The sequence below is a fragment of the Pongo pygmaeus genome, chromosome 20 (assembly GCF_028885625.2).
Source record: "Pongo pygmaeus isolate AG05252 chromosome 20, NHGRI_mPonPyg2-v2.0_pri, whole genome shotgun sequence".
Classification (NCBI taxonomy): Eukaryota; Metazoa; Chordata; class Mammalia; order Primates; family Hominidae; genus Pongo; species Pongo pygmaeus.
In genome coordinates this window covers 46,271-109,980 of record NC_072393.2, presented here as the reverse complement: position 1 = coordinate 109,980, position 63,710 = coordinate 46,271, and the positions used below count along the sequence as shown (strand labels likewise).

General features: G+C 52.6%; 2 protein-coding genes across 8 annotated transcripts in view; both read left to right on the top strand.

The window, feature by feature from the left end:
• The first annotated feature begins 10,407 nt into the window (after nucleotides 1-10,407).
• On the top strand, nucleotides 10,408-46,713 carry MIER2 (MIER family member 2). 6 transcript variants are annotated; one of them, XM_054473577.2, is made up of 14 exons: nucleotides 10,409-10,465; nucleotides 18,833-18,923; nucleotides 20,521-20,663; nucleotides 26,880-27,005; nucleotides 27,610-27,733; nucleotides 28,268-28,359; nucleotides 29,270-29,339; nucleotides 40,202-40,353; nucleotides 40,744-40,825; nucleotides 40,906-41,000; nucleotides 43,360-43,484; nucleotides 43,620-43,708; nucleotides 44,751-45,168; nucleotides 45,577-46,713. In XM_054473577.2, exons 1-14 carry the CDS (start codon nucleotides 10,457-10,459, stop codon nucleotides 45,596-45,598), a joined length of 1,638 nt encoding a protein of 545 aa, XP_054329552.2. In that variant the 5' UTR covers nucleotides 10,409-10,456; the 3' UTR covers nucleotides 45,599-46,713. The 6 variants fall into 6 exon arrangements, with proteins under 6 accessions (XP_054329558.2, XP_054329552.2, XP_054329557.2 ...); XM_054473576.2 differs by lacking the exon at nucleotides 10,409-10,465 and adding an exon at nucleotides 10,760-11,435; XM_063658252.1 differs by lacking the exon at nucleotides 10,409-10,465 and adding an exon at nucleotides 11,454-11,973.
• Nucleotides 46,714-56,327: 9,614 nt separating this feature from the next.
• The window catches only part of PLPP2 (phospholipid phosphatase 2), a 10,891-nt gene continuing 3,508 nt past the window's right edge, over nucleotides 56,328-63,710 (top strand). The window contains exons 1-3 of one of the 2 annotated variants that reach the window (XM_054473618.2): nucleotides 56,328-56,477; nucleotides 59,674-59,825; nucleotides 60,097-60,374. In XM_054473618.2, coding sequence (XP_054329593.2) covers nucleotides 56,426-56,477; nucleotides 59,674-59,825; nucleotides 60,097-60,374 — 482 coding nt within the window. In that variant the 5' untranslated portion in view covers nucleotides 56,328-56,425. The remainder of the gene's footprint in view (nucleotides 56,478-59,673; nucleotides 59,826-60,096; nucleotides 60,375-63,710) is intronic. The other variant, XM_054473620.2, reaches the window with a different exon arrangement.

The following is a 63,710-nucleotide window of genomic DNA, read 5'->3' as shown; positions in this document are numbered from 1 at the left end:
GTGAGCTGAGATAGCACCCCTGCACTCCAACCTGGGTGATGGAGTGAGATTCTGTCTCAAAAATAAATAAATAAAAATTAAAATTAAAAATAAATCAAATTAAATCAAAGGGCTAGGCATAGTGGCTCGCGCCCGTAATCCCAGCACTTTGGGAGGCCGAGGTGGATGGATCACCTGAGGCCAGGAGTTCAAGACCAGCCTGGGCAACATGATAAAACCCCATCTCTACTAAAAATACAAGAATTAGCCGGGCATGGTGGCGGGTGCCTGTAATCCCAGCTACTCGGGAGGCTGAGGCAGGAGAATCGCTTGAGCCCAGGAGGCAGAGGTTGCAGAGAGCCGAGATTGAGCCATTGCACTTCAGCCTGGGTGACAGAGCGAGACTCCATTTCAAAAAAAAAAAAGAAAGAACTGTGTTGAATTTCATTTCATGGTTTCTTTTCAATAGACCAACTTGCTCCTGCTTTTTCACTACGGGCACTGCAGCTTCAAACGATGCTTCTATACTTTTGGTCTCTTCTTGACTTTTGGCAACAAAATTAGTCAGCTTTGTACTGGAAAACATTGCTTTGCTCTTGTTTAGGAAAAAAACAAATAAATTAACCAAAGAATTAAATGTGTGCTCTCTCTCAGTGGACAGATAGATAGATACAGATCTACAGAGACAGTGACAGCTGCTATGAAAAATGAGGCAGCCAGAATGTCCACCAATAGGGGAGCAAGTAAACGCAGCGGTGTAGTCCTACAGGGGCATCACGATCCAAAAGAAGTTACGGGAATGAGAAATGGAGATGCCCACACCTACCTGTGAAGAAACGTGATGACATCTGTGACCTTGAACTGATAAGAAAACAAATTAATGATAAAGGGAAGTTTACTAAGGGTATCAGAAATGCTGGGAAAGGGTGTCTATGGGCTCAGATCTCAGAAAAAGCTGGTAGGGCAGTTTTCCAAAATACATACATTGTCTGGGGGCAACACCTATAATTCTTTCTCAGAATATTAGGAGCAGGTGGCTGGGCACAGTGTCTCATGCGTGTAATCCCAGCACTTTGGGAAGCCGAGGCGGGTGAATCACCTGAGGTCGGAGTTTGAGACCAGCCTGACCAACATGGAGAAACCCCATCTCTACTAAAAATACAAAATTAGCCGGGCGTGGTGGTGCATGCCTGTGATCCCAGCTACTCGGGAGGGTGAGGCAGGAGAACTGCTTGAACCTGGGAGGCAGAGGTTGTGGTGAGCCAAGATCTTATTGCCCAATAAGAGTGAAACTCCGTCTCAAAATAATAATAATAATATTAGGAACAGGCTGGCAGTAGGAGTTTCTATAGATTCAGTTTGGCATGAAACTTCAGGAAGAAGGGAATGCAGGCTGAATGAGTAACTGCCATGGGAAATCATATTTGCAGGAGGAAGGAATCTTCCCGTAAACTGGGTGCTGGCGTGGGGTTGCCTTCTGAACAACTCTGCTGTGCCAGTCTTGCTGAGTCAGAGAACAACAAAGGCTAAAATAACTCACTGTCACACAGACTGTGTCACAGAAGGATTCCTACTAACAGGAGCAGAGTCCTGGCTTGATCATCATATAACCTCCTAATAAAGGCTGGTTTAGGGAGATCACCCTTATTCAAAGATAAGAAAGTAAAGGATGGCATTAAGGCCAGGCGCGGTGGCTCATGCTTGTAATCTTGAGGTCGGGAGTTCAAGATCAGCCTGACCAACATGGAGAAACCCTCGTCTCTACAAAAATACAAAAAATAGCCAGGTGTGGTGGCGCATGCCTGTAATCCCAGCTACTTGGGAGGCTAAGGCAGGAGAATTGCTTGAACCTGGGAGGCAGAGGTTGTGGTGAGCCGAGATCACATCATTGCACTCCAACCTGGGCAACAAGAGTGAAACTCCATCTCTCAAAAAAAGAAGGAAAAAAAGAAAAGGGTAGGATTGAAATAAAGATGTCACAGAGAAAATAAGTATTGTTTAAAAATCACCAAATACAGGCCAGGCACAGTGGCTCACGCCTGTAATCCCAGCACTTTGGGAGGCCGAGGCGGGCAGATCACTTGAAGTTAGGAATTCAAGCAGCCTGGCCAACATGGTGAAACCCCATCTCTACTAAAAATACAGAAATTAGCGTGGCAAGTTGGCGGGTGCCTGTAATCCCGGCTACTTGGGAGGCTGAGGCAGGAGAATCACTTGAACCCGAGAGGTGGAGGTTGAAGTGAGCCAAGATTGCGCCATTGCACTCCAGCCTGGGCAACAGAGTGAAACTCTCTCTCAAAAAAAAAAAAAAAAAAAAAAATCACCAAATATTTAAATGAATTATCACAAAGCAGGAATACAGTTCATAGAAGACATGGAAAGGAAACAGAAGGAGATTAACATGAGGTTGCAGAATTTAGGAAAGAAATGGAAGAAAAAATGAAAGTCTAAATTAGTTAAAATGAAGTCTAAATTGCCTTAAGGAGAAATGACATTGCAGAAGACATAATAGTAAAAGGACATGGAAAACAGGATTGACAAAAGCTAACACAATACATGAAAATAACAGATCATCATGAAGGGTCAGAGAGAAGATAATAGATTTGGAAGCTAGAAAAAGGCCATACTACATATATAAAAATGATATTCACGAAGAAGAGATACAAAATAATGGAACGCAGCAAATATTTAAATTTATAATTTAAGAAAACTTCCCAGAAATACAAGAAGATGTTCATCTATACATTGGAATAACTCACCATGTCCCAAGACAAATGGTACTAAATGGCTTACACCTGAGTGCATCAAGATAATAAAACCAAGTGACTTAAAAGGGAAAAGCCTCTCTCCAGACTTTATTTCAGCAATATTCATTGCTAGAAGTCAATAGAAAAACGTCTACAAAGTTCTGGAGGACTTAATTTTGAAGTAAGATGGTCTGGAGAAATAATTTTATACCCAGCCAAACTGTCATTAAAAAAATGAAGACATTGGCCAGGCATGGCGGCTCATGCCTGTAATCCCAGCACTTTGGGAGGCCGAGGTGGGTGGACCATCTGAGGTCAGGAGTTTGAGACCAGCCTGGCCAACATGGTGAAACCCCATTTCTACTAAAAATACAAAAATTAGCCAGGCGTGGTGGCGGGCGCCTGTAATCCCAGCTACTCGGGAGGCTGAGGCAGGAGAATTGCTTGAACCCAGGAGGCAGAGGTTGCAGTGAGCCAAGATTGCACCACTGCACTCCAGCCTGGGTGACAGAGTGAGACTCCGTCTCCAAAAAAAAAATAAATAAATAAAATAAAGACATCAGACAAATGTCTTAGAGCATGCAAGAATTGAAGGAACTTCCTGAAGAAACTATTTAAGAATGACTTTCAGCCAACTGAGAGAAAATGGAGAAGCCACAGCAAGAGAACTGATGCTGAGAGCTGAGTCCATTCACCTTGAAGACTGGCATTAAATCAAATCTAAGAAGAGTGGCTACACATGTAGATGTTATAAATCTTGAAACTAGAAAGGGTATGGTTAACAAAAAGTGAGGGGAGCAGAGATAATAGGAAGTGGTACAGTTATACACATTCCCCATTAAAAAAATTATTTTAAATGGATTATTCCAATAATAGAAATGTAAGTATATTTAAGAGCATAATGTTAAACAGGAAGAAAATCAATGTAATTAACTAGGATTCTGTAATTTAGGAGAGGGGGAATAGGGCAAAGCAGAAGTATTCTAATGTCATTTTTTTAAACACTAGAGTCAATAGATAGAAACAGTGTCAGCATCTAAAGCTGCGCTGTGCAGTCTTGTACCACATGTGGTTCTCGGGCAAGTAAAACGTGGCTAATTTGAATTGTGATGTTCTATAAGTGTAAAACACACACCAGAGATTGAAAGCAGTATGGAAAACAGAGTGTAAATATCTCAATAATTTTATATTGATTACACATGGGAAAGATAATACTTTACAGATATTTGTATTAAATAACATATTACAATTAATTTTACTTGTGTCTTTTTACCTTTTTAATGTGGTTACTAGAAAATTTTAAATTCTTTCACATTCGTGTTAGACAGTGTTGGTCTGAAGGAATGGAATTAAGTAGATTATATGAAATTGTAATTATAAAGGTGATCACTAGAAGAAAAATACAAGCCATTTAAATTCTCAGAACAAGATGTAGTGGAGCTGTGGCACACCAGCCAGAAGATCCCCCCCAGAACTCAGCACTAGTCCTCCAGCCTCTGGAAGACAATACCTCTGGGAACTGTCTTTGCCTGAAGACAACTGGTCCCCGTGGTCACCTTCTCTCCCTCCCCAATGACTGGTCAATGCATGGGTACAAAGCCTTTGTCCTGTGCCCCCATAGGAGACAGCTCTGAGGGGCCAGCCTAGCTCCACAGCCGAAGCCTCCGCGGTAACTGTGCTGCAGATCCTTCTCTCTCTGCCCTGCTGCCTTCACTTCCCCACAGGTGCCAATCCCGAGGGCCCTCCTGTCAGAATTTCCTGCATACAAATCTCTACCTCAGCATTCACTTCCTGGAGAATCTGACCTGCAAAAGGAGTTTGAGAAAGTAGATTCTAAAGTTGGATTTGGGAGCCAGATCACCCACAAGCATGCTGGCGGTGAGGCACCCGTGCCTCCTGGACGGGAACGCCGTGTGACTCACTGTGTCTTAGGTTTACTCCTACGTTGGCTCATAAGGTTGAGATTTGTCCTGTGATCCTTTCTGAGTTTAGCCTATTTAAGTCTCTCGATAGGATAAATGCTTCATCTTTGTTTTTCATCATATTTGTTACACTTTCTATTTTGTTTTGCTTTCTTTTGTTTTATATTTCTTCTTTTTCTTTTTTAATATTATATATGTGTGTATATATGTGTGTGTATATACACATTTGTGTGTGTATATACACATTTGTGTGTGTATATACACATTTGTGTGTGTATATATATTTGTGTGTATATATATGTGTATATATATTTGTGTGTGTATATATGTGTGTGTATATATATTTGTATGTGTGTATATATGTGTGTGTATATATATTTGTGTGTGTATATATTTGTGTGTATGTGTTTATATATTTGTGTGTGTGTGTGTATATATATGTATCTCTGTGTGTGTGTGTGTGTGTGTATATTTGTTATTCTTGTTGTTGTTGTTTTTCGGTAGAGATGGGGTCTCATTATGTTGCCCAGGCTAGTCTTGAACTCCTAGGCCCAAGCAATCCTCCCGCCTCAGTCTCCCAAAGTGCTGGGATTACAGGTATGAGCTGCCACACCCGGCCCTATTTTTTTTTTTCTTTCTCTTTTATGGCCTCTTCTCTCTCACTACGTTACACTTTCAATTTGTATTCCTTCTTGCTATGGTTTGAATGACGGTGTCCCTCCAAAATTCATGTTGAAACTTAATCCCCAGTGCAATTGTATTAAAAGGTGGGACCTTTGGCAGGTGATTAAGACATCAGGGCTCTGCCCTTAGGAGTAGATTAGCACCCTTATAAAAGGGGTTAAGGTCGGCTGGGCGCGGTGGCTCACGCCTGTAATCCCAGCACTTTGGGAGGCTGAGGAGGGGCGGATCACCTGAGGTCAGGAGTTTGAGATCAGCCTGGTTAACGTGGTGAAACCCCATCTCTACTAAAAATATAAAAACTAACTTGGTGTCGTGGTGCATGTCTGTAACCCCAGCTACTTGGGAGGCTGAGGCAGGAGAATTGCTTGAACCTGGGAGGTGGAGGTTGCAGTGAGCCGAGATGACGCCCTTGCACAGCCTGGGTGACAAAGACAAAACTCCGTCTCAAAAAAAAAAAGGGCTCGAGGTCAAAGGGAGCACTCTCTGCCCATCCCCTCTGCCATGTGAGGGTTCAGTGTTCCTCCCTTTGGAGGATGCTGTACCAAGGCACCATCTTGGGAGCAGAGACCAGGCTCTCACCAGACACCAAAACTGTCGGCGCCTTGATCAAGGCTTTCCAGCCTCCAGAACTGTGATAAATAAATGTGTTTTTTAAATATATATATATATATATATATAAACTACCTCATCCGTGGTGCTTTATTATAGCAGCACGAATAGACTAAGATGGTTTTTTCTTTTTTTTCTTTGAGATGGAGTCTCGCTCTGTCGCCCAGGCTGGAGCGCAGTGGTGCAATCTCAGCTCACTGCAAGCTCCGCCTCCCGGGTTCACGCCATTCTCCGGCCTCAGCCTCCCGCGTAGCTGGGATTACAGGCGTTCGCTACCACGCCCGGCTGATTTTTGTATTTTCAGTAGAGACGGGGTTTCACCGGGTTGGCCAGGCTGGTCTTGATCTTTTGACCTTGTGATCCGCCCGCCTCGGCCTCCCAAAGTGCTGGAATTACAGGCGTGAGCCACCGCGCCGGGCCTTGTTTGTTTTTTTAAACCTTTCAAAATTTGACTCATGTTTTGTGGCACGGGTTAGGTCTCCAGGAAATAGACTTCGAGACAGAGATTATGTGCAGGAATATTGTGGGGGTTACCCTTGGGGTCAACACCTGTCAGAGAGTGAAGGAAGCAGGGCTGGAGGGAGGGAGGAGAGAGCTGAGATGACCAAGCCTCCTCCAATCCTACAGGAGCTCTGCAGCCTCATGGTTGACGCCAGTTGGTCACAGGTGCCTGGGTCTTTATGGATCTGTACCAACCAGTCGTTGATGTGGGCCGCCCCTCAGAGGGATACTTGACCCTGAGCAGAGGGGGAAGTTAGTGCTTGTGTAGGGGAGGGTTTGATGATGCACCCAGCATCCACCACAGGCCACCCCATGCACTACTCACAGGTCCTCCAGTATCTTGTGAGGCCTCTCTTTTCTAAGGAAAATTTGCAAGAACGACACTGCTTGGGTGAACTACAGCGCCCCCTGCCTCCCCGCCTCGGGGCTGCAATGGATTCATCACCCCCAGCTCCACCACGCAGTCTCCATCTGCTCCAAGAGGTGTAGCGATGTGGTGACCTGGACCCTCATCCCGGGACACCATGCCTCTGTCAAACTTCGGAGCTGCCTGGTGACCATGAAAACCAGGCAGAGAAGAAACAGGGATCCTGGAGTGCAGGCACACACAGGCGTATCTCCTCCAACGTGAGGTGTCCACTCAAACCACTGTGCCACGGCCAGGGGCACCCTCTCCAGCCTCTCCCCTTAAGCTCCCTGCTCAAGATTCATTGCTCTTTATTTTCTGAGTTTTACTTCATTTTATGCTCATGGAATAATTGCAAGAATGAATATAGTAGAACCCCTCCGTACCGGCTGGGTGCAGTGGCTCACGCCTGTAATCCCAGCACTTTGGGAGGCCAAGGTGGGCGGATCACGAGGTCAACAGATCGAGACCATCCTGGCCAACATGGTGAAACCCCATCTCTACTAAAAATACAAAAATTAGCCAAGTGCGGCGCATGCCTGCAGTCCCAGCTACTCCGGAGGCTGAGCCAGGAGAATGGCGTGAACTCAGGAGGTGGAGCTTGCAGGGAGCCAAGATTGTGCCACTGCACTCCAGCCTTGGCGACAGAGCGAGACTCCGTCTCAAAAAAAAAAAAAAAAAAAGATTTACACAGGTTTATCTTTTCTGGCATTAACTTTTTGTTGTTGTTGTTGCTTTTTTGTTTTGTTTTGTTTTGTTTTTGTTTTTGTTTTTGTTTTTTGAGACGGAGTCTTGCTCTGTCGCCCAGGCTGGAATGCAATGGCACCATCTCAGCTTACTGCAACCTCCGCCTCCCAGGTTCAAGCGATTCTCTTGCCTCAGCCTCCCGAGTAGTTGGGACTACAGGTGTGCACCACCACGCCCGGCTAATTTTTTGTATTATTTTAGTAGAGATCAGGTTTCACCATGCTAGCCAGGCTGTTCTTGAACTCCTGACCTCGTGATCTGCCTGCTTCAGCCTCCCAAAGTGCTGGGATTACAGGTGTGAGCCACGGCGCCCAGCCTGTTTTGTTTTGAGATGGAGTTTTGCTCTTGTTGCCCAGGCTGGAGTGTAGTGGCGCGATCTCAGCTCACTGCAACCTCCACCTCCCGGGTTCAAGTGATTCTCCTGCCTCAGCCTCCTGAGCAGCTGGGATTACAGGCACCCGCCACCACGCCCCACTGTGGCATTAACATTTCTGAAGAATACAGTCCCTCTTTTGTTTAACAGAATATTCCTTATTTGGGTTTGTCTGAAATTTCCTCATATGAGTTTCCAGATATGGGTTTCCAGATATGGGTTGTGCATCCCTGGCTGGATTCAGTGATGCCGCGTCCTGCTTTGGACACCACATCCAGGTGCACATGGTGTGCACCTGCCCTTTGCCAGGGATGCTGAGTTTTATCACCTACCCAACAAGTGGCCTCATTTCTCCACTGCGACTAACAGTCTATGGAGACAGACTTTCAGACCTCAAGATATCCTTCACTCTTTTTTTTGAGACAGGTCTCACTCTGTTGCCCAGGCTGGGGTGCAGTGGCACAATCACTGCTCACCGCAGCCTCGACCTCCTGGGCTCAAGAGATCCTCCCACTTCGGCCTCCTGAGTAGCTGGGACTACAGGCACATTATCGTCATGCCCTCTAATGTTTAAAGTTGTTGTTGTTTTTTTTTTTTTTGAAACAGTGTCTCACTCTGTTTCCCAGGCTGGAGTGCAGTGATCTTAGCTCACTGCAACCTCTGCCTTCCCAGGTTCAAGTGATTCTTTTGCCTTAGCCTCCACAGAATAGCTGGGATTATGGGCACTTGCCACCACGCCCAGATAATTTTTGTATTTTTAGTAGAGACAGGGTTTCACCATGTTGCCCAGGCTGGTCTCAAACTCCTGACCTCAAGTGATCCTCCTGCCTCTGTCTCCCCAAGTGTTAGGATTACAGGTGTGAGTCACCATACCAGGCCACAATACCCTTCTCTTCACTCAAGTCCTCATTTGACATCTATGTGATGATTCTTGAAGCCCTCTCCTAAGAGTCTTCCCTGGCTGTGCCAGGCAGACTCAAGCCCCTGTCTTCAGGCCCCTCCACCTGTTACAGCACAGCACCTCACTGTCTTATCTGTTCATGCTTCTCCCTGCTTCACAGGACCTCTGGCTACCCAGCACCCAGTTGAGGACTGCATAAGATATGTGTTTAGTTCACTGAATGACTGAATGAATAATAATAAATGAATAATAAAGGAAGGAACCAACTGTTGCACAAATCAGTGAGGACTCTTCAACACGAGGGCCAGAACCCTCAATCTCAATGATGTAAACCAAAAAAGGAGTGAGGGTAGACCCCACCAGAGTGGTTCTTCTATCTCTTGGTTGGTGAATTCTCAGAGGACTGAGTAATGCTTTTGCATCAGGAATCAAGGCTGGTGCATGTCAAGTTCTCACTATTCATTGGCTGATCACCGGGAAACAGGAATGAGACTCATTCCCTTCTTCCTGGTCCCCCATTCCCTTCCTCCTGGTCCCCAATTCCCTTCTTCCTGGTCTCCAACTCCCTTCTTCCTGGTCTCAATAGGAACCGCCCTCCACTCATTTGCGCAAGCCACACATCTGGAGGCCATCCTTCACTCTCTCCAGCTTCCCTCCATCAGGGAGTCTTGTGGTGTCCACCTTCTCAAGTCTCTCTGCACTCTGGTCCAGGCCCCACAGCTCCCACCTGGCCCCTGCCTCTTCACGCCCCACCCCTGCTTCCTATCCTCTCTCTGCATCGTGCGCCCCGAAGATTCACGGCACTTATCGGTCTCAAATTTAGTGTGGCGAGTCCTTGCCTTCCCATCCTCCACTCTAAACGCCCTGAAGACAGGCGTTAGGGCTGTCTCTTTCAAACCCTCAGGATCAGAACGTGCACGTGTTCCAGAAATGTTCAATCTGCGAAACAATGACGGACTGCAGAGCCAAATGGCCCTGGGGTCAAGCCCACCTCCCTGCCTCCCGCCTTGGGCTCTCCGGCGCGGGGCCGCCGTTTCTAAAACCTCTCCGACTGGTGCGCGTTCGCAAGCTTCCCAATTGGTTCCTCCGCGCGCTAGTTTGCTCATTACGGGTGCGAAAGTGCAGAAAGTTCCAGAACCACGCAGCCCGGACACCAATTCTGGCTCTATCACTGACACTCTGGGTGGCCCGTCGCCCTGGGCCTCAGTTTCCTAGTCTGCAACGCGGGGTATTAACAACGAGCAGCCGAGGGATTGGAGAGGTCACACGGGACCACGTGGTATCCACGCAGGTGTGATTATCAGGAATTCGTATTTTTATGGAATGCAGTTTCCTCCGCCAAGGCCAAGGCCAAGGCCAGGGTCCAACAGAGACGGCCGGGAAAACATCCCAAGCTCGCCAGAAGCCGCCGGCCACGCTCGGCTGCGCGCCCGCGCCCGCGCCCGCGCACCTACTACGCGCCTGGCCCGCTCTCCACCACCTCCAGGCTCCGCCCCCACCCCGCCCTCCAGGCTCCATAGCCAATGAGTGCGCGGCCCCTCATCCGGGGATCCCGGCGCGGCCACCGCCTCCCGCGCACACACGGCCATGGCGGAGGTGAGTGAGCGGGCCGGGGGAGCCGGCCCCCCGCCCCCGCGCGTCCGCGCCCCCCGCCGCCGTGGCTCGGCCTCGCCGTGGGCCCCAGGGACGGAGAGCCCCGCTCTGGAGCTCTGAGGCCGGCCGGGGCGCCTGGCCCGTCCGGGGCCGGAGGGGCGCGGGGCTCCGTCGGCGGCCGCCCCCGGCCCGGCCCGGCCCGGCCCCCCCCCACTCCCCCGGCTGCCACATCGCGGGCTGCAGTGCGCATGCGCGGCGGCGCGGGGCGGGCGGGGGCCGGGGTGGGGGAGGGGAGGGACGCGGGGCGGGGCTGGTGTCGGGGGCCGGTGGGCGCGCGGCCCCGTTCCCGGGTCCGGCTCCGGTTCCCGGCCCCGGCCCGGGCCCCGCGGCGCGCAGGCCTCCCCTCCCGCGCCTTTGCCAACTTTGTCGAGTGCTGGGGCCGCCAGGCGCCCCGCGCTCCCCGTCGGGATCCCGGTGGACCCATCGCGCCTCCGCCGCCCGCGAGCCCCCCGGCGGGGTTGGGTCAGACCCCGGGCGGGATTTGAACTACCGACGCGGACTCGCTTGGCGCAAACTGGGCGCAAGGTGGGTGGGTCTGCCGGGGCCTAGAGAGCGTCGGGACTGATCTCAGCAGAGTTGGACCAGCCTCTCCCGGGCACGAAGTTACTTCTGGAGCCTCCTCCCTCGTCCAGGAAACAAGCCCGGGACCCTTTATCTGAAATGTTTGGGGCCAGCTATATTTTGGAATCCAGAATTTTTCCGATTTGAGGATCTGTGGGATTTTGGACTGTGATGTTTGATCAAACCCACCTGGGACTGTCTAGGATAAGACAACAGATAGCTTCGTGTCAGGTCAAACCGGGAAAGAAGAAACTTTCGCTTTTGGAGCTTTTTTTGATTTTGGAGTGGTGGATGAGCCTGTGTGGACTTGCTTTCACCTTAGAGGGCCCTGGTGAAGATGGAAAGAGATAATGTAGGTGAAGGTGCGGCGGCTGCGAGGTGCTCAGTCAATGGGACTCAGTGCATGACTTCTGTGCGCAGAAGTTACGACAGGCGGGCAGACTCGAGCTGATCCTGTCTCTGGGATAGAGCCCACAGGAAAAGGTGCCCACCCAGCCAGGCACAGCCGCCTCGTGGGAAGCCGGGATTGGAACTGCGGCCTGGCCGTGGTGCCACGTTGCGTGTTTATGTCTTGGCACCACACGAGTGGGCGTTGTGGAAGGCAGGACTGGCCATTCTCTCCCCCGGTGACGGCCTCAGGGGCAGTAACAGGCCCTGTGTTTATGCCAAAGACGGTGTAGGTGTCTCGATGCTAGGCCAGACCCCACCGGCCAGTTCCTTCATCGAGAGTTAGTTCTTCTTGAGACGTTTAGGGAGACTGAGTCCCCATGCAGATGGTGGCTGGCCTCCAGGGTCGGAGGCAGAAGCCGCGTCTCCCAGTGGCCCTGCAGCTACGTGGTAGTCGAATGAGTTGTGCGCCTAGCATCTGGGCAACACACGTGGCCTGACAGGTAGCTCTGTGTCTGGGATGGCACAAGTCAGACTCCCAAGCCAGCCTCGCCCAGAGCTGCCATGTGGCTGTTCTGCCCTGCCCTAGGCTGAGCTCCGTAAATGTGCACAGCAGCTGTGGTCCGGCTGCTCCTGGTAACCCTGTTTTACAGTTTGGGGTGGTGCCCTGTTGAGTGAATTTGATTTGATTTTCTAAGGAGGTCCCGCTCTGTCCTCGGCCGGAGGATCTGGGAGTGAATGGAGCAGACAGGGCCTGTCCTACAGGGATGCAGAGTCTGGTCAGAGAGAGACGTGGGTGGGTTAGGACCAACAAGTATGAGGTGCTGAGCGTGAGGAGCCATGGCAAGCTGTCTGACCACCGGACTTGTTCTGTGTGGTCTTGGGCAGGTTGCCCAGTGACTCAGAACTTCCTTTTCCTCATCTCTGAAATGGGAAGTTTAATGGTCACCCTTCAGAGCTAGGAGGTCTGATGAGGTCCTGCCACAACGGCTTGTACATAGAAGTTGAATCTTGTGAAGTTGACGATATTCCACTGTTTTTATCCGTAAAAGTGGCAATTTGTTAACTTTATAGCACTTGATCAGTACTAGCTACTTTATTATGTATCAGTATCCCAGAATAATCATAAGCACCACAGTGGCAGACGGGAATGCTTCATACTTTTCTCAAGCATACTAGATTAATCTTTTAAAAACCTAAGAGCACCATCTTTTGCTCCTGCCTAAAACCCTCCATGGCTTTTCATGGTTCCTGGGATAAAATGCTCCTCCTTGCTGAGTCCTGCAGCCCTGTGAGGTGGTCCCCACGGATCTGCCCCCTACTCTAGGGCCCTGGGCTCCTGTTTGCTGGTGCACTCTACCCCTTTGGGGGCTGCCAACGATGGTTCCACCTCGACTCAGGACCCCCAGGCCTTCCCTGACCTGCAGTTGCAGAGCCTGTGCGCCCTGTTTTCTCCTCTCAGTACCATACATGCCCACTTGTTTGTTATCTGTGTCCAAAACTAGCAACTCCATGTGGGTGGAGGCAGGTGGAACTTGTTTCTCGGGTTAACCACCACGCCACTGCCTTGCTGAGCCCAGAGTGGGCGCCCAGGGAACATTGGTCAGATGGAGGAGTGGGGTGCTGGGTGGTCCAACAAGCGCCTGGCACTTGAGTTGGTGTGGGTGGGAGGAGGGTCAAGCATGGCTCTTAGGAGGAGGTTGTTCCAGTCACACTGGGGAGAGGTCTTGGGGCATGGGAGAGGTAGGTGCAGCCATCTTGGCGAATGGAACCTGCCACCCTGTCATTTTGGGTTAAGCTTTGAAGGGTGGCCCCTTGTGTTTTCTAGTGCACTCTACACCTGTGGGGGCTGCCCTGGGAGAAGGGCTGGTCTGTGCTCTGCACTCAGGCCTCTGGTGCAGTCTTTATGCTGATTAGCTGGCTGCCGCTTCTGCTGCCTGAAGACCCTGGTGGACGCCTGGGTCTGTGGCCTGTTGTCCTCTGGACCTTGTTTCTGGAACGCTGTTTGCGCTTCCTTTGCTTTTTTTGTTGCCTGGAATACCCTTGGCCTGCTGCCCCTCTTTTTCCTGCTTCCACTGTAACAAAACAGAGGACTTTGTCTTTCCCGGGAGTGAACTCAGAGGGAAACATGCAGAGTGTTCTCAGTGAGTGAAGTAGAGTCCCTGGGAACCTGCTTTGAGAGTAGACTTGCACCTGGACACCAGGCATGGGCAGTGGGAGGAAGAAGATCCATGAAGTCTATATTCCATGGTAAGTTCCAGGAACTCAGAGTCGCCTGGAAATGAACTTGGGGATCCCAGGCTGCTCAGGGCCTCCCTGTTGGTGACCCTTTCTGCTGTTTCCAGCCGCTTCCCTCTTTGCCCCCATCTGCCTTAGCTCTCTTGTTGAATGGCAAGTCAAATAAGGGCCAGATCCTCCTCAGACCCTGCAGACCACCTCTTCTGGGGCCATATGTTACTCCCGGTTACTCGGTGTGGATCTCAAGCCTGCGGGACTGTTGTCAACTCGCCGTCCAGACTGGGGGTCTCATTTGATGTGGTCGCCTGCCCTCCCCTTGTTAGTCAGGCTCCTGGTTGCGGGAGTAGAAAGCCAGCCCCTGACTGAGGCAGGAACCTTTGCCCAGAGAGCCTGTCCTCGACCCCTACCCAGAGGGTCCTAGAGGGGGCCGAGGGTGATTTCAGAGGTCACTTAGGATGCTTTCCCTGTGGCTTTACACTGCGTGTGGCTGTGCAGAGTGGTTGTGGGCTGGTGGCCCCCTGCTGTGTCCTGGAAAGAAGTGATGCCATCTCTGTCGGACCCGGGCCAACCCCAGGGCAAGAGGCATGAGATGCCCCTGCAGCTGCCATGCACTCTGTGCCGCTTGCTTCCAGTCCCCGTGGCCCCTTCCCACTGGGGGCCCTGCTGGCTCTTCCTTCCCTCTGTCTTCTATTTGCCCTCTGCCACCACGGAGCTAAACTTTCTAAAGCTGGATGGGTTGTGTCACTCTCCACTTAGAGCTTGAGGTGCTCCTTGGTCCTTGGCAGCCTTGTTGCCAGAGTCACTCCAGGGCCAGTGGCTGCCCCAGCTCCCTTCCATGGCTTTGCTGTACAGTCGGCCCTTGAACCTCACGGGTTTGAACTGCATGGTCACTTATACGTGGATTTCCTTCCATCTCTGCCACCCCGAGACAGCAAGACCAACCCCTCCTCTTCCTCCTCAGCCTACTCAACGTGAAGATGATGAGGACGAAGACCTTTAGGATGATCCACTTCCACTTAATGAATAGTAAATACACTTTCTCTTTCTTCCAGTTTTCTTAATAACTTTTTCTGTAGTTTACTTTTTTTGTGAGAATACAGTACATAATACAATATATAAAATATGCGTTTATCAACGGTTGATGTTATCAGCAATGCTCCCGACCAACAGGAGGCTATTAATCGAGTTTCGGGGAGTCAGAAGTCATGCATGGGTTTTCACCTGTATGGAGGGTTGGCACCCATAACCCCCGCGTTGTTCAAGGGTCAACTGTACTAGCTGTTGTGCTCCCCAGTAGTGTGACGGGCTGGAAAGGGTTTGCAAGCCGCTGGCCTGAGCTCCACTTTGTAACTGCACCACTTAACCTGCTGTGTGAGCTTGGGTAACTGACTCTGTGTCTTTGAGCTTGTTTCCTTGTTTTTCTTATGAGGGGCATGATTATACAACCTGTGAGGTTGTTTCTTGAGGACCCATGAAGAAGTATTGAAATTCTTACCACACAAGTTTTTAAACTTCATTAAATATTTTAATCTGCTCTTTTTGGCAGCAGCTTTACTGAGGTAGGGTTCATTTACCGTTTTAATGTGTCCAGTTCCGTGGTTGTTAGTGTATTCACCGAGTTGTGCAGCCGCCATCACAGTCAATTTTAGAACATTTTCATCACCCCAAAAGGAACCCCACACCCCTTAGTGGTCACTCCCCAAACCCCAGATCAACCCCCAGCCCCTTTCCACCAGGAATCCATTTTCTGTCTCTACGGATTTGCCTGCTTTAGACATTTGAGATTAAATGAGTCATATGATGCGTGGCCTTTCGTGTCTGGCTGTTTTCAGGAGCATGAGTCTTTCGAGGTACGTCCAAGTGGTAGTGTGTCAGTGCGTCCTTCCTTTGCCCGATTGCTAGTCCTTTGTTTTGTTTTTGTCAGCTGATGGATATTAGGACCCTGACCTGGGTCACATGGTTAAATACTATTTAACTTTTGGAGGAATTGCTGGACTGTTTTCCAAAGTGGCTGCACTATTTTAACATTCCCACCAGCAGGGCACAGTAGAGTTCCAGTTTGTCCATGTTCTTGCCAACACTTGTTACTGTCTTTTTGAGCACAGTTTTTATTCTCTGATTAGGAACTGGTATCGTAGTGTGGACTTTGCTTGCTTTTCCTTGATATCACATTGAGCATGTTTTCCTGTGCTTATTGGCCATTTGTCTGTCCTCTTTGGAGAAATGTCTGTTCAGATCCTTTGCCCATTTTTCAATGGGATTATCCCTTCCTTATTGAGTTTTAAAAGTTCTTTATACTGAGAACAAGTTCCTTATCAGATAGATGATTTTTCAGATATTTTCTCCTATTCTCTCAGTTGTCCTTTCACTTTCTTGATGGCGTCCTTTGAAGCACAAAAGTTTTTAATTTTGGTGAAGTTGTTTATCCATTTGGTTTTTTGGTTTTTTTTTTTGTCACTTGTGATTTTGGTGTCTTATCTAAGAAACCATTGCCAAATCCAAGGTCACAAACTTTTTTCCGCCACATTTTTAGATTCAATCAAAAGGTTACAAATATTTATCCATATATTTTCTCTGAAAAGTTGTATAGTTTTGGCTCCATATTTAAGGCCTTTGATCCATTTTGAGGTAATTTTTGCATATGGTATGAGATAGGGGTCCAACTTCATTCTTTTGCTCATGGATATTCAACTGTCCCAGTACCATTTGTTAAAGACTGTTCATTCCCCAATGGAACTGTTTTGATACCTTTGTTGAAATCCAATTGACTATGAATGTGTGAGTATATTTCTGGATTCTCAGTTCTAGTTCGTTGATCTTTGTGCTGTCCTTATGGCAGTACCACACTGTGTTGATTGCTGTAGCTGTGTGGTGAATTTTGAAATCATGAAGTATTCAAGATTGGGCTGTTTTGGGTACCTTGAGCTTCCATATGCTTTTTGAAATCAGCTCGTGGGTTTCTACAAAGAAGCCAACTGGGGTTCTGATAGAGATGGTGTTGAATTTGTCAGTTGGGGGGGTGTTGCCACCTTAATGTTATCTTCTCAGCCATGAACGTGGGATGCCTTTTCATTCCCTTGGATCTTCCTTTCAACACTGCTTTGTTCACGCAGAGTACTGTACACATTTTACACTTCCCTTGATGCTGTTGTAAATGGAATTGTTCTTTTTATATTTGTTGCTTTTATATAGAAATAAAATTGATTTTTATGTATTGATTTTGTGTACTGCAACCTTGCTGAACTCACTTTAGTTTGAATAGTTTTTTAGATCATGTCACCAGCACCAGCACAGAGATAGTTTTACTTCTTCCTTACCAATCTTTTTTTTTTTTTTTTTTTTTTTGAGATGGAGTCTTGCTGTATCGCCAGGCTGGAGTGCAGTGGCACGATCTCGGCTCACTGCAACCTCCGCCTCCCTGGTTCAAGCAATTCTCCTGCCTCAGCCTTCTGAGTAGCTGGGATTACAGGCACATGCCACAATGCCTGGCTAATTTTTTTGTATTTTTGGTAGAGACAGGGTTTCACCATGTTGGCCAGGCTGGTCTTGAACTCCTGACCTCAAGTCATCCGCCTGCCTGGGCCTCCCAAAGTGCTGGGATTACAGGCGTGAGCCACCGTGCCCGGCTTCCTTACCGATCTTGATTCTTTTTATTTAATGGTTTTACGCTGACTGCACCATCCAGCACTCCATTTAGCATGAGAGGTGAGAGTACACGTTGTTGTGCTCATGGTATGAAGGAGAAAGCAGCCTTTCCCCATTGAGGGCAATGATAAGTATGGGTTTTTCCCCATTGAGGGCAATGATAAGTATGGGTTTTTCCGAGACGCTCTTTGTCAGCTTGAGAAGGAAGCTCCCTTCTGTTCTGAGTTTGTTGGGTATTTTTCATTGTGAAAGTATGTTGGATTTTGTTGGATTGGGTATGTTGAGATGATCCTGTGTTTTGGTTTTTTATTTTATTGATGTGATGTATTATATTAATTGACTTTTGGATGTTAAATCGACCTTGCATCCCTGTGGTAAATCTTACCTGGTCATGGCTTATAACCATCTTTATATGTTGCTGGATTCCGTTTGCTAGTGTTTTGTTGAGGGTTTTGTGTTTATGCACATGAGAGAGATCGTGGCTTGCGGTGGCTCACACCTGTAATCCCAGCACTTTGGGAGGCCGAGGCGGGCAGATCACTTGAGGTCAAAAGTTCGAGACCAGCCTGGGCAACATGGTGAAACCCCCATCTCTAGTAAAAATACAGAAATTAGCTGGGCGTGGTGGTGCGCACGTGTAGTCCTAGCTACTCGGGAGGCTGAGTACTGGGTGACAGAGGTTGCAGTGAGCCGAGATTGCGCCCTGCGCTCCAGCCTGGGCGACAGAGCAAGGCTCTGTCTCAGAAAAAAAAAAAAAGAGAGAGATATTGAACATTGTGATAATGGTAACTTATAATGGTTTTGTTTGCCTTTTTATAAAAAAAAAGTTGAGGTAATTGACAAACCATAAAATATGCCCATTTTAAAGTTTATAATTCATTGATTTTTAGTGTATTCACGGCCATGCAACCATCACCTCTATCTGATTATAAAACATTCTGTCATCCCCAAAAGAAGCCCTGTCCCCGTTAGCAGTCACTCTCCCACTGTCTGTCTCCTTGGCTCCTGGCCCCCACGAGCCCCCGTTCTGTCTGTGGACTGGCCTGTTCTGGACGAGCCCCCATTCTGTCGGTGGACTGGCCTGTTCTGGACGTTTGGTATCAATGGACCCTATGCTGTGGCCGTTGGTGTCTGGCTTCCCTCCCAGCGCATGCTGTTCTTGAGCTTCATCCAGGTTGCAGCGTGGGTCAGGACTGTAGGCCTGTGTGTGGGCAGTTTTCAGTGTCACATGATGCATGACCTGCCCTGGGCGAGAACGCCTCCACCCCGTGAGCGGTCCTTGGGGGGAAGCGGGGCGAGTGGTGGCCACACGCGTGTGCTGCTCCTAGTGCCCCCCAGCCCTCAGAGGCGGAGACAGAGCCCCTTCCCCAGTCACTGGGGACGGGGCTCTGACCAGCGCTTGCTCTTGGCTGCCACACTGTGATGTCCAGCAGCAGGTTTTGAGCCGGCCGAGCTAACCCTGCCTCTCTTCCTTCGCAGGCCTCCTCGCTGGGGAGGCAGAGTCCTCGCGTGGTCTCCTGCCTCGAGCACAGCCTGTGCCCCGGGGAGCCGGGCTTGCAGACAACAGCAGGTACCTCCCTCCCTCCTCCCCCTGCTCAGGTCGCCAAGGCCTTTGTGGCTGAGAGAGGCAGAATGCCTGCTGGGCCTGGCTGAGCTGTGGACCGGGGCACTGGCTTCCAGAGTCCAGGGTGTCCCAGCTCCCACCCGTTCAGATGGAGCTGTGGGGAAGAGTGGTCAGGACTCTGTCTTCCTGCTCTTTAGCAGGGGCAGGGAGCCCAGGCGACCCAAGACCATCCTCAGAGCCCAGCACCCCCAGCAGAGGACCCGGGCACATGCCTGCACCGAGCTGAGGGCTGCCTCATCTTGCCAGGGTGTTGGGAAGGGTTGGCTTGCTGAGGGAGCCGGGGCTGAGAAGGTGGAGGGCGGCGAGACAGGCAGCACCCCGGGTTCCCTGCACCTCCCTGCGCTGCTGCTTGCCTGGTGGGCATCAAGGTCCCATGCTCGCCTGCCAGCCACCTGTGTTGGGCCCACGGGGAGGAGCTGACGCTGTAGGGCAAGGGTCTCTATGACTGTTCTTTCTTCCCCTGGCCGGGCTCCTTCTGCGGGCCAGGTGTAGGGCTGCATCTCTTTCCGGTATCAAACTAGTCCCCACCCCAGTCCCAGAGAAGGCAGTGCCATCCCTGTTTTCCCTCACGTGGCTCCTCCAAGTATGCCGTGGTCACTGAGGGTCCGGGCTTTTCCGTCACGTGGCTCCTCCAAGGATGCCGTGGTCACTGAGGGTCCGGGCGCACCCAGGCAGCTCCAGGTCATTCCCTCACTCTAACGAGGTGCCTGCCGCCGGGGGTCCTCTGTGCCTTGCAGCTGCATGTTCTGTGCATGGGCTGTGTGTGGTGCACACCTGTGTGCCCAGCCATACAGGCTGTGTGGCTGTCCTAGAGGCCTCCTGCCCTGGACTCCCAGGCCCTCAAGCCCCCAGCCTTGGGCTACACTGCTCTGTGTCTGGATTGATTGAGCCCTAGCTATTCCCTTTGTTTGTTTGAAAATTTGACCAATTGGAGAGTAAACATGCCGAGGAATGGTGACACATCCCAGTTCTTTTGGGGAAACCCTGGATCGGATGACAGCCGCCAACTGTTGGGCCATGTACATCGCATGGCTTCTTTATGTGGCCCTGCAGACGGAGCTTAAGGGACTGGCGTTGTCGAGCCCCCATTGGTGTTGTCCCTGCATGCTCCTTGATGCTGTACTGACCTGTGCAGGTGAGGGTTCAGCGTCACCCCTGTTTCAGGAGTCATGGAGCCCAGCGTGAACCCAGCTCCACTGAGTCCTGCTGCTCCTTCCACCCTAAAGAGATGGGTATTGGTCTCTTTCTAGTCCACTTGCTCCCCAAATCCTTGCAGGCTTCTCTGTGTTCAGGAAGACACGCAGTCTCTCAGAAAGAGACACACCCCCCAAAAAAAAATCCTTGGAATTTGTATGTGCAGCTCACCAGCTGTGCTCCTGTGTGCATTAGTCGTGGGGTGTCCTGTTGGGTTCCCTCATGAGGCTGATCCTGGCAGCATGCAGAGGGCCTCATCCTTAGGGCTTCTCCAGGCATCAGTAGTCTCGGCAGGATGGTTGGGACAGGCGAGGCAAGGTGCTCACCTGGGCTGCTGTCTTCTCCCCAGTGGTGTCCATGGGCTCTGGAGACCATCAGTTCAACCTCGCAGAGATCCTGTCACAGAACTACAGTGTTCGGGGGGAGTGCGAGGAGGCCTCGAGGTGCCCAGACAAACCCAAGGAGGAGCTGGAGAAGGACTTCATCTCCCAGGTACTTGGCCAAGGTGATCCTGCCCCTGTGTTGGGTGGAACCCTCCGGGGTAAGCCTCATGATTTTTGTGCAGCTCAGATTCCACATTGGTAAGTGCTAAATTGTACATCTTTTTGCAAAATGCCAGATGCTGTCCTAGTAGCTGAAATTCAGTGTAGACCAGGTCTTTCGTGGGGCTCTTTCAGCAGCACGGTGGTCAAGGATTAAGCCAGCTGCTCTCAAATCTTCTGGTCTCAGAACCTGCTTTGTACTCTTAAAAATTATTGAGAGTTTCAGGCTGGGTGCAGTGGCTCACGCTTGTAATCCCAGCACTTTGGGAGGCTGAGGGGGGCGGATCACCTGAGATCAGGAGTTCAAGACCAGCTTGGCCAACATGGTGAAACCCCATCTCTACTAAGAATACAAAATTGCCGGGCACGGTGGCTCATACCTGTAATCCCAGCACTTTGGGAGGCCGAGGCGGGTGGATCACGAGGTCAGGAGATCGAGACCATCCTGCCTAACACGGTGAAACCCCGTCTCTACTGAAAATACAAAAACAAAATTAGCCGGGCGTGGTGGTGGGCGCCTGTAGTCCCAGCTACTCAGGAGGCTGAGGCGGGAGAATGATGTGAACCCGGGAGGCGGAGCTTGCAGTGAGCTGAGATCGTGCCACTGCACTGCAGCCTGGGTGACACAGCGAGACTCCATCTCCAAAAAAAAAAAAAAAGAATACAAAATTAGCCAGGCGTGGTGGTGCACGTCTATAGTCCCAGCTACTCGGGAGGCTGAGGCAGGAGAATCACTTGAACCTGGGAGGCGGAGGTTGCAGTGAGCCGAGATCACACCATTGCACTCCAGCCTGGGTGACAGAGTGAGACCCTGTCTCAAAAAAAAAAAAAAAAAAAAATTACTCAGAGTTTCAAGGAGCTTTGTTAATGTGCTTTATCTATTGCTTTTTTATTACATGAAAAGTTAAAACTGACATGTAAATTGGCCGGATGCAGTGGCTAATGCCTGTAATCCCAGCACTTTGGGAGGCCGAGGTAGGCGGATCATGAGGTCAGGAGTTTGAGCCTAGCCTGGCCAACATAGTGAAACCCTGTCTCTACTAAAAATACAAAAATTGTTGGGCATGGTGGCTCACGCTTGTAATCCCAGCACTTTGGGAGGCTGAGGCAGTTGATCACCTGAGGTCAGGAGTTCTAGATCAGGCTGGCCAACATGGTGAAACCCCGTCTGTACTAAAAATACAAAAATTAGCCGGGCGTGGTGGCAGGCGCCTGTAATCCCAGCACTCAAAGGGCTGAGGCAGGAGAATCGCTTGAACCCAGGAGGCGGAGGTTGCAGTGAGCTGAGATCAGGCCATCGCACTGTAGCCTGGGGGACAGAGCAAGACTGTGTCTCAAAAAAACAAAAAAAATTGACATGTAAAAATACTTATTCGCTAACTCATTTTAAAATGAGCTGAGATCGTGTCACTGCAGTCCAGCCTGAGTGACACAGTGAGACTCCATCTCAAAAAAAAAAAAAAGAATACAAAATTAGCCAGGCGTGGTGGTGCACGTCTGTAGTCCCAGCTACCCCGGAGGCTGAATAAATCAGTTACATGTTAATATAAATTTTTTTTTTTTTTTTTTTTTTGAGATGGAGTCTCAATCTGTTGCCCAGGCTGGAGTGCAGTGGCGCGATCTCAGCTCACTGCAAGCTCCGCCTTCCGGGTTCAGGTCATTCTCCTACCTCAGCCTCCTGTGTAGCTGGGACTACAGGCGCCCACCACCACACCAGTCTAATTTTTTGTATTTTTAGTAGAGACAGGGTTTCACCGTGTTAGCCAGGATGGTCTCGATCTCCTGACCTTGTGATCCGCCCGCCTTGGCCTCCCAAAGTGCTGGGAATACAGGCGTGAGCCACCGCGCCCCGCCCAAAAGTTAAGTCTTAGAAGAGGTTAGGTGCAGTGGCGCATGCCTGTGGTCCCAGGTACCTGAGAGGTAGGAGGATTGTTCGAGCCCAGGAGGTGGAGGCTAGTGAGCTGTGATTGTGCCACTGCACTCCAGCCCGGCCTAATATAAATATTTTTATGAAAATGAAAAAAAACTGTCCCAAAAGAAAAAAAAATTAGAAGAATGAATTTTTAGTTTTCCATATCTCTTTGAATGTGGAAACAAATATGAAAATCTAGCTTCTGTCTTTTTATTTTTTTGAGATGGAGTCTTGCTCTGTTTCCCAGGCTGGAGTGCAGTGGTGCGATCTTGGCTCACTGCATCCTCCGCCTCCTGAGCTCAAGTGATTCTCCTACCTCAGCCTCCCAAGTAGCTGGGACCACAGGTGCGTGCCACCACGCCCGGCAAATTTTTGTATTTTTAGCAGAGACGGGGTTTCACCATGTTGGCCAGGCTGGTCTCAGACTCTTGACCTTGTGATCTGCCCACCTCGGCCTCCCAAAGTGCTGGATTACAGGCGTGAGCCACCACGCCTGGCCAAGCTTCTGTCTTTAAAACATTTATTTATTTTTTTTTGAGACCGGATCTCACTTTTGCCTAGGCTGGAATGCAGTGGTGCAATCATAGTTTACTGCAGCCTCGAACTCCTGGGCTCAAGGGTTCCTCCTGCCTCAGCCTCCTGAGTAACTGGGACTATAGTCGCACGCCACCACGCCTCACCAACTTTTTAATTTTATTTATTTGTAGAGTTCTTGCTATGTTGCTAGGGTTGGTCTCAAACTGTTGGCCTCAAGCAATTTTTCTGCCTAGGTCTCCCAAAGTGCTGGGAGTATAGGTGTGAGCCACTGTACCTGACCCAGTTTCTGTCTTTTTTTTTTTTTTTTTTTTTTTGCTGGAGACAGAATCTTGCTCTTTTGCCCATACTGGAGTGCAGTGGTGCAATCTGGGCTCACTGCAACCTCTACCTCTTGGGTTCAAGTGATTCTCCTGCCTTAGCCTCCTGAGTAGCTGGGACTACAGGCGCCCACGACCGTGCCTGGCTAACTTGTATTTTTAGTAGAGACGAGGTTTTACCATGTTGGCCAGGCTAGTCTCAAACTCCTGACCTCAAGTTGATCCTGCCACCTTGGCCTCCCAGAATGCTTGGATTACAGGCATGAGCCACGCCTGGCCAGTTTCTGTCGTTTAAGGGAGACATTAATCTATTGTGATAGGCTCTTATGGTTGAAGTACAAATATAGCTTCAACCAGATCTGTTGTTGAAAAAGGTAGGAGTATTTCACAGCTTTTCAGATAATTGTGGGTATTCTTTGATGTTACAGCAAAACCCATCAAGTGATAGTTTTGTAGAGAGTAGTTGTGGAGTGGAATCGGAGACTGTATCAGTGAACCTCATAGGTCAAGAGGCAGAAAGGTCCATGATCAAGGTCCAGCAGAGTGGGTTCTGGTGCCGGCTCTCTTCTTCTGGTGCCGGCCTCACCATGTGAGGCTTGCTGTGTCCTCACATGGTGGACAGAGAACATGAGGGAGCCTTCTGGTGTTTTTCTTAAAAGGACACTAATCCTGTTGGATCAGGGCCCCACCCTCACGGCCTCCTTGAACCTTAATTACCTCTGTAAAGGCCCCATCTCCAAATATAGTCATGTTGGGGGTTAGGGTTGACTGTAACAGTTAATATCACTACCAGCCTTATCATAAGTTTTTTGTTTTTTTGTTTTTTTTTTTTTTTTGAGACAGTCTCACTGTCGCCCAGGCTGGAGTGCAGTGGCACGATCTTGGCTCACTGCAAGCTCCGCCTCCCAGGTTCATGCCATTCTCCTGCCTCAGCCTCCCAAGTAGCTGGGACTACAGGCGCTTGCCACTTCGCCTGGCTAATTTTTTGTATTTTTTTAGTAGAGATGGGGTTTCATCGTGTTCGCCAGGATGGTCTCCATCTCCTGACCTCGTGATCCGCCCGCCTCGGCCTTCCAAAGTGCTGGGATTACAGGCATGAGCCACCGTGCCCGGCCTATAAGTTTTTTAAATATTAGAAATTTGGCAAGTTCATATTTGTCAAACCCAAGTTTTTCAAAATCCTGAGTTTTACCATTGCAGCAGTTATGGTCAGCTGTTTCCTTTGAAGTAACAGCCCCCCTGGCTTGCATACAAGGCAGCGCCTGCCAGGTGCCTGTCTGAGTGGCTATAGTTGGCCAGCATTCTTTCAGGTGAAACGACCAGGAACAGCCTCTTTGTCTCACCACTCGTTCCATGCATGTGGTTCCTTGAAGGAATCACCTCGCTTTGGTATGCAGCAGATGCATTGTGCATGCTTCCCACGCCCTCACAGCACGTGGAAACATCTGCTCAGGGTGAGACTTAACAAAATGCTCACTTTGTCCAGCACCTTTTTTTTTTTTTTTTTGAGACAGAGTGTTGCTCTCGTCACCCAGGCTGGAGTGCAGTAGCATGATCTCGGCTCACTGCAACCTCTGCCTCCTAGGTTCAAGCGATTCTCCCTGGGATTACAGGAACCCACCACCATCCCCAGCTAATGTTTGTATTTTAGTAGAGACAGGGTTTCTCCATGTTAGTTAGGCTGGTCTCAAACTCCTGATCTCGTGATCCGCCTGCCTCAGCCTCCCAAAGTGCTGGGATTACAGGCATGAGCCACCATGCCTGGCTGTCCAGCATCTTCTGAAGTGAAGCTGGGGTGTTTGCTTTTGGTCTGTGAGGAATGTGACAGCAGTGACTTGTGGGCAGGGATGCACTGGCTGCAGCTTCCACGGGCACTGGGCTCTTGCCGGCTGCCAATGCAGCACCATCAGTGCAAGCCTCAATGAAGCCAAAAACGGAAATCACGGCTGAGTGCTCTTAGGAAAGGGTCTTCACCTTGGGCTACTCTGGAGAGGTCCAGGCAGCCCAAGGGCCTCTGGACCACTGTGTCAACCTTCCCGCCTGCATAATCCTGAAGGTAATGGGCATACAGAATCTGTTCTTTCCACAGGGTCCTGTGAGAGAACAAAAGGGGGGAACTCAGTGTAGATGTTTCACCTGGAGAAGGGCTGGGACTAGGCCGGGAGGTTTCTATGTGGACTTGAAGCCCCCAGGATGAGTCTGGGCAGGAGCTGGGGTGGAGGGGAGGCCAGTGCTGACATCTTGAGAGAATGAGAGGGAGTGTTCCGGAAGTTGGAGGCTGAAAGTGACCCACAGGGGTCAGGGTGGAGTCTGAGCAGACAGGACTAGCCTCTGTGGAACAGAGGCTCACACAAGGGAGGACAGAAGGATTTGAAAGCAGCACTGGAGAGTACGACGTTGATAGTTTGCATCGCTTCTTTCCCAGGAATTACATGCCTTATTTCTACTTCTTGTCATATTGCATTGGCTCAGAGCATCAAAACAGTGTTCGTTAATCACAGTGCTCTTGTTCCAGATCGTGATGGGGGCTGCTCTGGTTACTCATTTTTGACCCAGTGTGAATTGACAGCTTCTCCATTATATTGATGAAGCATCCATCTGTTTATGTGGTTTTCTTCTTCTTTTTTATTTTTTATTTTGAGACAGATTCTCATTCTGCCACCCAGGCTGGAGTGCAGTGGTGTGATCTTGGCTCACTGCAACCTCCGCCTCCCGAGTACAAGTGATTCTCGTGCTTCAGCCTCCCGAGTAGCTGAGACTACAGGCGGGTGCCACCAAGCACAGCTAATTTTTGTATTTTTAGTGGAGACGGGATTTCGCCATGTTGCCCAGGCTGGTCTCGAACTCCTAGCCTCAAGTGATCTGCCTGCTGTAGCCTTCCAAAATGCTGGGATTACAGGTGTGAACTACTGTGTCTGGCCTGTTTATGTAGTTTTCTGAGGGTTTTTTTTTTTTTTTTTTTCAAATCAGGAATAGATGTCGGATTTTACCAAATGCCTTTTTCAGATAACTTTTTTCCCCTTTAATATATTGATGTTGAGTTACAATAGTAAATTGCCACGTGTCGCACTATCCTTGTATTCCTATAATTCACCCTGTGTCACACCATCCTTGTATTCCTGTAATTCACCCTGTGCAAGGAGGCATTGTGGGCAGGGTGGTGCCCTCTTCCCTGGCCGGTGACCCCTAGGCTCTGGTGCCTCTCTGAGGGATTGTGAAGGAGCTCTTGGATGAAGGACTGGGCCTGAGGTCTGGCTGGGGAGTGCTGCTATGTGGGGAGTTGCTATGGGTGTGACAGAGTGGCCATGATTGTGGCCAACGAGGCTCAGGCAAGAGGACAGGGACAGGAACCCCCAGAGCAGTCCCTCCTGATGGGGCCTTGTTCCCTTCCCCAACTCAGAGCAACGACATGCCCTTTGATGAGCTGCTTGCGCTCTATGGCTACGAGGCGTCAGACCCCATTTCAGACCGGGAGAGTGAGGGTGGTGACGTGGCCCCGAACCTCCCAGACATGACCCTGGACAAAGTGAGTGAGGGCCCTTCCTGGAACTGGCTCGCAGCTGAAGGTGGGGGGGCCTGGGGCTGCCTCTCTGCAGAGGGGGGTGTTCAGTGAGAGGAGGCACAAAGGCCCCCAGAATAAGTAGAATGTACCTGTGACCACACCCCCGGGGTTGGAATGGCCATGGGTATGGGGCTGGACCCTAGCCTTAACCCCAGGCCACATGTCATTCTGGCTTTGGTGGGTAGAGGGGCACATCGGGGCCTCCCCAGGACTGGTCTCTCTGCCATTCCGTACCCAGAGGTCACAGGTCGAGGCTTGGGTGTTGGGAGCAGGGGAGGGCTGCATTGTAGAAGGTTAAAATCAAATGCACAGGCAGAGAAAGAGCCATGCACTCTGGGCGTGTGCCCAGTGGCAGCTCTAACTGTCTCCAGCTCTGGTGGCTGGGTGTGGGCTCCCACGTGTCTCCGTCCCATCCCCGCTCCCCCCACACTGTGCACCCTCTCCAGAATGGGAATAGCAGCCCCATGTGAGCCTCAGGGCGCTCCCAGTGTCTTTACTGTTGTTATCATTAGTGGTATTGCGAGATTGTTAAACTGTAAAATGTTCTTTACTTTTTTTTTTTTTAAAGGAACAAATAGCGAAGGATTTGCTTTCAGGGGAAGAAGAGGAAGAGACACAGTCATCTGCTGACGACCTCACCCCGTCCGTGACCTCCCACGAGGCCTCCGACCTCTTCCCTAACCGGAGTGGATGTAGGTGACTCTGTCCCCCTACTCCACCGCAGCCAGGCCCCCTGCCAGGCAGTCGTGATGCTTGATGAAGGGTCCTTGGGCTGATGCAGGCCAAGAACTCATCCCAGATGAGGGCGTCTGCCTGGCGGGAAACGTCAGTAGCCCTGGGGATGCTTTGTTCTCCCCCACGCTGGCCAGTGAGCCTGGACTCTCAGAGCGATTTGGTTTAAACAAGTAGGGAACATGTTGGTTCCCCTAGCAGATCCAGGGACAGCATCCCCAGAACCGGCCTCCTTCACAAGCCTCTATGCTGGCTTTCCTGGGAACTGAGGGCTCAGGGCCCAGAGGTGCAGCAGCTGCATAGAAGGGAAGGCCTCTTTCTTCAAAGGTGCATCCCTGGTCCTGGGTCCTGTGCCCATCTGTGTACCCAATGTCTGGCCAGAGAGAGGGTTACGGCCTGGGGATCAGGTGGATGGAGGGTGGGAGTGGAGAGAAGGGGTTGTATAGGCTGCAGGCAGTGGAGACCCTGGGGGACCTGCCTCTGTTTTCCCAAAGCTCGTTTCCTGGCTGATGAAGACAGAGATCCTGGCTCTTCTGCCTCCTCCGACACCGAGGAGGACTCTCTTCCTGCCAACAAATGTAAGAAGGTGCGTGGTTCTGCCGTCTCCCCAACCTGGCATCCCGGCCGTGGTTCTGCCGTATCTCCAACCTGGCATCCTGGCCGTGGCTCTGCCGTCTCCCCAACCTGGCATCCAGGCTGTGGCTCTGCTGTATCCTCAACCTGGCATCCCGACCGTGGCTCTGCTCTCTCCCTAACCTGGCATCCTGGCCGTGGCTCTGCCGTGTCCCCACCCTGGCATCCCGGCTGTGGTTCTACCATCTCCCCAGCCTGGCATCCTGGCCGTGGTTCTGCCGTGTCCCCACCCTGGCATCCCGGCCGTGGTTCTACCATCTCCCCAGCCTGGCATCCCGGCCGTGGTTCTACCATCTCCCCAGCCTGGCATCCTGGCCGTGGTTCTACCATCTCCCCAACCTAGCATCCCAGCCGTGGCTCTGCCGTGTCCCCAACCTGGCATCCCAGCCGTGGCTCTGCTGTGTCCCCAACCTGGCATCCCGCCCATGGCTCTGCCCTCTCCCCAACCTGGTATCTTGGCCGCAGTAGCCGCAGCTGGGTCCTGCTGAGCCCTCTCCCTGGGTTTGCGCCCCTTCTCAGAGGAGGGACATGCTGCTCGACTCCAGGGTGGGCTGGGACCGGCCACAGGTGCTTTGGACCGGAGCCTGGGCCCCTGCTGCTGACCCAGAGTGTTTGTCCTCCGACATCCTGTCTGGGCCTCTGCCAGGCCGGGCGTCAGGACACAGCCTCACCCTTCACACACCCAGGCCTCTGCCTCCCACCCTCAGACCCCAGAACTGGGCATCAGCAGGTAGATGGCACAGATGGGTCTGGGGTCTGGATAGTGGCCCCTCCACGTAAGCCTGCCACAGCACGCTGCAGCCAGCCTCCCGCCTGGCCTAGATGCTCCTCGGTGTCCTGATTCCCAGGCCCTTGCTTTGCAGGAGATCATGGTGGGACCTCAGTTCCAAGCTGACCTCAGCAACCTGCACTTGAACCGGCACTGTGAGAAGAGTAAGTAGGGCTTGGGGAGAGGAGGCGAAACCCACTTCTGCAGGGGAGTGGCCTGGCTGGACGTCAGATCCTTGGACAGTCTGGTCAGGTCCCCGCCCTGCATCGCTCACTGGGGCAGCCGAGCCTGTGGCTGGAGGAGGTGGGAGGCTCTCGTGGCTACAGTGGGCCTGTTGCTGCCTGCCCCTGCCCAGCTCTGTCCCTCCCTTGGTATCTGCTCCCGTCAGCCTGTGCAGCCAGACCCTCAGCAGCCCATCCTGCCCCTGACCCAGCCCTGCCCTGCGCTTGACTCCAGCCGCCTCCCCACAGCCAGGGCTGCTGCATTCGATGCCTCTGTGCCAGGTTAGACGGTTCTCCAGAGACCTGCCGGGGGCTGCGCTGCACCCCCTGCGTTGCTCCGCTCCTCTTCAGGGTTGCTCCCTTTCCTGGGCTTGACCTTTGTCTCTTTCCCAGTAGAGTTCAGAATCGAGCCTCTCTTGACCCTTCGAGGCATGGAGTCACGTGCCTGTTGACTTGGGTCTCATTTGTCTTGCCCTGGAGCCCTCGCAGGCCCTGGGCCAGTGCTCCTAGCTCAGGATCCTTCTCCAAGGTGATTCAGTGGCTGAGATGGGTGGTGGGAAGGGACAGGTGCAGCAGAAGTACTGAGTCCAGGGAGACAGGGACCCTCCATGAAGAGAAGTCGTCCTCCTGGGGCTGGTGGGAGGTGCCCCATGTGAGAAGAGGACAGAGCCAGGAAGGTGCAGCCAAGCTGCTGGGACATCCAGAAGGCAGGGTCAAAGGGGACACATGGGATCCTCACCCAGAAACCCTGGCCTTGGAGTCTGTCATCAGGGCCCTTTCCCCACCCTGACTCACCCCCCATGAGGGTGCCCTGTCTGGAGCAGCCAGGACTTCTTCGTCCCATGGGATGCCAGCTGGCCCCCTCCCACTCGGTATGACGCCTGTGTCATTCGAGTCGTCTGCGTGGTTGTGTGTGTCTTTATTGCATTGTGATGACGTCTGTCATTCGAGTCGTCTGCGTGGTCGTGTGTGTCTTTATTGCATTGTGATGATGTCTGTCATTTGAGTCGTCTGTGTGGTTGTGTGTGTCTTTATTGCATTGTGATGATGTCTGTCATTTGAGTCGTCTGTGTGGTTGTGTGTGTCTTTATTGCATTGTGATGACGTCTGTGTCATTTGAGTCGTCTGTGTGGTTGTGTGTGTCTTTATTGCATTGTGATGACGTCTGTGTCATTCGAGTCGTCTGTGTGGTTGTGTGTGTCTTGTGTATTGCATTGTGGTCCTTGGTTTGGATGCCATGGTTTTTGAGTCTCTTGTGTGTTCCATTGTGGTCCTTGGTTTGGAGCTGTGGTTGTGTGTGTCTTGTGTGTTGCATCATGGTCCTTGGTTTGGATGCCACATTTGCCCACCCTTTCTGCCATGGGCTGCGGTCATGGTTGGTTCAGCCGTGGGTTGTGAATGCCCTTGTGTGCGTTGTTAGTGGACATAGGCACTCAGCACTTGATGGACAGTGGGGAGTCGTGTGGGAAGTGTGTGCTTAGGGTGACACATACTGCTTGAGTTTCTCACTAATGATTTGTGGGAGTTGCTCCACATTTTCGGTGTTTGCCACTGAGGGTGAATTTGCCTGAATTTTAGCCCTCCTGGTAGATAAGGACTCCTGTCCCATTGTGGTTTTAATTGGCATTTCCCTGGTGAGCACCTTTCGCAGGTGTACTGGCCATTTGGATATTCTCTCTTTGCGTGCTCCAAGCTTTCTCCCGTTTTGTTGTCTTTCCCTTTCTGATTTGTAGTCATTGACATGTTGTGGAAGCAAGTCTTTGTGGGCTTTGTGCACTGCTGCTGTTTTCTCCAGTTTGTGGTTTGCCCATTGACTCTCTTAGTGATGTCTTTAATTTTAATAAAGTCCAACTTATCAATCATTATTTGAATAATTGTGTGTGTGTTCTACTTAAGGAGTGTTTGCTTACCTCAGGCTCTTGGAGATATTTTTCCACGTTTCTTTCTAGAAGATTTATTGTTTTTCCTTTCATATTTAAGGGTGTGATCCAACTTAGTTTACATTTTGGTGTATGGTGGCCGGGTGCGGTGGCTCACACCTGTCATCCCGGCACTTTGGGAGGCCGAGGTGGGAGGATTACTTGAGGTCAGGATATCGAGACCAGCCTGGCCAACATGGTGAAACCCCGTCTCTACTAAAAATACAAAAAATTAGCCGGGCATGGTGGCAGGTGCCTGTAGTCCCAGCTACTCGGGAGGCTGAGGCAGGAGAATGGTGTGAACCCGGAAGGCGGAGCTTGCAGTGAGTCGAGATAGCGCCACTGCACTCCAGCCTGGGCGACAGAGCGAGACTCTGTCTCAAAAAAAAAAAAAAAGTAAAAATAAAAAACAAAAGTCCATTGTCTCCCCCACTGAGTTGCAGTGATGCCTTTGTGATAAATCAGGTGCCTGTAAGGTGTGTCTTGTCTCACCCTGAGTCATTGTCACTGTCTCAGTTATTACAGGTTACAAGGAAGTCTGAGGTGGCCCAAGTCTTCTAACTTTGTAAGTTTTCATTGCATATCTATATAAGTTTTAAGATTAAAACTTATTTTTTTCGGCAACTGACAAGTTTTAATCTTTTTTTTTTTTTTTGAGATGGAGTCTTGCTCTGTTGCCCAGGCTGGAGTGCAGTGGCATAATCTCAGCTCACTGCAACCTCTGCCTCCCGGGTTCAAGCAGTTCTCCTGTCTCAGCCTCCCAAGTAACTGGGATTACAGGCGCCTGCCACCACGCCTAGCTAATTTTTGTATTTTTAGCAGAGATGGGGTTTCACCATGTTGGCCAAGCTGATCTCGAACTCCCGACCTCAGGTGTTCTGCCTGCCTCGGCCTCCCAAAGTGCTGGGATTACAGGCATGAGCCACTGTGCCCGGCCCATAAATTGATTTTCAAACGTTAAATTAACTGTGCACGGTGGAATAAACGCGTGTCCTGGCCATGAAGTGTTCTCTCTTGTGTTTGTGTATCACATGCACTCAGTCCTCATTATTTGTGGGTTCTGTACTGGTGAATTGCCTACTTGCTAAAATTTATTTGAAACCCCAAATCAAAACTCGCAACACCTTTATGGTCAGGCGCCAGCAGATGTGTGTAGAGTGTCAGTGAAGGTGAGTTATCTGACGTGCAGTTCCAGCCGAGGTGGGACAAGATGCTGCTCTGTCTTGTCTCAGATCTTTTACTGTGAGCAAGTGCCTTTCCTACCGTGTACTTAATGCCGTTTTTCACATCGTTGTGCGTTGTGTTGGCTACTTGACGGTTTAAAGGGTCCTTTAAATGTAGTGCCAACGTTCTGTCTAGTGTTCTTAAGTGGAAGAAGGCTATGATGTGCCTTTTGGAGAAAATTCGAGAAACTCCACTCAGGCGTGAGCTCTGGTGCTGCTGGCCGTGAGTTCAGTGTTAGTCCACAAGGTAGATCCAGTGAGACAGTGGTTCCCAACCTTTTTTGGCACCAGGGACTGGTTTCGTGGAAGACAATTTTTCCATGGATGTTGGAGTAGGGGGCGTGGTTTCAGGAGGAAACCGTTCCACCTCAGATCGTCAGGCATTAGATTCTCATAAGGAGTGTGCAGCCTGCATCCCTGGTGTGTGCAGTTCACAGTGGGATTTGCGCTCCTATGAGGATCTAATGCCACCACTGATCTGACAGGAGGTGGAGCTCAGGCAGTGATGCTGGCTCGCCTGCCGCTCACTTCCTGCTGTGCGGCCACTTCCTAACAGGCCATGGACCAGTAGTGGTCCGTGGCCTGGGGGTTGGGAACCCCTGCAATAACACATTTTTTAAAATTTAAATTTTATTTATTTTTTAATTTAAATTTTATTTATGTATCTGTTTTTTACATTTAAATTTTATTTATTTATCTATCTATTTAGTTTTTTGGACAAAGTCTTGCTCTGTCGCTCAGGCTGGAGTGCTGTGGTGCAATCTTGGCTCACTGCAACCTCTGCTCCCGGGCTCAAGTGATTCTCGTGCTGCAGTCTCCCGAGTAGCTGGGACTACAGATGTGCGCCACCGCACACCGGCTAATTTTTTTTTTTTTGTATATTTTGTAGAGACCAGGCTTCATCTTGTTGCCCAGACTGGTCTCAAACTCCTGGCCTCAAGTGGTTTGTCTGCCTCAGCCCCCCAGAGTGCCAGGATTACACTCATGAGCCACTGCACCCGGCCTGCAGTAAGGCGTCTTTAAGTGGACATCTGAAACAAGTTTATGTATTGATTGGTTGATGAAAATGCTGTATATCCCCTGGTGCAGTGATTACGTGCTCGCTGTGAGCACCTGGATTAATGAAAACACATATGTATTTAATCCCTTCCCTCCTCAGTTTGATGTGCTCACATTTATGATTTTTGCATGTATGTTCATGGAGGTACTGGCCTGTCCTTTTATTTTTATTTGTCCATGTCTGGTTTTGGTACCAGAGTTATGCTGCTTTTGTGAATGTGTTTGGAAGTGTGCCTTTTTCCTAACCTCTGGAGGAATTATTCTTTAAGATGTAAGAGGCCAGGAGTGGGGGCTCATGCCTTTAATCCCAGCACTTTGGGAGGCTGAGGTGGGTGGATCACGAGGTCAGGAGAACAGCCTGACCAACATGGTGAAACCCTGTCTCTACTAAAAATACAAAAATTAGCTGAGCATGGTGGCGTGCAACTGTAGTCCCAGCTACTAGGGAGGCTGAGGCAGGAGAATCACTTGAACCCGGGAGGCGGAGGTTGCAGTGAGCCAAGATTTCGCCATTGCACTCCAGCCTGGGTGACAGAGCAAGACTCCATCTCAAAAACAAAAACAAAAAGTTTTATCAATTATATTACTCTTTACAAAGGACTAACTTTAGCTTTGTTCATGTCTCTCTGTTGCTGGATTTCTGTTTTTTACTCTTTGTGTGTGTGTGTGACAGGGTCTCGCTCTATTGCCCAGGCTGGAGTTCAGTGGTACAATATTGACTCACTGGAAACTTCGCCTCCAAGGTTCAAACGATTCTCCTGCCGCAGCCTCCTGAGTAGCTGGGACTACAGGCGCCCGCCACCACGCCTGGCTAATTTTTATATTTTTAGTAGAGATGGGGTTTCACCATGTTGGCCAGGCTGGTCTCGAACTCCTGACCTCAGGTGATCCACCCACCTTGGCCTCCCAAAGAGCTGGGAATACAGGCATGAACCAGCGCCCAGCCTTTACACTGTTTTTTTTTTGAGACAGAGTCTCGCCTGTGGCCCAGGCTGGAGTGCAGTGGCGCCATCTCGGCTCACTGCAAGTTCCGCCTCCTGAGTTCACACCATTCTCCTGCCTCAGCCTCCCGAGTAGCTGGGACTACAGGCGCCCACCACCAACGCCCGGCTAGTTTTTTTTTATTTTTTAGTAGAGACGGGGTTTCACTGTGTTAGCCAGGATGGTCTCGATCTCCTGACCTCATGATCTACCCGCCTTGGCCTCCCGAAGTGTTGGGATTACAGGTGTGAGCCACCGCGCCCGGCCTCCTTTTACTGATTTTTAATTGAATTACACTGTGGTCAGAAAACATACTCTGTGATTTCAGTTCTTTGTAATTAGTTGCACCTCGCTTTATGACCAGTATTTGATCTGTTTTGGTAAATGTTGTACGTGTTTGAAAAGAGTGTGTTGTGCCGTTGTTGGGAGGAATTTTCCGTGTATTCCCTTGGATCCGTTGGGTAATTGTTGTTCACATCATCTGTATTCTCACTTAATTTTTTTGGCTGCTTGTTCTATTTACTGAAAGATTGTTAATGACCTCCTCTGATTGTGGATTGTCTATTTCCCCTTTTTAATTCTGTCCATTTTTACTTCACATTGCGGCTTTATTATTAAGTGCATACACGTTAAGATTGCTTTGTCTTCGTGTTGAATTGTTTCTTTTACCATTGTGACATGTCTCTCTGTAGTAATACTTCTTACCGTAAATAAGTACTTAATCTGCCATCAGTGTGACCATGGCAGCTTTTTGTTGATTTGTTTAGTGTTTGCATGGTTTTTTCCCATTCTTTTTATCATTCTAGATTCCTATATTTGAAGTGTATTTTCTATAATGGCACATGTTTAGATCTTGTTTTTTTGAGACGGAGTCTCTGGAGTGCAGTGGCATAATCTCCACTCACTGCAGCCTCTGCCTCCCGGGTTCAAGCAATTCTTCCCCCTCAGCCTCCCAAGTAGCTGCAATTACAGGCGTCCGCCACCATGCCCAGCTAATTTTTGTATTTTTAGTAGAGATGGTTTTCACCATGTTGGCCAGGCTGGTCTCAATCTCTAGACCTCAAGTGACCTGCCCACTTCGGCCTCCCAATGTGCTGGGATTATAGGTGTGAGCCACTGTGTCCGACCTAGATCTTATTTTTAATTGTCTGAGAAAATCATTGTCTTTTAATAGACTTTTTAGTCCATTTACATTTTTTAGATCACTTGTATGTCATGTAATTATAAAACAATTGTGTAATGCCGCCGTCTTGCTCTTTGCTTTCTGTGTGTTCCATCTGTTCTTTGTTTTTTGTTTGTTTTTATTTTTTTTTGAGACAGAGTCTCACTCTTGTTGCCCAGGCTGGAGTGCAGTGATGCGCTCTTACTTCACTGCAACCTCCACCTCCTGGGTTCAAGTGATTCTCCTGCCTTAGCCTCCCAAGTAGCTGGGATTACAGGCATCCACCACCATGCCTGGATAATTTTGTATTTTTATTTTATTTATTTATTTTTTCTGAGACAGTGTCTCGCTTTGTCACCCAGGCTGGAGTGCAGTGGCGCGATCTCAGCTCACTGCAAGCTCCGCCTCCCAGGTTCATGCCATTCTCCTGCCTCAGCCTCCTGAGTAGCTGGGACTACAGGCACCTGCCATGACGCCCGGCTAATGTTTTGTATTTTTAGTAGAGACGAGGTTTCACCATGTTAGCCAGGATGGTGTCGATCTCCTGAGCTCGTGATCCGCCTGCCTCAGCGTCCCAAAGTGCTGGGATTACAGGTGCCTGCCACCACGCCCGGCCTAATTTTGTATTTTTAGTAGAGACGGGTTGTCTCCACGTTGGTCAGGATGGTCTTGATCTCCTGACCTCGTGATTCGCCCACCTCGGCCTCCCAAAGTGCTGGTATTACAGGCGTGAGCCACTGGACCTGGCCTGTTCTTTGTTTTTTAATTTTTTTATATCTTCTTTTGGATTAATTAAATAGGTTTATTTGGTCCTCCTGTTTCAGCTTATAAGTTTTAGTTTTAGCGCTTTAGAGGTTACAACATGAATTATTGACTTATCACAGTCTACATTTTTTTTGAGACAGAGTCTTGCTCTGTCGCCCAGGCTGGAGTACAGTGGTGTGATCTCGGCTCACTGCAACCTCCGCCTCCTGGGCTCAAGCGATTCTCCTGCCTCAGCCTCCCAAGTAGCTGGGACTACAGGCACATGCCACCATCCCCAGCTAATTTTTGTATTTTTAGTAGGGATGAGGTTTCACTGTGTTGGCTGTGCTGGTCTTGAACTCCTGACCTCCAGTGACCTCAGCCTCCCAAAGTGCTGACGTTACAGGAGTGAGCCACCACACTGGGCCTCACAGATTGAAATAAGTACATTCTAGTTCCCCTACAATGCAAGAAACAGTTTAACTCAGTTTACCTGCCCCCTGCCTTTTGTGCTATCGTTAATTCTACATATTGGCCGGGCGTGGTGTCTCACGCCTATAATCCCAGCACTTTGGGAGGCCGAGGTGGGCAGATTGCCTGAGGTCAGGAATTTGAGACCAGCCTGGCCAACATAGTGAAACCCTGTCTCTACTAAAAATAAAAAAATTAGCCAGGCGTGGTGGCAGGTGCCTGTAGTCCCAGCTACTCGGGAGGTTGAGGCAGGAGAATCGCTTGAACCCCGGAAATGGAGGTTGCAGTGAGCCGAGATCACACCACTGTACTCCAACCTGGGGGACAGAGCAAGACTCCATCTCCAAAAAAAAAAAAAAAAAATCTACATATCACAAGATTATAACGTTGTTTTAAACAGTGAACATTCTTTGTGTTTATCCTATCCACATATTTCCTCCAACTTCCATTTGGAATCATTTCCTTCAGCCCGAAGAACTTCCTTTGTAATAGGCCTTGTGCTTTCTTTCAGCATTTTTTGTCTGAAAAGCCTGGATTTTTGCTTTCGTTCTTTAAAGCATATTTTCATGGCATGTTTTTCCAGGTTTGCTGGGTGTTTTCTTTCAACATTTGAACAGTTTCATTCCATTGCGTTTTGGCTGTCGTCGTTTCTGTTGAGAAGTCAGAGGACGGTCTTACTGTTTCCTCTGAAATCATCGTGCCCTTTTCTCTCCTAAGATTTGTTTCCTTTCCTTTATTTATTTGTTTTTAACCAGTTTGACTCTGACGTGCCTGTGCACACATCTTTTTGTGTCCTTGTATTTACCCTGAGTTTCCTGACTCTGTGGGTTGGTATCAGTTGTCAGTTTTGAAGAATTCTTGGCTATTATCTCTTCAGATTTTGTGCTGCCTCCTCCTTTGCTTTTTCTGTGACTCATTTGTACGTATCTTAGAGGTTGCCTCATTGTCTTGTACCTATCCTAAACTGTGTTCTTTCCTTTTAGACTTTAGTTTTGGTCTTGTAAACATTGGTTTCCTTTTGATTCCGCTAATTGTGTTTTGTGCTGTGTTCAGGCTGCTGGTAAAAAAGCTTTTCAGTGGGTCCATTCGGGTATTGTATTTTCCAGTCCTGGAAGGTCCTTGAGATTCTTTTCTATAAATTTCAAGTCTCTGCTGAGACTCTCCGGCTTTTTGTCCATTTCCTTAACATATTAATCCTAGTTAGATTGAAGTCTTTGTCTGCTGACTCTTAACATCGGCTGTGTGTAGACCTGCTTTGTTGTCTGATGTTTTCTCGTTTTGTTTGTTTGAGACGGAGTCTCACTCTTGTCGCCTAGGCTGGAGTGCAGTGGCACGATCTTGGCTCACTGCAACCTCCGCCTCCCGGGTTCAAGTGATTCTCCTCCCTCAGCCTCCCGAGTAGCTGAGATTACAGGCGCCCACCACCACGCCTGGCTAATTTTTGTATTTTTAGTAGAGCTGGGGTTTCGCCATGCTTGCCAGGCTGGTCTCGAACTCCTGACCTCAGGTGACCCGCCTGCCTCAGCCTCCCAATGTGCTGGGATGACAGGTGTGAGCCACCACGCCCGGCCTTGTTTTCTTGTTTTATTCTGAGACAGGGTCTTGCTCTATTGCCCAGGCTGGAGTGCAGTGGCGCCATCGTGGCTCATCGCAACCTCAACCTCCTGGGCTCAATCCCACCGTAGCCTCGATCCCACCGTAGCCTCGATCCCACCGTAGCCTCGATCCCACCGTAGCCTCACCCACCTCCTGGGCTCAATCCCACCGTAGCCTCGATCCCACCGTAGCCTCAATCCCACCGTAGCCTCGATCCCACCGTAGCCTCAATCCCACTGTAGCCTCGATCCCACCGTAGCCTCAATCCCACCGTAGCCTCACCCACCTCCTGGGCTCAATCCCACCGTAGCCTCGATCCCACCGTAGTCTCAATCCCACTGTAGCTGGGACTACGGACATGTGCCTGTCCAACGTTTGAAATTTTTTGTAGAGATGGAGTGTGTGGGTCTCAAATTCTGGCCTCAACCAATCCTCCCACGTCAGCCTCCCAGAGTGCTGGGATTACAGGCATGAGCCCTCACATCCGGTTAATGTTTTTCCCTCGTGTTTTCCCACCCTTCATATGCTAGGCTGTACGTGGTGTTCTTTTTCTCCAGAGATGGTCTGCTGTTTTCTTGGAGACCACCTCGGTCCAAGCAGGGCTCAGGTGTCGCCTGTGGAGATGGAGAAAGGTGGCTGTGGTGTCTGCCTGTTTTCCTCATGGCCATGAGGACCAAGAGAGGCACCCGCTTGGTGGGGCACAGCACCAACCTGGGAGCTAGTTACCGCGTCAGCCCCCAGCAGTGGAGACTCCCGTGTGGAGCTGTTTTCCCCAGTGCGTTTTTCACTTTTCTTCCCGTGCACTGATTTTGTTTTTTATTTGTTGGTTTGCTTTGTTTGGGTTCCTGTGCCTCTTTACTGGATAATCGAGAGGTGCTGGCACTTGAGCCTTGCCAGACCTGGCCCTGAGCTCTCCCCTGCCTTGTCCCCAATCATGTCCCTCACCACAGCTGGAGGCTGCGTCCCTCCCTTTGCCAAAAGCCAATTGCATCCGAGGTCGTGGACTTTTCCTCGCCTCTATGAACACATCTGCCATCCACACCAGCTACCAGGGGTAGGACGTCTCTCCAGCGGTAATGCACCTTCTGGCCGTGGCTCTTCAGATTCCAGGGTTAGAGCGCAACAGTGCCTGTGGGGGCTCCCGCTTGTCCACGGGCCCAAGTCTCAGCTGCCTTTATCCAGAGTTGGGGGCCTCCTTGCTGCTCCCTCAGGCCTCTGCATTTCAGGTGCTCTTGTAGCTGTGCAGCCTGAAGCCAGCCTCACCTCACTGGTCTCACTACTTAGAACCCCCTGTGCAGAGTCCTTGCTCAGAATTCCCCTGCCCCAGATCTAGGCTACCCACAGCTTCCTCTGACCCCTTGGCTGGATCAGGCGCCCCTGCTGACCGCTTATGACTCCCTGCACTTGGTCGTTGGGATACAGGCCTATGTCTGGTGCCCAGAGCCTGCTCTGGACCCACTCGGTAGTTGAATTGAGCACAGCAGCACCAAGCCCAGGAGGAGCGCAGCAATGGCGGCCCAGGGCTTGGGTAAGGGAAGGCGGATAGTGCATCCTCCTTGTCAGGGGCTGAGTTGGCTGCTCTGCTTGTCCTGGCGTGTGTGGGTGCAGATTGGGTTCCTGCAACCTGACCTTTGCCCTCTGCTTGTGCAGTCTACGAGAACGAAGACCAGCTGCTCTGGGACCCCAGCGTCCTCCCTGAGAGGGAGGTGGAGGAGTTCCTGTACAGGGCGGTGAAGCGGCGTTGGCACGAGATGGCCGGGCCTCAGCTCCCAGAGGGAGAAGCCGTGAAAGACAGTGAGCAGGTGGGGGCTGCCATGCCGGGGACAGAGGGGCTGAGGGCTGCAGCGGCGTGGGCCAGAGCTCACACCCCAGTGCCTCCAGGGGCCAGGCAGGGCAGAGGGGAGGGCAGGGGTCAGGTGTGCGGGGGCCTGGGCACTGGCACAGCTACTCAGGTCAGAAGGGGGCCAATTAAAACCACGTATCAGGGAGGAGGTGTAGACGCCTTCGGGTATCTGCAAGGGGATGTTGACACCCCTGATGTCACTCCCTGGATAGAGATGTAGGTGGCCCTGACATCGCCCAGGGGGGTGGTGTGGACGGCCCCTGATGTCACTCCCTGGATGGTATAGACAGTTCTTGCTTTCGGCTCCTGGGCTGAGCCCATAGGAAGAGCCAACACGTCCTCTCCCCAGGCGCTGTACGAGTTGGTGAAATGCAACTTCAATGTGGAGGAGGCCCTGCGAAGGCTGCGGTTCAACGTGAAGGTGATCCGAGGTGAGCAGCGGCCTGGGCCTTTCTTCCGCTGCGGCCCCACCCTGGGCACCGCTGACCAGTCTCCCCGGCCGTTTTTGCAGATGGGCTCTGTGCTTGGAGTGAAGAGGAGTGCAGGAACTTTGAGCACGGCTTCCGTGTGCATGGAAAGAACTTTCACCTGATCCAGGCCAACAAGGTGCGGACCCCACTTCCAGCTCCACCGGGGGCTTCTCGATCTGGGGAGGGGCTCAGGGTCAGCAGACGCACAGCACACGGCCGACTCCACTGCCAGGCTCCACCGGGGGCTTCTCGATCTGGGGAGGGGCTCAGGGTCAGCAGACGCACAGCACACGCCGACTGGAGGCCTGAAGCCCCGTGTCCCGTGTCCACCTCATCACCGTGTGCCCATTGCTGTCTTCTGCAGTTTCTGCTACTGACTTCTGTGGGCCCCTTTCCTGTCCCCACAAGAACAAGGCTCTGGTTTTGGGAAAGAATGTGCCAAAAGCTGAATTCTAGTAGTTGTTTCTGCCTCACATTCCACCCCAGGGCCCTGGGCACCTCATCTTCATGTCTGTGTCCTCTGAGCAGAGCCCACTGGCTCAGTGTCCAGCATTGGCCCCACAGCAGAACCCCTGACACCTGGGGACCAGGGGTCTCCTGGTTCCCTCCTCCAGGGACCCAGGTCCTTCTGCCACCTGGGACAAACCCTCGTGACAGGCAGGTGCTGCCAAGTGCTGGGGCCTTCTGCCCTTCCTTAGACCTTCCCCACGTCCTCTGTGGGTCTCTGCATGTCTGCAGCAGTGCCCTCTGCCCTGTGGCTTCTTGAGTGGTAACTTCCAAGCCAGCCTCTTGGCAGTCAGACATCTCTGGCTGAAAACCTTCCCGTGGCTCTGACCAGTGGCTTCTCCGCCTCTGTCCACGCCCCGGTTGGGCACCGAGTCCCTTCAGGACCAGTGGGCTGTGGCCTTCTTGTTGCTGAGCCTTGCTTCTGCGTCATGTCCTGGGACCGTGCTCCATTTGGGGCCCGATGTCTTCCACTGAAGGGCTTGGGTGAGGAGGCGCCTGCCCTGGGCTGGTTGTACGGCCCAGGACGTTGCTCGGGTGACTGTGCGGTGCCATGCGCAGCAGCAATGGACTGTCCTCATGACTGCGCAGTGCCATGCGCAGGAGCGATAGACTGTCCTTGTCAGACTCCAGCACCACGTGGTGTTTTGATTGGAGACAGCTGGGTGAGGTGTGGCTGGAGTGTGGTACTCCCGGGCTACACTTGGAGCCCCTGTCAAGTTTCTGTAGCTCCGGGCCATGTTTCTAGACTCTGGGCGGTGTTTCTACAGCTCCGGGCCGTGTTTCTACAGCTCCGGGCCGTGTTTCTATAGCTCTGGGCCGTGTTTCTATATCTCCGGGCAGTGTTTCTATAGCTCCGGGCCGTATTCCTATAGCTCCGGGCCGTGTTTTTGTAACTCCCAGCCGTGTTTCTTGAGCTCCCGGCAGGTCCTGGCCCAGCCAACAAGGGGCTGTGTGTAGCCAGCACACTTTGGTCAGACTGCTGTCTGGAATGGGACAGGGAGCCAGTGCGTATTTCAGCCTGGCCCTTCACAGAAGAGCTCCCTCATGACGTGCGTTTGAGGTTTGCCCTGCAGAGAGGTTGTCTCGGTCTCACCCCCAGGCAGGACCCCACGTTGTTCTCGCAGTGGTGAGCACTGGGCATCCTCGTTCTGGGTAGTGGTGGGTTAGTTGCCCCAGGGCATGTCCAAGTGAGGGGGTCTTTTCTGCCATCACCAGCAGTGGCCACAGCCTCAAGCTCTCTGTGGGATGAGCCTCCCGGGTGGAGATGCTGGAGGTGTTGCCAGGTGTGCGCCCAGCTCTGTGCCAGGTGCCATGTGGAACGCACTTGATGTGTGTCCCTTCTTGTCTCTCTGAAGCCTTATGTGCATGTGTGTTTGGCCTTTATGTGCTACGTTGTGAGTTTTGAGTCGGTTTCACAGAACCCACGTGTCCTTCCGTGGTGTCTTCTGTGCACTTGGGAAGCATTCGCTGGGCCCTGGAGGGATGTGTTCGGCGGGAAAGCAGGCGCTGCGGGCTTGTGCCTCTTCCTTCCGGGGCAGGGGCTCAGTCCAGGAGTCTGTGGACCCGGGGGTTGTCACTCCAACTCCCACCCCGGGCCTGTGAGAAGCAGGCAGATGAGGTGGACGCAACTGGCCCATGGCTCATGGTCTGGAATAGGGTGGGCGAGCAGTAGACAGGGGCCTGGAGGGTTCGTTTGTCTGGCTGATGCTACAGAAGGGAAAGAGGGGTCTCAAGCCAGGAGCTGGGGGGCTCTGAGGGGGCTTGAAACAGGAGGCAGTGCCGCAGTGCTCCAAGCCCCCGTTCCCCGTGGTGGGCATAGCCTGTGGGCCTGTTAGGGTCATGGGTCGGGGGGTCTTGCGTTATCTGAGAGTGGTGGGTGCTGTGCTCCTTCTGTGCTGTCCCGGGGTCCCAGGACATCCTGGGATGGTGGTGCAGGTGCCGGGGCTGGGCAGCCAGGGACAGCGATGGCTCCTGACCCTTCCCCGCAGGTGCGCACACGGTCAGTGGGCGAGTGTGTCGAGTACTACTACCTGTGGAAGAAGTCGGAGCGCTACGACTACTTCGCCCAGCAGACGCGGCTGGGCCGGAGGAAGTACGTCCCGTCTGGAACCACGTGCGTGCAGCGCTCCCCAGCAGTAACGATGGGCGGTCACCCCGCCGGGGGTGGGCTCGTGGGCGCCTGGGCGGCACCTCCTGGGTGGGGGCGTCCATCCTGTCTGCTGCCCCTCATGGCGCCCTCTCCCCACAGGGACGCAGACCAGGACCTGGATGGCAGCGACCCCGATGGCCCCGGCCGTCCACGCCCGGAGCAGGACACCCTGACCAGGATGCGCACAGGTGAGGCTTGGGAAGTATCTCCTGCCCTGGGGGCGGCCACGGGTCTGGAGCCGTGAGTGAGGCCCGGTGGAGCCTCTCCTGCCTGGCGCCCTGTGCTGGGCCAGCCTCGCCAGGAGGAGTGGGCGTCTGGGTGGTGGAGGGCAGCCACGTGATGTGGATGCCGCTCTGTGCACCTGGCTGGGAGAGGGGAGGACAGGGATTACGCTTACCCTCTGGGCTTGCGGGAGGGGTGCATGTGGCCCCACCACTGGGGAGCCCCATATGGTGAGGTTGGAGTATTTACCAGGCCTCAGTCTCCGGGGAGGGCCTGCCTGCCCCAGGGTGGGGACTTAGCCCATCACCAGGACACTCAGGAAGGACAGGGTGTCCAGAGCCGTCGCCAGGATCTTGCACCTGAGGCCATGACAGAGCACAGCAGGGCCTTGGGTAGGGACCGTGTCCGATGGTGGTGTCTGATGTGGCGTCCGATGGTGGAGACCCACACGGGGAGGGTGCAAACGAGGATCCTTTGCTTTCTGGCTCTGTGTTTAGATGGTTGAGTCTGGGAGGGTCCTCCATTTCCAGAATCTGGTTGTTTCCATAGTTTGTTTGCCAGAGGGTGTCCACCTTGGCTACTTCCTAGAATTGTGGTGAGGCCCTGTGTGCTGCCTGTGGGAACAAAACTTTCACAGACCCTGTATTAACCCTCACAGTGCCCCCGGCATTGTTTACACCTAAGTCTGTGTATTCCACAGACCCTGTATTTACCCTCTGCAGTGCCCCCGGTATTGTTTACACCTATGTCTATTGTATTCTGCTCTTTTTAAAGATGTGGGTTGTGACCCACTCAGTTGATTTTATGAACTAAAATCTACTTCTAAAGCTGAGGCCCTTAACCTGGGGCTCTCGGATTTCAGTGTAACTGGTTTCTTTTGTATTCGTGTGGAGGCTTTTCTGGGGAGGGATCCACAGGCTTTGCTGGACCCAGCAAGGTTAAGCAGGAGCCTGCACAGGAGCCGAGGCTGTGGGCAGTCCCCACCCTCTGTTGCATTCTCTTTCACAGACCCACTGAGCGTGGATGGCACGGCCGGTGGTCTCGATGAGCCTGGAGTGGCCTCTGATGGACTCCCGTCATCGGAGCCAGGGCCGTGTTCCTTCCAGCAGCTGGATGAGCCCCCTGCTGTACCTCTGTCCCATCGGCCCCCAGCCCTGGCTGACCCAGCCTCATACCCGCCAGCTGTCACTGCTCCCGAGCCAGACGCCAGCCCAAGGCTGGCTGTGGACTTCGCCCTGCCCAAGGAGCTGCCCCTCATCTCCAGCCATGTGGACCTGAGCGGGGATCCGGAGGAGACTGTGGCCCCTGCACAGGTGGCTTTGTCGGTCACTGAGTTTGGACTCATCGGCATTGGGGACGTGAACCCCTTCCTGGCCGCCCACCCCACGTGCCCGGCCCCCGGGCTACACTCGGAGCCCCTGTCACAGTGAGTGCCACCCCATGCCCGGAGCCTCCGCAACACTCCAACTGAGGTCCCCCCAGCCCTCAGGCTGAGCCGAGGAGATTGGGAGGCATTTGCCCCAAGGACCCAAGGACAGCGTGGCTCCACGAGCAGGCTGTCAGTGTGTCTTTAGGTTTATTCTTTACTTTTATGTATTTTTTGACTGGAGAATACATTCATGTGGTCCACATTCTCCACAAATGGGGGCAGGTGCCAGGCTATCCCACCCCTGCTCCAGCCACCAGCTCCCCCCAGGGCACCCCGGGCCCTGCTGCCATAGGCTGTCGGGGAGGCAAGGCTGGGAGTCTCGAGTCCAGCACTCAGCACTGGGCTGTGCAGGCACGTGGGGCCGCACTGACACTCTCTGCGTCTCTCTTGGTCTCTCCCCTGCAGCTGTAACGTGATGACCTGCTGACTCCTGGCCGCGGGCGGCGTATGCGGCCCAGACTGGACTTAGCGCTGCCGCTGGGCCCGCCTCTGTCAGTCTTCCTGACCCCTTCCCCACCCCCTGGGCCTTGGGGTGGCGCCTCCTTCTGCTTCAGAACACGCCAGGACTGGGGTGAGGTGGCTGGGCCGTGAGCCCTTGCCCCTGTCCACACAGACTGGACCCATGGCCACACCCAACGCCGTCAGCGCCCGGCACTGCCACCCGGGTCCGGGCTGCTGCCTGCACGTGGGATCCGTCGGGCAGCCGGGGACAGAAAAGACCCGGCCCTTGGGACACAGGGCAGAGCCGGCCACCTAGTCCCTTCCAGCCAGCAGAGGCGAGGGAAGGCGTCACTGCCCCGGCGGGGAGACGGGCAGGACGCCCCGCCCCGCACCAGCAGCTTCCGCCGGGGCACCCTCAGCTCCCTGCTTGGCTCTGTCTCTCCACACCCAGCAGGGCCACGGGCTGCCCCAGCCCTGGGGGTCATGGGCAGCTGCTACTCAGTGCCAACCCCGTGGGGCACAGAGCCATATACCTCGCTGTCCGGCCCCCACCCCAGCCTCGCCTTCCCACCCCATTGTCTCCACTTCAGGAAAAGCCGCACTTTACACCCCCACCTGCCTCTTCCCCCTCCATCCCTGCTCCCCGATCCTGAGCGGTTGGGGTGGGGTCCCTCAGCAACCCCAGGCGTGGGTTTGAGGAGACAGGTGATTTACACACCCCTTTGCTGTCCTCCCCTGGTACCAAGGCAGGGAGCCTCCGGAGGAACCGGCCCTGCTGGCCACACAGGGGCCAGACTCCAGCCTGTTCCCCAGCCCTACAGGTCTTCCTTCTGTGGGAAGCTTCCCAGCAAGATGGCTTGGAGTCCTGGTCCCCCTCCTCCCTGGCTCCCTCGTTCGTTTCTGTTTCTGTTTACACATTGGAGTGGGGTCCTCCGTGGGCGGCGGCGCGCCCTGCCCCGGGTGTCGTCCAGCCTCTTGTGCTCGAGCCCCTTTCCGAGTTGGACTCGACCATCCCTCACCCCACCAAGGACCACACTGTGAAGTGATAACTGCCTTGAACCCCCCTTTGCTGTTTTATTTATTAAACTTGATTTGAAGCCCGGGGTGCCTTGTGGTGGATCGGGTGGGGGCTGGGGCGGCAGGTGTCCTCGTCATCTCACCTGGGGGCCTGCATGTCTGTTGGAGGATCCGGGATAAGTCGTGAGCAACACAGGCGAGGGGTGCACTGGGGGCATGACGTGGTGGGCTACGTATTGTTCACGTCAGTAAGGGAATCGTGGCCACGATGACGGGATGTGAGGACGGCCCACGTCTGGGTAGAGGTGGTCAGGGCAGCCTCCTAGAAGTGATATTTAAGCTGAAACATGAAGGAGAATGGGCCTCCTTTGCTGAGTTTGCCGAGAGGCCTGGCAGGCGTGACAGCAGATGCAGAGGACAGAAGCCTGGGTCTCCAGAAGAAGCTGAGGGCACAGAGGCCAGAGGCTGGGCGGGGTGGGGACAGTAGGTCATGAGGCTGGGTTTTGTTCTTGGTGTGGAAGCCACTTGAGGTCTGCATTGTTTTTTTGTTTTGTTTTGTTTTGCTTTTTTTTTTAGACGGGGTCTCACACTGTCACCAGGCTGGAGTGCAGTGGTGCGATCTCGGCTCACTGCAACCTCTGCCTCCCGAGTTCACGTGATTCTCCTGCCTCAGCCTCCCGAGTAGCTGGGATTACAGGCGCCCGCCACCATGCCCAGCTACTTTTTGTATTTTTTGTAGAGATGGGGTTTCCCCTTATTGGCCAGGATGGTCTCTATCTCTTGACCTCGTGTTCTCCCGCCTCGGCCTCCCCAAGTGCTGGGATTACAGGCATGAGCCACCGCGCCCGGCTGAGGTCTGCATTGTTAATAGCGCCCTGCAGGGACAGTGCAGGCTGGTTGGGTTGCATATTGTCCACATCAGTGATGGGATATGAGGAGGGCCGGCCCCCAGCTGGGAGGTGACTGTGGCTTGGCCTCAGGGACTATAGGTAAGGGACCAGGACCACTTGCATGATGGGTGTGGGAGAGTTAGGGGTCTTGCTGGTGAGCCCGTGCCAGGAGCTGTGAGAACCAGGGCCAGCCACTGGGCAACCTGGGTGTTTGGGGATGGGCGTAGAGCAGTTTTCATTGGAATGCCACAGCCTGCTGACGTTTTCTTCAGACGTGCAAGGTCTTCTGTCTTCCAGCTTGCCCTGCCTCCAGCAGGAAATCTTCAGTCCTCTCTTGGTGTTTTCCTCCAACTGCTTTGAAGATTTTTCAGTACCACTGGTTTTGAGCAGTTTGATGAGGATGTGCTTTGGTGTATTGAGGAGTCTGACGAGGATGTGCTTTGGTGTATTGAGTCTGATGAGGATGTGCTTTGGTGTACACGTACAGTATGTAGCCTTTGAGATTGGCTTCTTTCATATTCATTGAAGGCTTTGCCATGTCTTTTCGTGGCTTGACGGCTCATTTCTTTTTAGCGCTGAATGATACTCCATCCTGGGCGTGTGCTGCAGCTTGTTTATCTACATATCTGTTGAAGGACATGTTAGTAGCTTCCAAGCTTCAGCAGTTACGCATAAAGACATCTTAGCAGCTTCCAAGCTTCAGCAGTTACACATAAAGACACCTTAGCAGCTTCCAAGCTTTGGCAGTTACGCATAAAGCTGCTGTAAACGCCCATGTGCAGGTTTTTGTTTTGACACAACTTTTCAGCCCATTTGGATGAATAAAGAAACCTGATTGCCGGACCGTGTGATGAGACCGTGTTTAATGAGAAGCTGCCGTTTCACTCCCACCAACAATGAGTAAGAGCTCCCGAGGCCCATGTCCTCCCCAGTGTTTGGTGGTGTCAGTATTTTGTGTTTGGCCATTCGAATAGGTGTGTAGTGGGATCTTGTTTTCCATAGCCTTTGAAGCTGTGTATATTTCTGTACTTTTCTGGTGCTCTTAAGTTCTTCATTCAGACCCCGTGTTGCCAAGAGGGATAATTTTCTTTGAGCCTGAAGTGCCATATTTAATATATATTGTCTTGTAGGTCCTCTGCAGTGACATTCTGCCTAGGCTTAGCTCTTACATGGATCAAAAGGCCCTAATTCTTCCTCCTTTTTTGAAGTGCGTTTTTACAGGATATACGGTTCTGAGTGGACTGTGTTTTTCTCTGGGCATGTTAAGGTTGTTCTGTTCATGCCTGCTTTGTACTGTTTCTGATGAGGAATTTTCTCATTCTTCTCTTTTCCTTACTATGAAATCTCTTACCTCTGACTATATACATGATTTTCTTTTATTTTTGGACTTTGGCTGTTTGTGATGCACCTGGGTCTAGTTTTCTAAACTGAGCTACTTCGACCTGAGGCTGGGTGCATTTTAACAGATTTTGAAGTCTTGACTATTATTTCTGCAGATATTTCTGTTTTCTTTTTCTTTCTTAGAGTTCCATTTCTGAAAGAATATTTCTCAAATTTTTCTGATGTCCCACTCTCTGTCTTTTGGGTCTTTGGTACATGTGCCCTGTCCTGGGTGCTGTCCCACAGGTCCTTCCAGTCATAGGTATTATGGCCATGGGTGACCCACAGCCTCTCCAGTCACTGATGTCACGGCCATGGGTGACCCACAGTCTCTCCAGTCACTGATGTCACGGCCATGGGTGTCCCACAGTCTCTCCAGTCATTGGTGTCATGGCCCTGGGTGTTGACCCACAGTCTCTCCAGTCACTGGTGTCACAGCCATGGGTGTTGTCCCACAGGTCTCTCTAGTTGTGTGTTACTGCCGTGGGTTTTGTCCCACAGTCTCTCCAGTCACTAATGTTACAACCCTGGGTGTTGCCTCACAGCTCTTTGTTTTATTTTATTTTTCTCTCTGTGCTTCTGTTTGAATAATTTTTTTTTTTTTTCTTTTTTGGAGACGGAGTCTTGCTCTGTCACCCAGGCTGGAGTGCAGTGACATGATGTCGTCTCACTGCAACCTCCATCTCCTGGGTTCAAGCGATTCTCCTGCCTCAGCCTTCCCAGTAGCTGGGATTATAGGTGTGCGCCACCACACCCGGCTAATTTTTGTTTTATTTTTAGTAGACACAGGGTTTCACCATATTGGCCAGGCTGGTCTTGAACTCCTGACCTCATGAGCCGCCCGCCTCAGCCTCTCAAAGTACTGGGATTACAGGCGTGAGCCAGTGTGCCCGGCCTCTGAATAATTTCTGTCGACATGTCTTTGATGCTACCAATCCTCTTTTCTCATATTCCAGATTGCTATTTAGTCTGTTTAACAAAATTTTTATTTCCCATATTGTATATTTTAATAGTTGCTCTTACGTGTTTTTAATTTTTCTGCTGAAATTCTCCATTTTCTCATCTTCCCCCCATCTTTTCTTCCGCAATCTTTAACCTTTTAATAATAGTTACTTTAAATCATTGTCATCCTATTCTTTTGCTTTTTTTTTTTTTTTGAGGTGAGGTCTTGCTCTATCACCCAGGCTGGAGTGCAGTGGTGTGATCTCAGCTCACAGCAACCGCCACCTCCCGGGTTCAAGTGATTGTCCTGCCTCAGCCTCCCGAGTAGCTGAGACTACAGGCACCCATCACCATGCCCGGCTAATTTTTGTATTTTTAATAGAGATGGGGTTTCACCATGTTGGCCAGGATGGTCTCAAACTCCTGACCTCAGGTGATCCACCCACCTTGGCCTCCCAAAGTGCTGGGATTACAGGTGTGAGCCACTGAGCCCAGCCCTTTTTTTTTTTTTTTTTTTTTTTTTGAGATGGAGTCTCGCTCTGTTGCCCAGGCTGGAGTGCAGTGGTGTGATCTCAGTTCACTGCAACCCCTGCCTCCCAGGTTTAAGTGATTCTCCTGCCTCAGCCTCTGGAGTAGCTGGGATTACAGGCGCACACCACCACGCCGCACACACAGCCACGCCCGGCTAATTTTTGTATTCTTAGTAGACGGGCTTTCACCATGGTGGCCAGGCTGGTCTCAAACTCTTGACCTCGTTATCTGCCCTCCTCGGCCTCCCAAAGTGCTGAGATGACAGGCATGAGCCACTGCGCCCAGCCTGAAAGTTATACTCTTAAGACCCAGTCCGGGGATGCCAGGGCCTTCAGAAACAGGAATCAGGAGTCACCATCCACATTATGATGTTTCGGTGCTTCTATTTCTCTGCTGCCCAAACTGACCTCCTCAGGGGCAGTGCCCTTCGTGGCAACTGAGATGGCACCAGAAGCTCCAGGTACACAACCTTACATCTGTGATTTCTGTGGGAAGCCTATGTCTTGCCCACCTGTTCCAATAAAACTCCTGGGTAGAATTTGTTCTTGGGTCTCGTGCCCATAACTGAATCAGGAACTGCTGAGCAGAAGGGATTTCCTGGTTGGCCAGGCAGGGTCCCTTGTTCCCCTTCGGTAGCAGGGCAGGCCCCAAGGAGAAGGAATAGTAAGAGGGAGGAGCACATGGGCAGGCCGGGCGCAGCCACCCAGAGGCATGAGCGTCCCATTTGTGTGGGGTGAGCACAAAGGTCAGGAGGGCAGTGCAGGAACAACTTCCCTCTTAGGCCAAGGAATCTGAAACTCTGGGAAGGCAGTGGGTGTTTTTTTTTTTTAGCTGAAGTAGAGTCACGCTTTAGGGAGACTGGATTTGATTGGAATATCTAGGATAGGTTGGAGCTGGGAGAGACCTTGGGATGCCATTTGTTGACTAATAATGTTCCGTTCTTGTCCATGGTGTCTTGTGTTTCTGAGGGTGCACTAGATGTGGGTAAGACAGTTAAGGAGCAGAGGGGATACTGTTTTGCCTCAGGAAGGACTTGCCCCTCCCCTGTCAGCAGCTGGGTTGATGTGCTGGTCTCAGGAGCTGGGCTGGCCTGCTCACCGCTTGTGTAGCATAGCTTTGCCTCTGGGTTAGCTGTGGGGTGGTGGAATCCTGCTCTTCCTGCAGCCCAGACCCAGGCAGGAGGACCTGGAGGGCCTGCTCTGCCTTGGGGCTCTTCCGGATTCATCTGACACCAGGCTCCTGGGATTAATGAGGCCTCCACCGGACTAGGTCTTGACTAACCTCAGGAGAGCTCATACCTCTCTAGAACAAACTTACTGTCCTCAGCTTTTTGGCAGCCATAAATAAAAGTCATTTGTGTTAGTTTATTTAATGCTTTCCTTTTACAGTGAAGTGAAGGTCTTTGATGACCTCCTACCTGCTAACCAAATATGGAAATCTGTTCTGGACAGAGTCCATGACCATGCCAGGAAGCAGGCCTTAGCCAGGGGCCTGCCTGCCTGGAGATCGGCCCTCCTGAGACAATTTCTGTGGGGGTGGAAGTGGGGGAGGGAGAAGGTTGCTCAGAACTGATGGTCCTGGACGGGCCACTGTCCCCAGAGCCTCAGCCTCCCAGGCCCAGGCTTTGTTGAAGATGTCTGGGCTCTGGACTGGCACTGTCTGGGCCCCTACTGACCTGACCCAGCTGTTTCTCTCTCCCTGGTGGTCCTTGTTTCCTCGGTTTGTAGTTCCTGGGTAGGATGGCCAGATAAAATACAGGATGCCCGGTTAGATTCGGATTACAGATAAACGAATGTGTAAGTATGTCCCATGCAGTATTTGGGACACACACTGAAAACTGGTTTGTTGCTCTTCTGGGATTCAAATGTAACTGGGTGTCCTGTTTGTTTCACAGGTATCAGGACTCAGCTAGGGGGTCCTTGATGTTTATTTGCTCCATCTGTCAGCCCCGTTGCTGGGCTGTTCTCAGGAGGATGAGACCCTGGCGTGGAGCGCCTCCTCCGCGTGTCCAGCAGAGGGCGCCCGTGCCTCCCGAAGGCATCGCGGAGCCCAGAGCGCAGCCCAGCCCCGTCCCCTGGTCCTGTGGCTTGAGGTCGGGGAAGGAGGGGTGGTGGTCGCTGCGGGGCAAATGTTTCCACTCACCCGGAGCCACGACCCACGGCCTGTGCAGGGAGAGTCGAAAACACGGCCCCTGGTGAGCACTTGAGAAGTGAACTGGTTCCCCGCCCTGGTGGGCTGTCACCAGTCACATCGAGATACAGGACGGTGGTGGCCTCACCAGAGGCATTACGAGTTCTCTGGAGCCCCTCCACCACCATCGTCTTTGTTCTTCCTTGAGTCGGAACCAGGTCCTTGGGGTCTGTGGGTGCTCAGCAGCTTTGCAGAGGAGGAAAGCTCTTCCTCGTCTTGAGGTCTTCCAGGGGACTCCTTGCCTTCACCAGATCCTGGTTTGGGGGACACGAATAGCTTCCATGCATCAGGAAGGTTTGTGAATGGGAATTTAATCGATGTTTCACAGGGTGGCCCCTGCCTTCTCCACCCCTCGTTTTGTACGAGAAGCAGGCGAAAACCAACTCTCCTTTTGAGAACACACTGTTGCCCTCCACTGTTGCTTGTGTGTCTTGCCTTGCTGTGACCCAGTGAGAGCTCCCTGCAGCTGTCAGGTCCCTGCTGACCTCAGGCTCCGGGCATCCCAGTAAGCACGGCCTGTGCACCCACTGTGTGCCAGCTCCCACTTTCCTGGAGCTTGTGGGAGGAGACGGGGACAGTGAACAAACGAACAGACTGAGGTGGTGGGAGGGGCTGTGCGTTCCGGGTTGTCTGCACGAGGGGCTCTGGCAGGGGGGCCGCATCCCGGGTTGTCTGCACGAGGGGCTCTGGCAGGGGGGCCGCATCCCGGGTTGTCTGCGCGAGCGTCTCTGGCGACCGCATCCAGCACTACTGCTATGTGTTTTTCTTTGCTGTGGCACAGTGAAGACTTCCTCACAGACAGAGCACACCAGACTCGTGGTGCTGAAACCCGGAGGGTTACCCTGTCCCTGACTGTAAGGTTACACTAAATTAAGAGGCACTCCAAGGATTGCAAAGTCTGAGTGGGATTTTGAATTCATGGGTCCTGGATTGTGAATTTGAAGGCAGCAGTTTCCAACCCTTTTAAATCTTGACCCCAGGAAGAAGTACCTTCTACATCTTGACCCAGCAAACACATGATACCTACCCACACTGTATTTTGTTCAATTAACCCTCAAATGATGTTTCCTAATGTTTGGCCCTGGGTCAAGCATTTCACAAACTATTTAATCTCTACAATCCCAGGTGGTAGCTACTGTCTTGCCGCCTTTATGCAGACAGAGACTGAGGGATACCTTAGATGTCTTTCCACACCATCCACCCCCTCAGCGTTCCATGCCCACTGCCTGCACGTCAAACCCACTGACGGGCACCTGTTCGACTCCAAGAGCCCCGTGCCAGAAACCTGGGAGACAACTCCCATCTTGACCTAGGGCAAGGTACTTCACCTCTCAAGTCCCAGAGAAGTGCAGAAAGCAAGGGCAGGTATAGTGGCTGGCTGCACTTAGGTGGCACCTACTGTGTGCCAGGCCCCCTTCTGCCCACTTCACAGGTGTCTCAGTCTCCACAGAGTCCATTTGGAAACAGGCCTGGAGCCATCCAGGTTGCAACGAGGCACCAAGGTGGCAGAGCCAGTGCTGGGCAAGAGGTGGGAGCTGCAGCTGCTGAACCCGTGAGCCTGCTTGCCTGGGAGTGGCGACCTGGCTCCCAGGGGTTGCTTGTCTCTAGGGGACCCAGCTTGGGGACGTGTACCACCACCCGCTTCCAGCTCTGCCATTTGCAGGTGAAGGAGAAAGCCACTGAGGCCTGGCCTCCAGGCCAGGCTCTGTCCCTGCTGGGAGCTGCACTGGCCTCAGGTTCTTCCTGTAAGGGAGGACCAGGCAGCTGGGGGCAGCAGCAGATCCAGCTGTGAAAGCCCTGACAGGAAGTTCCTTGAAGTATGGTGGACCGCAGTCAGCATATGTAGGAGACGACCCCAATCCTGACCCTAATCCTAATTCTTGCTTTCCCCACCAGATTTTAATCCTTATCCTGCCCAGGGATTTTAAGGGTGACCCAAATCCTGACCCAAGGGTTAGGATGGAAGGGGGAACAGCCTCCAGCCTCACCTCTGCCCTCTATCCTCCTAGGTCTACCTTCACCCCTCTCCTGGGTCTCTCCCTCCTGGCTTGGCCCAATCCCACAGCCCCCACTGTCTTCCCCCCCCCCACACTTTGGCAAGCCCCTCCAAGTGACCTCTCCCTTGCTCCCCAGCACACAGTAGGTACTCAATAAAGAACCCTGCCTTTCCTTGACTCCAGTAGACGTTGCACCCTCTCCATCTTAGCAGAAAATGAGGGTTGGCTGTCAAGACTACACTGACAGCAGTGATCACTCATTTGCAGGCAGCTTGAAGTGTGGGGGAAAGCGCAGTAGTGATGCAGAAGCCTACATTTATGTAGCATTTATGCTAGGCACCAGAACCATCACAATCCTAATTCTGACGGGAGCTAGAGCCCCTCCACCCCACCGTGAGTGCAGCAGGGAAGCCTGAAACCTCCTGCACCTCACCCCTGCCCTTGGAGGGCCACAGGTCAGCTTGCACCGTCTTCCCACCCAGCACCACACTGGGTGCCTTTGCTGTCTCCCAAGAGCCCCTTGCCCTTGGAATTCCCTCATGACGCCCCCTGCCCCACGTGCAAGTTTGGTGTTGCTGGGGCGGGGGGCTGATGGTGCTGAACAGGTTTTAGAGGAGGTTCAGGGTGGCAGCGGACCTGGGGCCCAGCAGTCTTGTTTCTGATCCCAGCCCTGCCACTTCCCATTTAAGTGACCGTGAGTGGCAGAGGTCAAGGCTGGAAACGTGGGTCTGACACTCCTGAGGCCTCCCGGATGGTCCCAGCCGAAAGGACCCAGTGTGGGTCCCTTGGGCCTCTGTTTCCCTGGCTCAGGTGCCCTCAATCCCCAGGCACCCTCAGCTCAGGGCTCCCCAGGACCTGGTGGGGGCACAGACCCCGGCGCCATTTCATAGGGTTCCCAGCTCCTGGCGCCCCTGTGCTCTTCTGTGAAATGGGATAGCAAGTGCGCTAATAGGAACGGTGCCTGGGCACAGGGGTGCGCCGGGGACACTCTACACCGTCGCAAGGTGGGTGCCGAGGAACTTGAGCTTCTAACGTGCCAGGGATCGAAGGACGCGCCAGGATTTTGAGTATTAGGAGAAAAGAAATTCCTCTGAAATGAAGCCACGTCGCCCCTTCAACTTTGAGGTGCTTCCTGCTTTCTGAGATTCAAGGTGCACAGCGCGGCTGCCGTTTCCTGAGGAGGAAAGTCGGGGAACCGTCCTGCGGGGCCGGAGCCCACCCCCCCGCGGCCCTGCCGGTCCCGCCGCTCGCTCGTCTTCCTTCTCCACGTCCCCGCCCGGGGCTCCGCCGGCCTGACCCGCGGGGAACCTCCAGCCTCTGAGGACCTCACGCCGCTCGGAGACCCGCACACCCCCGGTCAGGGCCGGGACTCCGGGCGGACGAGGTCCCCGTGGCGCCCGCACGCTCCGGGCAGGTGGGGGCAGAGTCCGCGCGGTCCCGGGGCCGCCGCGCCCCGCCCCGCCTCTGCCCTCCCCTCCACTCCCCTCCCCCCTCCCCTCCCCCTCCCCTCCCCTCCCCGCCCCTCCCCTCCCCGCCCCGCCCCGCCCCGCCCCTCCCCGCCCCGCCCCCCTCCCCTCCCCGCCCCTCCCCTCCCCTCCCCGCCCCCTCCCCTCCCCGCCCCTCCCCGCCCCCTCCCCTCCCCGCCCCTCCCCGCCCCCTCCCCGCCCCTCCCCTCCTCGCCCCTCCCCTCCTCGCCCCTCCCCTCCCCCCTCCCCTCCCCTCCCCCCTCCCCTCCTCTCCCCCCTCCCCTCCTCTCCCCCCCGCCCCTCCCCTCTGCACGGGGCGGGCTCCGCGCCCACGTGACACCGCGGCCGGGACGGGACGCGACGGGACTCGCTGGGACCGGCGTCGGGGGTCGCGGGGACCATGCAGCGGAGGTGGGTCTTCGTGCTGCTCGACGTGCTGTGCTTACTGGTCGGTAAGAGCCGCGGGGACCCGGGTGCGGGGGGACCCTCCCGGGACGGACACGCCCCCGGCTCCGCGCAAGTTTGCAGGGGAACGGGGAGGCTGCACGCCCTCGTCCCTCCGAGGACCCTGGAGGCGGGGACCTCGCGTGAGGACCAGACCTCCCTCCGCGCCCCCACTGCGCGCGCCCTCCCAGGCCCGGGGGTCCCCGCGTCCCAGGCCCAGGGGGATGGAGGTCGCGAAAGGCCCGGGGAGCCGGGGCCGCATCCCCCGCCCCGGCAGCAGGAAGTCGCTGCGGAGGAACCGCGCGCGCCTCCCCTCCCGCCCCGCCTGGCCTGGGAGGTGATTCACGCGGGCGGCGGCCCGGGCGGGCCCGGGAGGTGGGGGCGGCCGTGGGTTATCCCGGCAGGACGTCCGCGCCTCCGCCCCTGGGGTGGGCGCTCCCGGTGCGCGCGGAGAGGGGCTGACCCTCGGTCCCGGCACCCAGTGCGTCGGCGGGATTCGAACCCCTGCACATGCGGGGAGGTCCAGCCGCCCTCCTGGCTCGGGCGGGGGAGACACTGGAGATAAAGGCTGGGTCCCAGGCTTCGGGTGAACGGGGTGGCAGGGGGCCGGGAGGCCAGGAGAACCAAACCTGTCAGGCGGGTTTGCGGACCAGACTGGCGGAAGGGGCATCCCGAGGCCCCCCTCCCGCAGGGTCCCGGGAACAAAGGCCGAGTGTTTGCTCTGCGGCTGAACAGACAATGGCCCTGGAATTCTATCTCTGGGGGGTGCCCTCCTCCCCAGTGTGTTTCCTGCTTCTCTGCCATCTCACAGCAGAGGCCAAGTCCTCTTACCTCCCGAAGGAGACCCTTTTTTAGGGTGGGCCAGGTGACAGCAAGAAGTCCCTGTGGGTGTCTGCCAGCCCTGGGTACCATTTCCTGAGCACCTATGGTGTTATTTATTTAAACATTTAGGTGGCACTTTCTGTATGCCAGGCACTAAGCAACATGTAAACAACAAACATTTCCCTTACAACAGCCTGTGAGGGAGGTGCTGAGTCACCTGCTGGAGGTCACACAGCAGCGGGAGGTACAGCCGAGATGGGGTTGGCTGTTGCTGCTGTGTGCCAGGGGTGGTGGCCAGGCCCAGTGCACCTCCATGCTGGAAGCTTGAGCACATCACAGTTCAGTCAACACTGAGGTTCCAGATGCTGGCATGAGGGCAGTGTGAGGGCGGGAAGGCTTCCAGGGGGCTAAATGAAGAGAAGGTGTCTGTTTTGGGGACCCCAGGGAGAGCTTTCCAGGCCGAGGGAAGCCTGGCGCCTGTCGTCATGGGGGTGCCTGAGTCTCTAGTTGGAGTTGCTGGGGCAGGGAGGTCGGAAACGGAGGCTAACCTGTGTGAGCCTCCGCCCGACAAGAGCTGTGGGTAGGGGCTGGACTCCCTTCTCAGCATCTTGTAACCCTGACTTTCCACCCGGCCGGCAACTGCAGGAGCCTCCTCCAAGGCCTCTCCCCTCACAGCAGCTCCAGCCCCTCCTGTGTGGGAGCAGAAGCCAGGTTCTTGCGTCCCGCCCTCTCCGCAGTCCTGCCCTGCCTCCAGGCCCTGGCGCTGCCCGTCTTTTGTTTGTTTGTTTTTTTTCTTGAGACAGAGTCTCGCCCTGTCGCCAGGCTGGTGTGCAGTGGTGCAATCTCAGCTCACTGCAACCTCCACCTCCTGAGTTCAAACGATTCTCCTGCCTCAGCCTCCCGAGGAGCTGGGACACCACCACACCCAGATAATTTTTGTATTTTTAGTAGAGACGGGGTTTCACCATGTTGGCCAGAACGGTCTCGATCTCTTGACCTCGTGATCCGCCCGCCTTGGCCTCCCAAAGTGCTGGGATTACAGGCATGAGCCACCGCACCGGGCCTGCCCATTCGATTCTGCATTCCCTCCACCTTTCTTGCTCTGTGAGGCAGACCTGTTTTCTTCATTGGATTATTTCCCCAGACATAGCCAGCATGGAAGGTGTATGGTGTCCTAGGGCCCTTGAAGTTAGCACGTCGGGAGGAGTGCGGGGCTCCCTGCCCCTCCGCTGACATTCAGAACTTAGAAAAGCCACACCCTTTTGTACTTGCCCTGCTGGGCCAAAGGACGCCCTGCCTTGGTTTGTCTCTGGGCTAGCCGACCCGGGCTTTTGTTGTGCACCTGCCCTCTGCCCCGTCCTCCATAGATGACTCCTGCTTCCCTGGCCACCCTCAGCTCAGCAGGGCCCCAGGAGCCCCAGTGGCAACACCTTCCGTAAGTGGCTTCTGAATGTGTCTTTGATCCCTGAGGCCAGGGCTGGGTCTGTCCTGGTCACCACGTCGATGAAGGGGCAAGTGCGTGAACGAAGGCGTCTCAGCTGTGCCCTTCCTTGGCTTCTTCCTGACTTCTCTGGCCAGCTCTTAGGTTAAAATAAGTCCTGCCTTATTTTAACAGATGTTTATTAAACATCTGCCCTGGCCAGGCCCTGAGCATGGTAGGCCCCTCCTGGTGCCGGTGGGTGGATGGGGGGAAATTAATTCCAGTGTCCCACATGTGGCTGCCTAATTCCACGTGGGATTTGCATGTGGAAGAGGGAAAAAGAGCAGACCTTTCCTTCTGTGAGAGGGACGCTGGCATGGACAGTCAGCAGGGGAGGTGAGAGTGGAGGTTACTCAGAGCTACTTTGGGGCCCGGCACTAAGTTAGAGATACTTTGGGGCCTGGCACGTTGGCTCACACCTGTAATCTCAGCACTTTGGGAGGCTGATGCTGGAGGATCGTTCCAGCCCAGGAGTTTGTGACCAGCCTGGTCAACATGAGACCCCTGTCCCTACTTTTAAAAATTAAAAAAAAAAAAAAAAAAAAGATATTTTAGGCAGAGAGAAGTGGCTGTGCAAAGGTGGGTGTTTGCTGAGTTTGTTCAAGGAGCAGAAAGGAGGCTGCGAGGCTGCAAGGGTGTGAGGGGCAGAGGGCCTGGGGAGTTTGTGTTTGTCTGAGGGGGATGGGAAAGGGGGTGTTACTTGGGCTGTGAAAAAAGCTCTTCCTTGCTGTCTGGTGAGAGTAGAGGTGGGAGGCCTCCAGGCCAAGGCAGGTGTGTGTGGCCCCAAGGCAGGTGTGTGCGGCCCCAAGGCAGGTGTGTGCGGCCCCAAGGCAGGTGTGTGGGGCCCCAAGGCCCAGCGGGTGAGACAACCTCACAGCTCCCAGGCTTTTCTTCCCCACCAGCCTCCCTGCCCTTTGCTATCCTGACGCTGGTGAACGCCCCGTACAAGCGAGGATTTTACTGTGGGGATGACTCCATCCGGTACCCCTACCGTCCAGATACCATCACCCACGGGCTCATGGCTGGGGTCACTACGACGGCCACCATCGTCCTTGTAAGGCAGGAGGGGCTCAGAGGGACTGGGTAGGGGTATGGGGTGGGGCACAGCTTTACCCTGGGGGCCTGATGGGGGGTGGCACAGCCCTGTCCTGGAGGTCTGTGTGGGGCTGGGGGACACAGCCTTGCCCTGAGTGGTACCTGTGGGTAATAGGGCCCCCTTTAGAGTCCCCAGCTCTCCAGCAGCCTTGAGAAGGCCCGTGGGGAGGAGTGAGGGCCCCTGGACTGACTGAGACTCCCACTGGTTCCCGCGGCTGCCCCACTTGCAGGTCTCGGCCGGGGAAGCCTACCTGGTGTACACAGACCGGCTCTATTCTCGCTCTGACTTCAACAACTATGTGGCTGCTGTATACAAGGTGCTGGGGACCTTCCTGTTCGGGGCTGCTGTGAGCCAGTCTCTGACAGACCTGGCCAAGTACATGATTGGGCGTCTGAGGCCCAACTTCCTAGCCGTCTGCGACCCCGACTGGAGCCGGATCAACTGCTCGGTCTATGTGCAGCTGGAGAAAGTGTGCAGGGGAAACCCTGCCGACGTCACCGAGGCCAGGTGGGTGTGGACCAGCAGCCTTCACTCGTGGGGGGAATGGGAGCTGAAGAAGGCCCAGGAGCCAAATCATGAAGAGCCAGCAGGCAGCTGGCCAGGCAGGAGCCAGACCTCAGGGTTCCGTGGGCTCTGCAGACACTGGGAGGCCGAGGGGAGCATGCCCTGTCTCTGTCTCCCCTAAATTTCACGCCCTACCCTCTTCTGCACTATCTTTTTTTTTTTTTTTGAGACAGAGTCTCACTCTGTTGCCCAGGCTGGAGTGCAGTGGCACGATCTTGGCTCACTGCAACCTCTGCCTCCCAGGTTCAAGAGATCCTCCTGCCTCAGCTGCCCTAGTAGTTGGGATTACAGGCACCCACCACTACGCCCGGCTAAGTTTTGTATTTTTAGTAGAGACGGGGTTTCGCCATATTGGCCAGGCTGGTCCCGAACTCCTGACCTCAGGTGATCCACCCTCCTCGGCCTCACAAAGTGCTGGGATGACAGGCGTGAGCCACGGTGCCTGGCTTTCTGCACTATCTTCTTACCATCTCTACTGATAAGTCCTTAAACTTTTCACCGAATTGTTGACCTTTTTAAAAAATTGAAATAAAATTTGTGTAAGATAAAATTCACAATTTTTTCTATTTTAATGTGTACAATTCATTTTTAGTACATTCACAATGTTGTGCAGCCATCTCCTCGACCTAGTTCCAGAATATTTTCATCACATCGAAAAGAAACCCCTCAGCCTGGGGAACATGGCAAAACCCCGTCTCTACAACAAATCAAAATGTTAGCAGCCACGACGATGGTGCACCTGCACTCCCAGCAGCCACGATGGGGTGCACCTGCATTCCCAGCTACTGTGGAGGCTGAGGCAGGAGGATCCCCTGAACTCGGGAGGCAGAGGTTGCAGTGAGCCAAAATTGTACCACTGTATTCCAGCCTGGGCGACAGAGCGAGACCCTGTCTCCAAAAAAAAAAAAGAAAGAAAAGAAAAGAAAAAGAACCCTTGTGGGCCGGGCACGGTGGCTCACGCCTGTAATCCCAGCACTTTGGGAGGCCGAGGCGGGCAGATCACGAGGTCAGGAGATCAAGACCATCCTGGCTAACACAGTAAAACCCCGTCTCTACTAAAAATACAAAAAATTAGCCGGGTGTGGTGGCGGGCGCCTGTAGTCCCGGCTACTTGGGAGGCTGAGGCAGGAGAATGGCGTGAACCCGGGAGGCGGAGCTTGCAGTGAGCAGAGATCGCACCACTGCACTCAAACCTGGGCGACAGAGTGAGACTCTGTCTCAAAAAAAAAAAAAGAACCCTTGTATCCGTTAGCTGTCACTCCTCCCCCAGCCCCTGGCAACCACCACTGTCCTATTTTCCGTCTGCGGATTTGCCTGTTCTTAATGTTTCATATAAATGGAATCATACACTATGTGGTCTTTTGTGTCTGCCTTCTCTTTTTCTTTTTCTTTCTTTTCTTTTTTTTTTTTGAGACAGAGTCTCGCTCTGTCTCCCAGGCTGGAGTGCGATCTCCGCTCACTGCAACCTCCGCCTCCCGGGTTTATGCCGTTCTCCTGCCTCAGCCTTCTGAGTAGCTGAGACTACAGGCGTGCACCACCACGCCCGGCTAATTTTTGTATAAGTTAGTGCATTCTTGGATGTTTTTGAAGTTCATCCATGTTGTAACATTCTGTCAGTTTTTGCTTTAAGTATTTTGGGGTTCTGTGGTTTAGTACATTTACCTTTGTAATTGTTACATATTTTTGAAAGATTGACCATTTCATCATCATAGAATGAGATATATGGGTTTTGTCTCAATTTTTGTCTTGATGTCTGTTTTGTCTGATATTAATATAGCTATTCTGGTTCTCTTTTTGTTACTGTTTGCATGGAATTTTTTTTTTCCATTCTTGGACTTTCAACCTGTTTATGTCTCTGACTCTAAAGTAAGTGTCTTATACCTAGCATATTGGGCCATGTTTTTTAATGTATTGTCCAATCTCTGATTTTTTTTGAGACAGAGGCTCACTCTGTCACCCAGGCTGGAGTGCAATGATCTGAGCTCACTGCAGCCTCAGACTCCTAGGCTCAAGCCATCTTCCCACCTGGGCCTCCCGAGTAGCTAGGTCTACAGGCATGTGCCACCAGATCCAGCTACTGTTTATCTTTTTTTTTGGTAGAAATGGGGTTTTGCCATGTTGCCCAGTCTGGTCTTGAACTCCTGAGCTCAAGCAAACTGCCCACTTTGGCCTCCTAAAGTGCTGGGATTACAGGTGTATGCCACCACACCCAGCCAGATCTCTGACTTTTTTAAATGTTTTTTTCATTATATATTAATCTTTTTATTGAATTAAGGCATTTAATGAAACTTTGACTTTTAATTGGAGTGTTTATTTATATTCAATGTAATTACTGATAAGGAAGGATCTCTGTCGTTTTGTTGAGGTTTGCTTAGGTTATATCTTCTTTTTTCAATTCCTCATTACTGTCTTTTTTGTTTGTTTGTTTTGCTTTTAATTTTTTTTTTCTTTTAGAGTTGGGGGTCTTGCTATCTTGCCCAGGACTTGAATTCCTGGGCTCAAACCATCCTCCCGCCTCTGCCTTCCAAGTAGCTGGGACTACAGGCATACACCACCACAGCCGGCTGGTTTTTAAATTTTTTTGTAGAAATAGGGTCTCACCATGTTGCCCAGGCTGGTCTCGAATGCCTGGGCTCAAGCAATCGTCTTGCCTCAGCCTCCCCAGTAGCTGGGATTATAGGTGTGCACCACCACGCCTGGCTAATTTTTGTATTTTCATTTATTTTTATTAATTTTATTTTTTGAGACAGAATCTTGTTCTGTCACCCAGGCTGGAGTGCAGTGTGCAGTGGTGTGATCTTGGCTCACTGCAACCTCTGCCTCCTGGGTTCAAGAGATTCTCCTACCTCAGATTCCTGAGTAGCTAGGACTACAGGTGTGCACCACCACGCCCGACTAACTTTTTGTATTTTTAGTAGAGATGGGGTTTCATCATGTTGGCCAGGCTGGTCTCGAACTCCTGATCTCAGGTGATCCACCCACCCTGGCCTCCCAAAGTGCTGGGATTACAGGCGTGAGCCACTGTGCCCGGCCAGGCTGAATAATCTTTTTTTTTTTTCTTTCCTTTTCTTTTTTTTTTTTTTTTTTTTTTTTTTTTGAGAAAGAGTCTTGCTGTGTCGCCCAGGCTGGAGTGCAGTGGCGTGATCTCATCTCACTACAGCCTCTGCCTCCTGGGTTTAAGCAATTCTCCTGCCTCAGCCTCCTGAGTAGCAGGCGTGAGCCACCGCACCTGGCCCCAGCCGACTAATCTTTTTTTTTTCTTTGAGACGAAGTCTCGCT

Coding starts and splice junctions, on each gene's coding strand:
- MIER2 (XM_054473576.2), top strand. Junction 20,664..26,879: donor AGAAGGACTTCATCTCCCAG/GTACTTGGCCAA, acceptor TCCCCAACTCAG/AGCAACGACATGCCCTTTGA. Junction 43,485..43,619: donor TACGTCCCGTCTGGAACCAC/GTGCGTGCAGCG, acceptor CTCTCCCCACAG/GGACGCAGACCAGGACCTGG.